Below are 72,089 nucleotides of genomic sequence, written 5' to 3'. Positions count from 1 at the left end.
TTCAAGAGTACGCACACATGTTTACAAATGGCGGCGCTATGGCAAGTCAGCTGTCCGGACTATTCGGTTATTTAGAGAATTTCATGTAGTTCTTAACAAATTAATGTATCAGTCAGCCCATGTATGCATCTTGATATAACCTTCGCGATCCTAACTATCGCTGCTCACCAGAGCAGCACTGACCCCAGCGCGTCCTCCCCGCTCGCCGAAAACCGCTGAGCCACAAGCATGCAAGATCACGCTGGACCACTGCGCTGGACGCTTACGCGATGCCAGAAAATCACTGAAGGTGGAAGCCTCGCCGGCCTCGCGCCGAAAGCAATGTGTTCCCCATGCCTGCGAGCGAGCTGAGAAACACAAGTACGAGAATATTGTCTTGAGCAGCGTTTACACTGCACGAGAGCGCTTGCACACCAGGCCACCTCGGAGTGTAGAGCTTTTCGTTGCTTTGGCCTCTCCCTCCGTTATCTCACGACGATAACAATGTCTTGCCTAAGCGTACCAGTGGTACGATCTCGGGAAGAACAGACCACACGAGCATCCCAGCGGTTTCTGGGAAGAGGAGGCAGGGGGACATTCCCCTGCCTCCTCATCCCAGAAATATATATGCACTACATTAATAAGAGTGAATACAGGATTACTTCTCTTGTGTTCCCCTTGTCCTTTTTTTTTTTTTTTTTTTCTTCTTCTTCTTCTTTTGTGTGTTGTGTTTTTTAATGGGAGAATGTGAAAGTGTAAAATGCTTGGCGTTGATTTTCCGAAGCAAATGTAGATGTGATGGATGCCTCGGGAAGAACTAAGGATTAATTTGAACCACTTCACTTCGGTTTTCTTTTCACATGCATGAAGTACCTCTATTACACAGTAAGTAAAGCTACTGGTAGATTAAGCTGCACATTTTGCCTCTTTAGTTACCTATCTATGATGCTGGCCTTGAAGGTGCACTTATGTAAGCATTAACAATATTTTCATCTGTGTTGTACCCTGGAACCCAGCATGCTTACACTGAGCTTACAAAAAAAAAATGGGAGGGCAGCTTTTATACTGAGAGCAACATGGTTGTTTATTTCTTTATTCTGTATTACCCTGTCAAGGTATTACAGTTGGAAAAGTAAAAGTTTGAAAAAAAAAAAAAAAAAAAATTCTTTTACCTGCACCAGAAAACTTAAAATGCAAATTTTCAGGAATAATTTATTCGAGGCACCAAACATGATAACCACTGGGGGACCAGTCAGGCAATACGCATGCACGACCAAATGTCCAACTGGTCCTACGACATACCAGAAAGATTGTCGAACCTCATCAGGTGCCACCCACTCGCTGCATCGTGTGTATTCACGCATAGGCGTAGACTACGGGGGGTCGTCGGGGCTTGGTCCCCCCTAATGAGATCCGGGGGGCTCCATCCCCCCCCGGGCCCGGGCCATGATCCTTACCGAGACGCTGTTTCTAGTAGTGGCATGTAAACAAAATAATGCCCACGGTGCCTTTATTGACAAAATGCATGAAACATAGAATCCCTGCTTGCTTCTGGGGAGGGGGGGGGGGGGGGGGGTGTTTTTCCACTTGAGCGGAAAACACCTCCCCCCCCAAGAAGATGGAAAGTTTACGCCGCTGCATTCATGCGAGTCTGTGATTGTTGGTGTCTGATCGGGTTCAGCAGTCTTTTCGGCATGTCAAACAACCAGTCGGATGCCGAGTCGTGTATGGCCTGCCCGGGCCCCCAGTGTTTACCACATAAAATGTGGCATTTCGCAGTCATTAATACGCGGGAAGCAGCTGTCCAAGCGTAAATGTAAAACTCAAAAAATAAAAAAAGAAGTCATTGTTTTTTTTTTTGTTTTTTTTTTTAGTAAAGGACTCTGACAACCGATATGACTGCAATATGCAAAAGTGGACAAATGACGAGAAAAAAACTTTCAGCCTCTCCACTGTGGTGAAGAAGGAAAACCAGCGGAGCTGAACAATGAAAAGTAACGGCTGGCCGCAAGTCAGCAAGCCAAAGTGGAAAGGCTGCCGCCACCCATGAACGACGGCGGCAACCAGATAGGTGGCTTGCCGCCGTCGCTCATAGATGGTGGTAGGTGTCCAGAGTTCGGTGTCTTCATTTCTTTGTGAGGGACACGATCCTGGGGAAACTAGCCCTTAACAGCTCCGCTGTAAAAGTGGTTCCAGCAGGGCATAGAGAAGCTGCCACACAAGTGATGCAAGGGCATTCAGCTCCTGTGGGAGTCTGTCAACGTGGACATGCGTGCCTACATCTAGGTGACCGGTATCTGCAGCAGAAAACAAAATTGTGAATCCAAATAGTATGCTTCTGGTAATTGGCTCTAGATCATCTGGCCACTTGTTCTGTCTGTGGGTTGGGGTGAACGCTGCTAGTTTTTCTGAAACATTTTCCGCGACTGCCATTACATGAAGAGAAAAAAAGTGGAACTGGGCGTCGATTAAAAATTTTAACCCGATTGACACCCTTCATTCAATTAATTAATTGGTCTCGTTCATAACTCAAAATTACATATATATATATATATATATTTTTTTTTTTTTTGCCTTTGCTTAATATGTGACAAACGGTGCAATTTACAATTTTAATTACAAATCATCGTCGATATGTTGTTCTGTACAGTTCAGAGACACTCACACTCGCAGGTTATTACTTCAGCTGCTTGAGGCAAGGAAGTTTGTTCGTATTCTCCGGCAACAGCGGCCACCTTTGATTGTTCACAATAGTCTCTGCTGCACCAAACGGACACTCGCATGGCATTGAAGTGGCCGGGACACGTGTAAACTTCTGCACTTGTCTGGATTTACAAGTCTCGTCTTTACAGTTTACTTTAGGTTAAAATGTCACTGAAAATATGCCCTTCATATAGGTGTACTCATCCACATCTGCGTGGTGAAAGCATTTAATTTTTACTTTTGGTCTGTCAAAATTTTACCAATCGACCGGTTAAAAAAATTAATTGTGATTAAAGCATTAGGCGGTAGGTTAATCGACCAATTGCCCAGCCCTAGAAAGAACCAATGTGTGTTTCATATAGGTTATGAACATTAAATAATAAGTTACAAACATACAAAGAGGAGGGAAAAGAGTGTAAAGGTATGTCACTGGGGACAGTGCCTCTTCTGACCAAGACATGTGCCCCCCCATGCAAGGCTCCATTTCCCAACAATTCCTTCACAGCAGAGTTTTAGTTTATTCGCACGTAACAGTCTAACCGACTACCTCCCGAAATAAGGGAAATCTGACAATAATTCGCAGTTGGGCTGCAACTCTGTACACTGAAGCCACCTGAGCAGGTTTCATCGTAGGCCAGCATGCTATCTCAATGTCACCAGGGCAGTAAGTAAACAGGAACTGAAGACAGACTCAGATATGCAAAAAAAAGAGTAGTCGAGAAGATTTTGACGAGCGTGTTGGAACAGATGGAACAGTAAGAAAGCACAAAACGAACAGAAGGACGAAACAGACCTGTACAAGCTTTCAGTTTACAACAACATATATTTGTTGCCAGCAAACTCTGCACCAACAAACGTTGGTGGGGAAGGGGGGAAGGAGCGAGAGGGAGAAGAAAAGGAGAAGGGTGCACGAGGGGAGAGAAGGAGAAGGGAAGATAGCATTTTCGCATACGGAACATTGTAAAATCGGTATACTGGTTTTACGAGGCAGAACATGTACTAATCTCTGCAATGGAAATAAAAATATTGCACCACAATATCATGACAATTGTGCAAAGCCAAAGTGACTGTTTATTTTGTCTTCTACATCCACAGCCATTTCTTTCCACTAAAGGGTCTCGACAACTGAGGTCTTCCTGCATCTTGCACATGTTCTCAGTAGACTACAGCTTAAAATGCTACAGTCTACCGACAAAAATTGTATTCATGCTATCAATCAATCATGGTTTTATTGCGTGTTTCCAGGCAACTCTTAGACCTAAACAGGGGTGCACTCACCCCATCCAATAAAAAGAAAACCAACATTGTCACATCCTAATTAGCATACATGAGACTTCTTTTTGTTTTTTACATTGAGAAAGGAGCAGAGAAGTCAAGGTATGTATTGTCGCATTTATTATATGCCTGCTGAATCCTAGACAAAGGAGTTTCACAATGCAAATTACAAGAATGAAAAGGTGCCCTAAGCCTGGTTTGACATTAAGGAACATTGAATAAAATCTTACTACCGTCAAATACCGGGCAAGCGCCCACTCAAAATTTAGAGATAAACGCGAAAAAATGGGGGATGGGCACTTGTCCGATCATCAATTTTACATATAAATGTACTGTGCATATTTTTTCTATCTTAAAAATTTGGATATGGGCGCTTAATATGGAACGGGCGGATGCACGGTATTCTATGGTAAGTAGAAATAAGAGATTTACAGCATTAATCAATTTGTAAAGAAACACCATATCACAAAGTAGTCACCTTATGGAAAGAGGTGAAAGTTGCCAAAAGATATGAATAACCATAATAAAATTGTTGTCCAATATGGCAATCATACATAGGCCTGACAAATCGTCACTGGGCATATTCCAACTTAAAGGGGCCCGCAATCATATTCAAGCGTCTACCTTTTTTGCGGTTTCCACGTCTCTTGGGGTTCGGGCAAGCCAGCGGGCACGGAGAGAGTAACTAAATATCAGTGCATCATATTTTAACCGGACGACGCGAAAACCTCCATCTACGGAGGCGACCCGCAGTGCCGAAAGCGCTCGATATGTGACGACATCAAGACGTTTTTGGTTCTGGCCTTACTACTGGTCAGAGCTGCTAAAAGCTTTTTTACTAGTCGAAATACAAAATATAAGTGGTGCAAACCATTTCAATTATTTATGAAAGTAGGTTTTGTTCAGTATTTTAGATCAGAAAAGAAACGAATGCAGTTTATAAAGTATGGAAACAAGGAATGACCCGTCGACATACCCGCCACCAAGCGGTGGAAAAGGCGGCACATACTAGAAAGGGGTAGTGGGATCAGGCACCAACGAGCGGCGAGCGTAGAAACTTCCCTGATGTATGCAGCAGCGCTGCGGTCGCATGGGCTCGAAGATCCGACCGGTTCCGAGCATTCCGAAGGCCTTCGGTGAGCAGGTGTGGCTTGCGGTTTGGCAGTTTGGTAGCGTGCGGGCGCTCAGCAGCCGTGAGCGCCCGCTGAGCTCACTACCCCTCCTCTAGTTCACGGCCACTCAAGCCAGGACCAAGGACGTCATGAGGAAGGCTATTTTTTGCTTGTTTTTGTAATTTTAATTTGCCTATAACTTTTAAAATAAAGAAAAATCTGAGAAAAGTTTTATTAAGTAACTACATTCAGTGCACTCAGGTTCGGTGCAAATTAAAAACCAGTTAAAAAGTTGTTGCAGGGCCCCTTTAAGCACTTGACTTACACTTATTGAATTCCAAACAATTTACGCAAATTCCATCCTTGGCCAAACTAACAAGCAAAAAAGCTGAATTGTCATGTGAAATGAGATTACGCCCAACAGAGTAGGGAATCGTAGAAGATTTTTTCAATGTGAGCAATGAAAAACGGGCAGGAATTAACGAACATTCTAAGATTATTTTTGCAGCAGGGGCCGCAAAAGCAGGGGTCACAAAAGGCCCCGCTGGGCCTTCTGCGGCCCCCGCCGCTTCCTGTTTGGGCTAACCCCATGACTGGGCAAGCCCTAGTCTACTGTGCCTCGGCACGCTTCGCCTCTTGGCTGTTAACCATGGGTGCTGTTCCACTTTCTTAGGCATTGAGCCGTCTTAGCCTCAATCAAGACGTATGTGCTCGGTCATCTAAAATTGCTATACTACCTCCTTGATTTAGGAAGCTCTTTGACCAAGTCGCACCTGCCTGTCCGAGGCAGGTTTTTCTTTTTTGAATGTGGTAAGTTTTTTCGTTTATATTTTCACTCCAAACTTGCACCACGTATACTCCGTTTCACCTTATGTTGTACCCCAGAGAAGGCAAGAAGCGTGAGCTCATAGCGTTGGGAGCTGCTCTTAACGCACGAGAGCTTGTGCCGCCGAGATGTGCCCTAGAGCATGGAGCTCGCGCTTGTAGCCTTTCCTGCGGTACATCATAAGGTGAAACAAAGGCCGTGTTCCAAAATTTACTCGATCTTACTCCAGGGTAAGGGTTTCGTACCCTTGGCGTTCTAAAACCTACCGGCGTCCAGCGTTTTTCAATTTGTGCTGTCACGTGATACGATCTGTCAGAGTAACTCGAATCCATTTTGGTAAGATTTGAAACAGCCCCAGTCTCGTTTTTTTTCTTCTTAAATTATGTTAAAGAAGTAAAGGGTGAGCGACAGGGTTATCACATATGACTTTTTGCCAAAGTCAAGTGGAAGAGAAGTACTGTTTCGCGATATTTTCTTATATTATTTATGATCAACATGCCACACCTGCTTTCGCAAGTTTATATTTTTTTTCTTGAGCAACGTGACCTCGTGGTTTCATTCAGTAGCAATAAACCTATCATTACAATACACTGTTGCTGCGTTACACGTGATCATGATGAAGTGACTTAATGCCCCTCTGTAGCAAATCGCAGCACACAACGTTGGGAAACTTATTTTTTCGGACAGTCTAAAATAGGTTAGACGCATCAGGGTTTATACTGTACACTCAAAGACCATATTCTAACGGGCTGACTGCTACTATTTTAATTACCTTTTTCTCCTAAGCACTTTTCCGCTGCGGTGCTCTAAGTCGCACTTGTTAACATAGTCAAACCTGAGACACACAAGGAGGAAGGCGGCACGTAAAAAGGACACGCACATATACACACACCGTCTCTGCCCTTCTGTGGACGTTATAGCCGATTCACACGACGGACTGATCCGCGGACGGATTGATCACGTGACGACATATCCGCGGTTCGTCCGTCTCCCAAGCGCATCCACACGAGGGAGACGACGAGCAGACGCCAGTGAGGACGGACCGAACCTGTTCGCACCCTACAGTGCCGCGAAACTCCAACATCGCACAGTAGCACCGTTGTCCAAGAGAGAAATCGACGGTTGCTACCGCGATAAACAATCGTACGCCGCTGCTACGTACAGATCGAGAACAAAACACCGGGTCAGGCTTCGCGCGAAGCGCCACCAACTTTACTAACCCAAAGCATGACAGTGACACAGGCATGATCCTGCCCGAGAAAGCTTCGGCGTAGACGCGACGAACTTCTGGGCTCGCGGAGGGGCGTTTGGAGATGCCTTCACGCACTCCGCGCTCGTGCACAACACTCAAGCACACCACATCCACAAGAGAGGGCTTGCTCGGTGAAATCCTGATTGGACGTGCAAGAATTATCGCGGCGTGCTAGACGAGTTTTGACGGGAGCTTCTTGACACGGACCCGGAGGAGCACCGGAACCTGCGTCGCGTCAGCCGGACAAAGTTTCTGGAGTTTCTCTCACGCGTGGAACCAAGAATCGTACGACAAAATGAACCAACAAACGCACAAAACGCAACGACGCGCCATTTTTGTTTTGAACGACCAGAAGCAAAATACCAAGAAAACCATGCACCGTTGCCAGACTAAATGCTTTCCAAGTCAGTCTGCCGCCAAACGTCCGCGAGTGAAAAAGGCGCTCGACTTTATCAGTCCGCGCCTCCGCGGAGGAGGCGCGGATCGCGGGAATCGGTGACGTGCCGGTCACGTGGTACACGGTCCGCGGATGAAAATCGCGATTTGGTCCGTCGTGTGAATCGGCTATCTCGAGCGGGGTGCAGCAAAGATGTGGGCAAAACCACGAGAAATAGGGTGTGCGAATAGTGGTTCAAAGCTCATAGTGCTGCGTAATTCCTAACCTTCACAGTACGAAGGAAACACACGAGATACAAGTTCTGTTTGCCGTGTTGAAGCTATGAATTACGCTGCGCTATTCGGTGCTAACTTCACAAGTACTCGCACCTCACGACGAAGTCTTCGAACGAGATGGTTGCTGCATGCCGGCAGCATTTTCAAATCATGATAGCGGTGATGAAACCGACCTGCCTGTCCCACAATGTCCCGCTCTCGCTGATCCCGCCGAGGCTGTGCTAGAGTGACATTGTAACACCGGTAAGCACCACTTTGAAACGTTGCATCGACTATCCCGCGACTCAGTTTCGGCCATCTTGAAATCGCTTGAAGCAACAAACACAACCAACGCCTCCTAGCAACGCATAGTTGCTTCAGACTACCGCTAGAGCTCAAGTGGGCGCTGGAAGTGTCAGCGTGCCACGCCCGCCACGCTATCAAGGCGAACGTAGCGGCGTAGCCAGCGTAGCTTCCCCAGGGACAGGAAACCAAACAAATTAGTTGTTAGTTGTTTATAGTGGACGAGTTTAGCCTGCCAGAACATGGCGACATTGTAATTCACTGTAGATAAGCAATTTAGCCAGTGCAGTACGTTTGCTAGCCTGGGGTCTTTAACGTATACGTGCACCACACAGTAGTGATACACGACCGCACGCCGGTACGATGCTCATCCCGCTCGAAACGGGCAGGGGTGGGGATTGAACCAAGGATCCCTGGGTTCTGCAGCGCGAGCTTTCGCTCCACGTGCTCCGAGCTGGTGTGCGCTAGCCCACTCGGTCTCAGATCCCCCTCACTCCCCGGGGGCACACCATGCCCTGACCGTTCCCCGACTGCGCCAGCAAGGGAAAAGAAGAGGACGGAAAAACACAAACCTTCAAACAAAGCTATCAAAGCTACTTGCGCGAGCAAGTGGCGGAGACGTGCAACAAACGTAACAACACTCTACTTGCGCGAGCAAATAGAGTGTTGCTACGGCGCCTCCTTTGCACAAAAGCGCGTGCAAATAAGACGCAAGACGAAGCCACGTGGCCACATATATTTCTTGCAACAGTGCTATACTCCGTTTCATACTTAGCGTGCAACACTGTCAAAGCTACTGGCGCGAGCGCGTGGCTTCATCTATGGTTTTGTTTGCGCGAGAACACGTGCAAATGATCAACGAGGTCAAGCCCCATGCTCGCGCCAGTAGCTTTGAGAGCGTTGCACACTAAGTATGAAACAGAGTATAGCAGCGCGGGACTGCAGCGTCTCCTTTGTGCTACGTTGTCAAAGCTAGCTTAGCCTCCACAGTGCTCCAACTCCATCACAGATAGTTGCATGCGCGAACGCATGCGAATGAAATGTAATAGACAAAGCCACGTGCTCTCGCAGCAGTGCGGGGCTGCTGCACATTGAAGCTACGCTAGTTTTGACAATATACCACAAGAACAGATAATATAGAACCAAAAAGTTTATGCCACAAGTGCATGAGGCTAGTTCAGCCTGTCCAGTGACCTCAGCTCATCCGAATTATTTTGTTTACACGAGAAATCGCGCACAAAAGACACTTTTCAAAACCACACTCGCACCCGCGCTGATTTGTCAGCACTGGAGATGTTATCTACAAATTCACAACCCAGCAAACACGTGTTTTTTGCCTTGGTAAGCATGGACACGAACAGAGAGAATGGCACCACCTCAGCACGTGCATGTTCGCCGCGTTGGAAAGTGCAAAGCACCCGCCATGGGCGCGAACGCTAAAATGGGGATGGCGCGTCCCTTGATCGCATACCGGGGCAACGAATACGCACATACTATAGTGTAAAGCTGCGCGTTGGGTGATACAGCGTGACAGCCCAATTCCGATTTAGGCAAGGACAGGTCCCGCTGTACCGTATAAACGAAAGGATGCATCAGGAGAGGGTGCTGACGCTGAAGGTTTTAGTTTGCCTGTGACAGGTAAGCGGTACTATGAACATAGTATCTACAATAATATATACATTATAAATATAGAAATATTCTAAACAAATATATTACATGTGCATGCCAAACGGTGTGCGAACTGCAAGGAAAAGAAATGTTCACGGTGTATACAAAATAATAAAAAATGAGTGATCTGTTATCTAAATCTAAAGTTGTCAAAACTAAAAAAAATTTGGGGCCAGAGGATTATGGTCACTACTCTACTCCGTCTCACAAATGTCTGCAGTAAAGACGGCACACGCGTGTGACCATAGCTCAGCAGAATCTCGTGCGTCAAAGACACTTCAAAACCACGCGCTCGTGATCGCAAAGATCAGCACTGCAGATCTTTTTGGGATGGAGTACAGGCTGTGTAGTCTGTAAATACATCTGACCGCCGCCGTCATGTATACCTATGTACATTACGTATTTTACTACAACACTGTAATGTACCAATTCTTTCATGATGAAGCACGTGCCAAATTACTCCAGCATCAAGTAGCATGGCAACGTATACGGTACACACGCTGAACGCACTCGCCTTATCAGTATAGGCAGTATAGGGTATTCACTGGACGCCATATTTGTGGGTGCTGTCTAGAGCGCATGCTCAGAAAGAGCTCACATTAATAGGCTGATAAGACCGGCAATCTTGATGATGCGGAGTGCACGTATTAAAATAACTGTGGAAGCTCGCCGTCAGCACGCGCTCAGCAGTCGCGCACATAGCTATGGCCGCCAGTGATTACTCCCCATGACACGTTCGAGATAGTAAATAATCATAATAAAACGTTGATGAGTTCTTGTCCAAAGTGCCATTTGTATTAGGTTTCTGCTTTAGCTGAAGTGTGTGTGATTCGTGACGGCCTTGCATATCTTCACCTAATCTCAAGTGTTTTACCAAAATGAACAAAAAAAAAAAAAAAAAGTTGCTTTTACGCAAGACAGGGTAAGGGGTAGAATGGGAGGAGAGGGAGTGGAATTCGGGGCGCCTTGGCACGGCCCAAAAGTGGTGTATGGCAGTGTGAAAACCATATAAATGCATTCCATCAAAGTATAGCAAACAACAAATATTGTTTTCATTGGAGACTCCTGTTTTTCCCCGAAGAACTATTTAAACAATTTTCCTGTTTTGAAAAATGAGTCACGCAAGCGTATTTTAAATTTTTTTTACAGACGAAAGCTTAAGTAATACTGCAAAATCGATTATATTTACCGGAGAGGTGCACCTTTAGCCCATGGCCCCGCGTATAAGCCGCAAAAAATTGCTGGCACTGCGTTGTGATATTGTATAATATATATATATATACGTATATCTATATACGTATGCTGCATTGTATAGTAGAATTTGTGCCAACTTCCTCAGATAACAAAAGCAAATATTTCTTAATTGACTGAAATTTATGTCATCTTCACGTTTCTAGAAAGCGTGGAAGGGTTGTAAGTTCTCTTTAGACGCGTTGGTTTTCGGTGAAAATGAGTGCATGCTGTTGACATAGAGCATAGCATACGCTACGAGTGATCCCAGTCAATCCAGCTGCGGCCCATCGTAAGGTCAAACGGAGTAGACTAATTTTGGGACGACGGACATGTCGCTTTGTTCAGCTAGCCGGCGATTGGACAAGAGTCAGAAATGGGCATATATATATATAAAGTCGATGCAGCCGTTAGCCACTCCGGTCTCAATAAGTTAAGGGCGCGCGGAGGGTAACAACAACATACCCTACAACTACAACAAAAAAAATTATATACAAGGAAAGATTACCTAAATAATTGGTGAATTTGGGCCTATCTTAAAAACACGGACGAGAAATATTTTCTAACTGGTTAGTTTAAAACGTTTGTTCTATATGAATGTATATTTCAGCTCGAAAAATATACGAGGGCCCTTTTTCGACACCCAAAGTATACTTAACAATTACCGCGATATCGGATGATTGATGCACTGAAAATAAAATCCGACATGAAATTTCAGTTTTTTGTGCACTTTTTTCAGCGTTTGGATTCTGCAAGAATGATAAAGTTAGAAACAAAAGCGTCTTATGCATTATCCACACCAGCGATTACGTCGATTTTTTAAAACGAAGAAAAACGTTCCATGGTTCCCTTGGGCCTACTTTCCCCGTCGCGCCGGAGAGAAGCCCGACTACGCGGTGCACGGCCGTTGTATGGGAGCTTTCTGATTTTCCTAAATACTAAACTCACCAACTCATGCAAGAAACATTAAAAAAAAAAAAAAAAAAAAAAACATTTTGCAGTTACACGCACACTTTTTTTTTTTTTTTTTTTTTTATTTAGCAGCGGGATTGGGACAACAACGGAGGAGCCCCTCTCCCTGCTACTTTCCCGCAGTGCTTGCCTGCTAAGGGAGAAGCTCCCTTGTAATTATGCAGGCACGTAGGGTTGGCAATCGGGTCAGCTGAACACGAAAAAACGGGACACGAAGGAAATGACTGGACAAATGGACCGCTGTTTGTCCAGTTCTTTCCTTCGTGTCCCGTTTTTCCGTGTTCAGATGACCCGATTGCTAACAGCATGTACCAGCTAAAACCCATAGCACGAAGGGTGTCCGGTTTTATTTTCCTCCCCGACTTAGGTCAGTGTTAATTTCATTGAGGGCGACAAGTGTGTAAAATCAGCGAAATATAATTACCTAATTAAGCAACGAAGTAGGAAACGGTGCAAAACTGCATAACTAAATTTGGAAAATGTTTTGATCGCTTTAGCCTTTGCACGCTATCAAAGAGGCAGCATTATGAGAACTTGTATTTTGCCTAGTACTTGCCGATAGAGAAATAAAGGCTGAATTAACACTGGTGGAAAGCCATACTTAAAAAAAAAAAAAGGAAAAGTGCAAATATTTGTATCCAATTTTTTTAAAACTTGATCTTGAGTTGGCCATTTCACACCTTTTCTATTTTCATCCTTGTTTTCCTTTTAAGTACCTAATAGCCTAGGCATGTGCTGTGAAGCCTAAGCTATATGTATTTTTATTTTTTTAAACATACATCTGCTAATAAAAGAAGCTGCAGGTACTCTAACCAACTGTGTTTATATAGCCCAACGTTTTGTGGCCTGCTTGTTCACGGGCAATTTATTTGGCTGGGAGTTTGTATTTCTACCCTCCTTGTCGCTGCCATTTAGATCATTCTCCTCGTTTTGTTGCACCCTAAAGCCCGTGGATATAACTGCTTGGGATGGTACCGATCGACCTGTTCTGGTTGTTCTTTGTATGCTGAATAAGCTACAACTATAAAAAGTTGTTTTTTCAGTTCATCTCGAACCTGGAAAAAATTACTCCTGAGTCATGGCATATTCAGCATACAAAGAACCCGAACCTTCCCAAGCAGTTATATTCACGGGCTTCTAAGTGTCACAAAAAGGAGATTTAAAGGCAGCGACAAGGAGAAGAGAAAGACAAACTCCCAGCCAAATAAGTCACCCGTGAACAAGTAGGCCGCGAAATGTTGGGCTATTTGAACACAGCTGGTTAGTGTACCTGCAGCTTTTTATTAATACTCACCTAGCAAGGCACAATTTTGCCAAAATGTTTACTTTTCAAACATACATCTGTTGAACATAACTATTGTTATTATACTGGAACATGAAAACCTTAGTCCTCCCAGTCCCATGCGACGAATAACTGAAGAATGTCGCCCTACAACATACTCACTTTGCGCGGGATGTAGCAGCCACTGTGCCAATTCCATGCGCAGAACAAAAGCCGCCGGGCAAAATCAGATTTTCCACAGCATATTCGTCCCATGGAGTTCAGCCTCTATGGGTCATAATGCATATGCAAGTACAAAAGTTTCCTTGTAAATAAAAATAGGCTATCCCCCTTCGACTTAAAACTGACCTCCCAAGTTCTCAGGTACACAAGGGAGTCGGACGAGGTTCACAAAACAATACATGTAGTTTACAGGCGTGAGCCCTCACAATTTTCCAGGCCAGCGGCAGCTGCCCGACTGTCAAAGTTTACTTTCGGAATAGTACATACTTTATGGCATGAAGGATCATAGATGGATGGATGGATGGGATCTTTCAAAGTAAATAATTCTCATTACCTACAAAAACAAAAATGTCAAAGCTTCAACAGTTTATTTACACAAACACACTGCACCATTCCAACTTTTATTCAAGTGGTGACTAGCAGGCAGGACCAATGCCTTTGGTTCAGAGATGACGATGAACTGGGCGACAGAAACTTTGTGCTACAAGTCACAACTGAAGCAGCTTATTCAGAGTGGTGCCCAGGACGCCAATGGTGGGGTTCAAGCTGGGCTGCAAGAGAAAAGAATTGTCACAGTACAAGCACCGCAACCATCCATTTTAGACCACGTGGAACAGACATACACCACTTCAGTGCACTAAGGAGTGTGTTACTACTTTTAAAAACAAGAACTCTTGGATAATGATCCCCTAAACAAAGTGAATTTACAAGTTAGTTTGAACATTCAACAAGTAATCAAAATTGTTGAGAGTAAAAACATATTCGAATATAGGTCATCCCTAATTTTGAAGTGGAAGGAAAGGAAATTCATACAAATATTTAACTCGTCGCATCATTTGTAACCCAGGTTTAAACTCATGTGTTGATCATGCTGGCAACGTCATCTTATGAACATTAAGAATAGCAACTGCATGCTTTCGTACCGAGCGAAAGCATTAAGTATTGAACAAAATAGCACATTAGTTCACATAAAAATAGTGCTCGAAGCATTTTTGATCATAATCACAAACCACTGTTGTAGATTTTTTTGTATTAGAAATGTCACTGAAAACCTGTTCATTTTTGTTATAAATATTCACTCTACTATAAAAAGGTAAACTGGCACTGCAATTGACCCTTTAGCAGTGGTATGCCAGAGTAGTTTATAACATTACTAGTCAGGAAACAGTGCTTTGCACTAATACATTTTGCTTCACATATACTATCTTGCAGATATTAGACACAAAGGCGCACAAGCTGAAGTTGACACAAAAATAACATAAAACTACCTCATGTAAAAAAACAACAACAACATGGATTATTGACGTCTTTCACGATTGCAGCCAGTGCATTGATAGTAGGGGACAGATAGATGTATTTTTGGATTTCGCCAAGCATTTGATTGATTGTCCTGTCATCTAGCTGTTATGTAAAATTGCAGGTATCATTAAAGGGGCCCTGCAATCATATTTAAGCATCTACCTTTTTTGCGGTTTCCACATCTCTTGGTGTTCGGGCAAGCCAGCGGGCACGGAGAGAATGACTAAATATCAATGCGTCATATTTTAACCGGACGACGTGGACACCTTCTCTACCTACAAAGGCGACCCGCGGTGCTGAAAGTGTCGTGTTTGGTCCTCGCCTTAATACTGGTCAGAGCCGCTAAAAGCTTCTTTTTAAAAGCGCAAGCTCATAGTGTTGGCAGCCACTCTAAATTAAGTCACGAGAGCTTGTGCCGCCGAGATGTGCTCCAGAGCAAAGAGCTCGTGCTTGTAGCCTTTTTTGCGGTACATCATAAGGTGAAACAGAGTATAGCGGTGAGCGTAGAAAGGTCTCGAATGTACCCGGCGCCGCTGCGGTCGAGGATCCGACCGGTTCCGAAGGCCTTCGGAGCAGGTTTGGAAGTATGGCAGCGTGAAGCGGCTGCTGTACTGAACTGATCTTTATCCCGTGTTTGCTGTCGTTCGTGGCCAATGAAGTGTCATACCAAATTAGTGTTTAATCTCGCAGCAAATGCAATGCGAGCCGCCCTGGCTGCCCGCTTCATACAACCTATCCAGAACATGCTTTAGTGGTGTCCTCTCGAGCCGTTGACGCGGAGTGCAGCAGCGGTGAGCGCTTGCTGAGCTCGCTACCCCTCCTCTAGTTCACGGCCACTCAAGCGACGAAAGACGTCATGAAGGAGGTGTTTTTTTGCTTGTTTTTGTAATTTGAATTTGCCTATAACTTTTAGAATAAAACGAGATTCAAATAAAAGAAAAGTTTCATTAAGTTACTACGTTCAGTGCGCTCAGGTTCGGTGCGAATTTAAAACTTTCAGCCTTTCCACTCTGATGAAGAAGGAAAGTCAGCGGCCGCCCATTACAAAATGCTGTATGAGGGGGAGGGGAGACCCCAGCAAAATGGAAGATTTCAGGGAGGGGGGGGGGCCCAGGCCCCATGGGCCCCCTTCCCCCTGGCTACGTGCCTGGTGTATCACTACTGGGTGGTGCACGTTACCCCAAGCTAGCAGTTGTACTGCACTCGCTAAATTGCTCATCTACAGCTGGGAGACTCGTCGCCCTTTGAGGCATACCAAGTTCTAGGCTGTATAAACATACACACAACCGAATTTCGGATCTTGATGATGCAAGTCCGTTCCCGGCTGAGCTGAGCCCTCCTCATTCAACGCTTGTTGTTATTGCTGTCATTTCTTCCTACTAAAGGCTATGGTTAGGGTTCCACATTTTCTGTGTTTTTTTCTTCTCGAAATCGGGGGTATTTTATTTCGGGGTTTAATGTTTTCCTGCAGATTCCGTGGTTTTTGTTTAAATTGGTTATGACTACACCAATTCACACAAAAAACAGTGAATCTGTAAAAGAAATAAAACCCCCCCCCCCTCCCCCCAAAATTCCCCCAATTTCTAGAAACAACAACAACAACAACAACACCGAAAACGCAGAACCCTAGTTATGGAGTATCATTTCACATGCACGGAAATTCAGCAAAGCGATTATTATTAAGTCGGATGCTTCCATAATCTTAGTGTTGTGGTTTGTATACGACAGCTGGTCCCATATATTTTTGGTATCTCACACAAACCATAGGTTTCATAAAACATTGAATGTTGATTGGGGCTGTGGTTTGATTAAAAATTAATCCTACTGATCGCTACCGTTTAATACACAAATCAATTGATAAATTTGTTAGTCGATTTTTCACCGGTCATTATGCATGTAAGACAATAAAACTACACCTTTTTTAGTATTTTTAGTATGTCAGAAATGGCATATTGCATTCCCATTTTAAACTTCACGTTGTGACGCCTACAGAAATATAAACACGGGAAGCCTTTTAATGTGCAGTAATTTTTAAGTTATTATTTAGACAGTATAATCACCCTCTATGACAATCACATGCATGCTGAAGTGGTTTACCGTGCAAGCCTGTGTCATAAAAGAAATAAAATGTCAGAAATATAGACCATTCCATTTAGTGCTCTCTGGGCGGCACCATTTCGTTCAACAGCGGTGCCCTCTCCATACATCCGGAAAATTCAGCGGGTTTGGTGGGGTAAAACGAGAGAGGGCACGCGCCCGACTCCACTAGCAGACGACAAACCGGGAGGTTGTTATTCTCCATCTTAAAGGGTAACTGCAAAGAAAAAAAAGTTTTTTTTTAAACAGCCTAATTGGGACAAGCATGTCACAAAACAAATGTTCCGCGAAAAAAAATATTTTTTTTATCAATATTTACGCCACAGGACGTAATTTAGTAGAGTCAGAATTTCTCCACATTTGAAACTCCCGCGCTTTCGACCCCCGCGGAAGAGGAGTACGCCCCGCCCCTCACTCTCCTTGCGTTGCGGAGTTGAACGACGCAGCGTCTCGACTTCCGGCAAGATCTGGCAACCACGCCAGGCCGTGGTATTTTTTTGGTTTGACGCGGTTTGCGAGCACATGTAGCAACATGTAGCGAAGACGTGACCGGAGAAGTGCCCCTGTGATGTTCCCGGAAGATGGAAAGTATCGTTCGTAATCGTCGTGCGCGCTTTCAAAGCGAAGGGAGTCACAGAATCCACGAGTGCGCAACCACGAGCCAAGGTTCACGACAGCGCTGCGTTGGTTTCGGCGATCTCGTTCCGTTTGGTGCAACACGGCGATGAGACAGAGCTGAAACGTTTGTGGTGTGTGTAATGCGGTGCTAACACGGAGCGCAAATTGGTTGTTGTGGGGTTGACGTTCAACCAGTTAAGTCCCGTCGTCGTCAGCTGATCCAGTCAAACTGGTCCGGGAGGACGCTGAGAGCGTTCTTAAAAGTAAATCTGCCTCGTCTGTTTCAAAATGTGGAAGTTTTCCGACGCATTCCGTGAGTAAAAAGCTGCGGGCGTTTTCAACAAAATTACTACGTTTTAATTGAACAATGGACTCCGCATTGTTGTCCTAAATCTGCCGTTTTTATGCTTCGTGTTGGACTGCGTTTGCACAGCGACGTGTTGCATCGTGCGGTGTGAATAAATTTGGGCACGATTTCGTACCTGCCTACAGATGCATGAACTGAGACCATTTTTATGTAGTGGACATAGTGCTTTTTTTATTTTCTGTCTAGTCGCGGACGTTAGGTGCACACGGGGCGAATCTCGACGGCCTCCAGAGCGATATGACGAGAACGTAACTGGACACGTTTGTCGCTACGCGAACGCCCGATTGCCTCCACCGAAATAGCATTCCTTTCGGGGCGACATGGCTGCTGGAAGGCTCACTGTCGGGATCACGCATCTAACATCTCTGAAAAGTCAGCATTTGCACGCACAAACAAGCAAAAAAAAAAAAAAAAGCACGCTAAGCAAGCAAAGAGGAAAACGAAAGAACCGCGCTATGAAAGCCAAAACCCCGCGTCGCTTCCTATCACTAACACCTGCGACTGCTGCTAAACACACACTACTTCACTTCAAGAAGTCTCACTCAAGCACCTGGGTCAGCACGAAACGACGAAACACTGATCACTTCGGCGAAACGATTAGTCGAGGTAGGCGAGACAGGCGGGAGCAGACTTCGGCGGCCATGAAAGATGGCGAAGCTTTTGTTTGTATGAATCCAAACGGAAGTGCCCGTCTTGTAAACCTTTTGTAAAGAATAATAACTCTCATCACATGGGTTATTCCTTAAACGTAAAAATATGCCGCTCAAAAGGAAATTGCAACGAATAACAAAGGTTTAACAACCAAGGTCTAAGCTGTCAATCAAACTCTTAGCCAATGAGAACCTTTTGGGATTGACGTCACATAATCACAACTTCGTGGCGCGCGATTTAAAACGGGCGAAATAGCCGCAAACTAAAATCAGTCTCACGCAATAAATATTGCTGTAAAAAATGTTTTTTCTCGCGGAAAAATTGTTTTTTGACATGCTTGTCCCAATTAGGCTATTTAAAAAAAAACTTTTTTTTCTTTGCAGTTGTACCGGCGGGCTGTACGGAACATCGAACTCTCGCTCGTGGCTGCTGTTGTGGAGTGGTCCGCGTTCTTAGAATAGTTATGGCTGCTCCAAAATCAGCCTATAGCTCTCTGTTGTTCTATTTCAATAAGTGATCAACTAGCATATCTTTTTTTCCGTTACTTAAATAGCAGTTGAGTCAGCCGGCAGTACTACCCTCAGCTACTGCGTTTATTGCGGCACGAGAGCATGTTTCTATTTATTATTTCGGACCTCACTCATGATCGCTAAAGGCCTACACCAGTATGAACTTTGAATAGTAAAAAAGGTACAGCCACCGGATTCACTTTTCGCCGTAGAGACCGGCAAATCTGACACAGTTTTCACTATTTCTTTTTATTTGCACACAGGTAACGCAGTTGGACCCTGTTAGTCTTTTTATCTAGCATAGTATTACACGAGATCTGGCATACCAAAATCTGCGCATCTGCGCTTGAAATTCCCAAAATGACGCGATTTTAAACAGAGTTTGTACGCCAGCCGGATGCTAGGTACAGCCCACTCGGCGCAGCAGATGACAGAGGGTGAGGGCATTTTTTTCTCTCTATTACCCTCTTTGCTATGACCCTAATGGAACGGTCTATAGAGTAGGCATTTTTCACTTTTTCATGACTTCCTTTAGCACAAGATTCCAATTAAACGGCAAAACAAAATATCATAATTAAAGCATCACTCGAATAATCTGAAGGTTAATCAATGTACTGCCCAGTCCCAATATAAGTTAGGTGAGGGCAGAGGGTGATCGCAAAGTCTCGTGAGTCCCTAGCCCTCATCAGTAAAAGACTGTCGCTGCGGCCAATGCTGGCGACGTCGTGGTGCGGGTCATTTGATGAAGTTGCAGTGTCTACTATGTTTAAATAGAAGATTATTTAGTCAGAAATTTATAATATTGGCTTTTTGACATCCACAACCCTCACCGAGAAAATTGAAGCGGGTGAACCCACACTACCGAGAAAAGCATCTAATAGCACGCACGCTACTGCCTTGCTTGGTTACACCCGTTTGTTCCTATCGCGGCAGATATATTAGAATAGTTTGTTTCACTTGCTTCAGTTGTCCTGCCAACGATCAGTTTCCGGATTGTTAACTAGAAGAGGCACTCTCTCCTTATTGCAACATAGTAAAATTGTTCCGACTCCGAAAAGCTTACCCACACCATGGCACAGAAAAGGACAACGGGCTGCAGCAGAACTCAATAGCACGGTAATTTCTGATACAGCACTAGCTTCTCTTCATCCTAAATATTTATATTAATGAAAAAGCTCAAAATTGCAAAAACAAAAATGCATAGAACCTGCCATTTCACAGTCCACAGTACCCATATTATGTTATCCAGGTCACAATTAATTATTTTGTTAAATTCCCACGCTCGTGAACCGATAGAACTATTTTAAAAGAAAGAAATTTTTAACATAAATAGTGCAGTTTACCCAAAGACAGGCATCCGTCGTAGTGAGCCATGCTTCCCAACGTCTGCCTAAAGCGGACGACTCATCCACACACATGGTTATTTATACTTAAGCCGCACGCTGGTAAGACAATTCAATCTTTACTAACGCACCGAACGGTACCGCACCACTTTCCGCTAAAACTGTTTTCCCACCGATACTGTGCAACAAAATATATGCAAGAATTTACACCGTTTCACACGCGAACGTGGAGAGCCTATGGAACAGCAATGCTTCCATCCCCGCTTTGATAATGATGATAGCACGACAGCAGCGCCACCTCTAGGTCGATCCCGAGGCCAATAGCTTACTACTGCATGCGAGCAGGCTCACGGAAGGTCCTTGCTGCACAGGCTTCGAGCTGGATGTGCGTATACTTCCAAACGCCTTCACGTGTACGATTGCAAGTCAGACCCATACTGTCCATCTTGCAGTGACCCTAAAGACACAGCGCACGCTCTTCTATGCCCAAGCCACGACCAGCATCGGAAGCTTCTGATTCAGCGGTATGCGACGGCCGGCCTCTCCCACTCCAATCTTGAAGACCTTCTAAATCCAAACGGGACTCAAGGAGTAGCCGAGAAGGCCTTTCGTGCTCTCCTGGCTTATCTGCGCGAAAGTGGACTTGCAAGCCGGCTCTAGCGTATTTACGCACTAATCAATTGTGCCAGATCTGCTTTCTCCACAAAGTATGGATGCCCGTTTAAACGGGGCTATTCAGAGTCACGCTACTCGTCTGTCAGCTAACGATTCAACGCCCCGTTCAAACGCCTCAATCATTCTTTCTTTTCTTTTTCTCTCCCTCTTTCCTCTCTATTCCTCCCATTCCCCAAAAGCTAGGTAGCGACTTGCCCCTGTACGGAGGTCCACATTTCTCCTAGCTTCCCCCCCCCCCCCCCTCCCGACACCCCACAATAAACAAACAAACAAGCTCACGGGAGAAAGCTAGATGATTAAATGCACTTTAGCGGAAAAATAAAACATTAAACATCTTTGCACGTTGCCAGTTTCCTAAAGACAATACTTTGCATGCTGCGAGGGAGCATGCTGTTCGGCGGGGGGATGGTTGGTTGCACAAGAATACTGACGTCCCTTGTTCGGCGCACTTCAAAGATGACTGCTTTGACACAAGCGGTCAAGCGAGAAGACTTCGACCGGGTAGCATTCCAACTATGTTTATTTCCTCTCGTTTCCGTAAAGCCGACCTGCATGTAAACGATTTAGCGTGCGACGAGACGAGTGACGGAGATTTCTCACGGTTGCCCGTTGCATCGCTCGGTTTTCGGGATTTCTAGAAAACGTCGCTCACCGTCTTGGTCGCTTCGCCGTCGCTTCCATGCGGTTTGCCTCGTCGTGCGACTGACCGAGCGACAGCGAAGCGGGTCGCTGTTGCTCGCCAAAGCGCTTACATCTGGTTTATACTCAATTAATTTACAAGCACACAACGTTGAACCATTGGTGCCTCGATTTTAAGTATAAACTGCATGCAAGCGATTTGGCAAGCAATGAGACAAGCGACGGTGACCCGCTTCGCTGTCGCTGGGTCAGTCGTGTGACGAGACGAACCGCATGGAAACGACGAAGCAAGCGACCAGGACGGTGAGCGACGTTTTCTAGAAACCCAAAAACCGAGTAACACGACAAGCGACAGTAAGAAATCTCCGTCGCTCGCCGCTGACTCTTGTCGTTGTCGCCACCGCTCGTCTCGTCGCAAGCTAAATCGCTTACATGCTGGTCATCTTTACAGAAACAAGTGTGCACATGCAGCGGAAAGCACGACTGGATAGCCTTACTGCGTCAGTTGAAATTTGCATATGTCGCAATGGTGTAGACTGCCCTTCATTAGCGAGAAAAACGCCAGAACGGGATGAACTTATATGGTCTCTGAAATCATAATCTTTTATCGTCGATCCATTCGCTGTCCGATTCCATTTCATAAATACGAAAATACAAGAGCTGTGTTGAAATATAGATATCAAATGATTAAACAAAAGCCCGAAATATCGAAAAGACACACAATTTCAATGTTGAAAAGACACACAATTTCAACACGGAACGTGAAAGAACACGAAAACAAAGCTCCGGTAGTGGCCTGTGCAGCACACAACGCGGGGGAACGGTGAGAAACTGAAGGTCGGCTATGGCGGCAGGGTCACGTGACGCCATGAAATGTTGCCTGAAAGGGTCTATACCTATGCTTCTCTTGTCTTATGAAGCATCATTGTAACAATTGTGCAACTTTCTGAAGTGCTTTTCTAAAGTGCCGTTAATGTTATTGAACCACGACTAGTTAGCTCCACATACTGTGAACAACTTTATTTTTGCGGCCTCAATATTTCGCAAATTTGGAGAATATTTCATGCGCAGAAAATTTTGTGAGGAGTGGTGAGCTATATATTCTTTACCATATATTGGTGGGATGCGTGTTTTGCAGAAATTTTTAAGTCAAGAAATTTGCGAACAATTAAGTTGTTTACAGTAGTCGGGTACGCTTATTTGCCTCCCAAGCCTTTGTAGGGCCTGACAAGTCAATCCCCTTCACCGTGCTATGGTGTACTAGAATCTAGTACATTATAACCGTGCGAATTCACGCCGCTCTTCCATCAAGATTCAATTTCTCGGAAGAAAACCGAAAAAAAAAACTCGTCCCCTCCCCCGGCTGGTGCCGATGCCGTCATCTGAACGCAACACAGCGCTTTGGCATTGCCACTGGGAATCGCACAGTGCCCTTGCTTCAAGCAAAATGGCAGCCTTGTTCCCACCTAGCCTAGCAACACATGCATTTTGTACTCTCGAACCGGAAAACAGGAAAAGGGTCCATTCTCTACAGTGCTTACTGGTAGCACCCACATTTGCAAAACCGTCCGCTGACAGTGAGAGTACTTCCCCTATTTCAACAACTATAGCATCAATGTGTATTTTTGCAACAGGTCTACATTCTGTTTCACATCACGTCCCACCGCAGCGGATGCTCCAAGCCGCCTCAGCCAACCCAGCTCTGCGAACGTAGCAGTTGATATGCTCTACGCATGTCACCCTCTTCAAGGTCAAGTAAAGGCCTGGTCACACATACAGCGGAGCGTTAAGTTAGCGTTACGTGAGTGCTCCAAAGAGCGCTCATGTGGTGCTTCCTTGCACATGACTTAGTTCTAATATAGCGCGCAATCAGCACTTTAGTAGCGCTCCTTGTACGACCGTTATTGCTGCAGATTAACATGTGTACTGATGTTAGGTTCCTGTGGTTGGGTGTGCAACAGTACCATGACGGACATGTTGGATGCTGAAATAGAAAGGCGACAAATGCCCTTACATATGCAATTAGTGCATATGTGTGTGGACGACTTAACGCCCAGAAGAGCCTTCTGAGTGCACGAAATCTTTCGCCACCGAGATATCGACGGGTATCCGGTGAACCTCGTTCCCAGGCCGAGGGACCGGGACACAAAGCTCTTTAGAAGGTGATTATTTTTTAACTGTGTGTTTCTGAAACCAGGATCACGCATGTTGAATAGAAAGTGATAAGGTCGTACCCAATCAATTAGTTGCTCAGAGTCCATGACTCTGAATTGTTTGCCCGACCCTTTGCTTGGAGAGCGGCTCTTTTACTTCCTCTTCTTTCAATGCCAAAGGAAATATAACAACGGAATCGCCGTGCATGCGTTGCTTCGCAGCAGCAAGCACGGCACAAGGAGCGCACTTGCACTGCGCTGTTAAAGCAACAACCGAGCGCTGCTTGCAGTGCTCATGAAGCGCTAACTGAGCGCTCCGCTGTATGTGTGGATCAGCCTTAACACTCACAGGGCCTTGGATTGGCTCCGATGGCTCGTAGCTGGTGTAAAGCCCCTCTATCCTGGGAAAAGCGGCACCATTCATTGTTGTGGAAATGCTCGAGACTTGTGCCGCGCACCACCTTCTGGGAAGAACATGGTGGCTGAAATTTAGCTCAGTGCAGCGCAGTGCTGCCATGATCTTCCCAAGGGCTACACGTAGCACGTACCTCGTGCATCGGCGCACCTTGCGCTACTTTTGAAACATAAAGGGGCTTTAAGGTGGTGCAGTTGGCAATGGTTGCCCCGTGGCTGCTGTTGCAAGGGCAAACTGTGGTTTGAGCACAAAGTTGTGAAGGTAGGCTTGTTAGTCATTAGATTAAGGGCTTGGGGAAAGTGATCTATGTGACTTCACCCATTACCTGGCCCACCCTTCTGTTGGGGCTTTCGTAGGGATGGCACAAAGAGTATGTTAAGCAAAATAGCTGTCAACATAAGAAAGATATAACAACAATGTCAGCATGCAGAGCATGTTATGGTCTTAACTGGGCAAGAGGCTAAACCTATGAGCATACCACTGCAAATATTTCATGTTGATCTATATAGCACACAAACTGCCTCTGCTTGCCAAACGTTTACCCCTGCATCCTTATTTTCAGAACGAGGCTGGTGTGCTGCAGTAATCAAATGACAGATGAAGAAATAAACTTCAACATATCGACTGACCTCACTGAAGTGAGCGCCGCTATCCTTCAGCATCCCGCTCCACTCCCGGCTGTTCGATGAAACCATGGCCTGCCTTGCGGCTCCTGCAGAAAGTGTTGGTCTCCCGGTCATCCTTGCTCTTTCCCGCAGAACCTCGGCACGTCCACCGCGGGCTGCTTTGCCTCGGGAGGATGACCGTCAATCCAGCAGTCATGACGAACAGACGCTTAATCGCCGCAAAAAGAACGAATCGACTGAATCTCGACAGCCACGTCTGGTTTCAATAGGAAAATGCCGAAGGTCTTTCCACAAGAAACCCCAGTTGCCCCAGTCACGGAACCCCCAGATATCAAAGCACGTGGTACACCGAGTTTTGGGCTAAATAGACAGGCAATCGGAATCTCGCGAAAGAAATACATACGTGAAAAAATCCACAAGGCACCAAGAAGGGAAAATCAACGCTCAGAAACGGGGATTCACGACAAATGGAGGTGGACTTGCGAAGGTTGCAGCAACACACAAGGTAAACAACGGTCAAAACGCGGGAAACGAAGGGATTCTCCCGCTTCTCATCAACTGTAACACGTGACATTGCATATAATAATTATCTCAGAATGCATTTAATATATCTAATATAATTTCATTTCTACTAATTTAAAATTTATATAAGTAAACTTAACAAAATTATTCACTCAATTTATATAGACACGTGACTTTTTCTTAATAGCCAATCAGAATTCTGGGTCTACCTAACGCTGGGCGTTGCGTAGACCGGGTCGACGCAGACACTGCCTTGAAAATATTGGGTTTCCCCCAACATGGCTTCCTTTGAATATTATCTTGCCCCGGAGTTCGCACAAAGACGACCCAGCCCACAGGACTACTCAATAGCAGGTCAATCCGAGCCCAGACGCGTCCAGAATCGACCGCATGAGCAGTAGGCATTTAGGAGAGTGAAGCCACAACAACGAAAGACAAAGTTCAGTCGGATCGGTTTGGGAGGGCATAGTGATTCGCCGGGAGGCACTCACTTGATCGAATGACGTTTTAGCGAACGCCCACGTTTCATCGAACGACACTTTAGCGAATAGTCCGACGCCGCGAAGCGGCGTTTTCGGGTGGGCCAAGTGAGTTCATATTTTTGTAATGAGTTGCCGCAGACTGTCGCCGCGAAGCGGCGTAAAGCGCAGCGCGACGGATGGGTTAACGCGCGCCCCCGTTATTCGCTAAAACGACCATTCGCTCAAATGTCGTCGTTCGCTAAAATGTCATTCGCTCTTGTGATATGGACCCGTGATTCGCCTTATCTGTTTTTGGGTTTTCCCACTGGCTAGGTGAAGGGTTGATGGTTGCTAGTTTGCAAATGTAGAGGGATTCTTTTTAGTTTAGCTTCCCAAGGTTAGTCGGTTCGGTTTGGGGGAAGGGTCTAGGCGCTCGGGCGATTTCACCCGGCTGGTTGTGGGGTTGACGGTTGTAGGTTGTCTGTTGGGTCAGTGCAGTATGAAAAGGACTTTATATGGAAATTCATATTTCAGCTGTGTTTCGAAACGGTGTTGTGCTGTCCCAGTATCGTCCCGCGTCTCTGGAGTCAGTCAAGGTAGGGCATTCAAACTGCGAAGAGTTACCGTGGCTCGATCTAGGAGCATACTTTGATTTCAAGTCTACAACTTGCGATAACGTCGAGGTGGCCTTTAGACTTCGTCTTCCTTGGCCGCAAACGCTATCCGCCAATGTCAAGGCAACGTCAAAACTTCGAAAACATTTGCGGGTACGCTGTTTCTTCGTTTATACAGCCAACAGAATTATGTTTAGCGAATGTTTTATGCCCTATCGTGTAAACAGACTATTCATGTTCTATATGTCAACGCAGAAACATGGTCATAGGTCTAGTGTCACCCAATATTCGTACCGTGCAGGCTGTGCTGTATATGTTCACTCAGTGCCTGCTGTTTCTTCTCGGTACGATCACCTTACATTTATATGCAATGCATATTTTACGAAACATCAAGACGCCTTTTACAAGTACTAGGGCCAGAGAGAAAAAAAAAAAAAATTGACATCCGTGCATCCATTGAATACGAAACGGTCAAAGCTTGTCGGCTACGTGGGAGAAAGGCAAATCCGCTTCTAAGCAAGATATTAGAGAGTTTTAGTAGATCGTTCCCATCACTCCGATAACGATACCCGATACTCCGCCACCGCCTCCCTTGTGCATGCATAGTATCGTTATCGGGGCTATCAGAGGTATCGGAACGATCTACTAAAACTCTCTAATGATCTGGCGATCACAAAGTTTGCAGCGGGCTCGTTCCGGAATTTCTCAATCGTGAAGCGCGAAGACTCTGGAAGAGGAAGAAGAAGAAGGTGGGCGGTCAGGAAGCGCGTGACGGGCGCGAGCGCGAGGACAGTCGGGACCTGGGGCCCTAAGTTGCACCTTTTGGCCTCCCAGGGCAACTACGGGGAAGGAAGTGACGTCAACAACGGAGTCAATGCAGATTGGATGCTCAGTGATCTCTCATCAATCAACATCCAATCTGTATTTGCTGCGTTGTTGGCGTCAATTCCTCCTGCCTAGTCGCCGTCGGAGTCCAAAACGTGCAACATAGGGCCCAGGCCGGTACCGAGAGCAGGACGAGCGGCGGCAGTACGAGACGGAAGCTGAAGGCAGAGGAGCGCGACAACTGGGACAAGAACCGGACCGCGGACAGCCTCTTTCCATCAGCTTAGACGTAAGCAACGCAGCACATGAGTAGCAATTAAATCCTCTTTGAGGATAGTGGTTGTCCCGAGTGGTCTCCTCGGAGAACGAGCGGAACACGGCCGCAACGATAAAGAACGACCCACATGGACTGGCGCTTCCAATGTGGGGCCCGATCGGTTGGCCGCTGCTCCTATTCCTCCCGAGAGGCCGCACACATCGCGACTCGCTGTCCCTTCGGACGGAAGTTCCCGCCAAACTCCTTTCAGCGTGTTAGGTAAACGCTAATGATGTCGACAAAGTCAACTAGAAGTGCGTCCCAGCCGAGAGCAACGGTCCAGATGGCGTTGGACGGCGCTGGTGGTGTAGGAGAAGGTACGAGCGCGCGAAGGAACTCTCCAGTAGCGCTGGAGGCTGGGACATTCCCCTGGCTACGGCGGCAGACACGGGAGACGTCGGCGAACAAATTCGTGCCAAGAGGGTGACTTTCCAGTTGTTTTCGCGGCAGATGGGGTTTCTCCCGGTGGAGTCTACGAGTGGAGTGCAGGAGCTTGATATGACCATGGTTTGCAAATGTGGCCTGAAATAAAATGACGGCGATTGTCTCTCAAAGGCCCCCGTCCAGGCCGGTCCTGCCTACACCGAAGACGACGACTACGAGTGTGTATTAGGCGGTCTGAATGTCAGAAACTAGGCAACACTCCAACGAGACGAGCCTGAACTGCGCGCGCCGATCGAGCACCTGGAGGGACGTCTCCAGTATATCGTTCCCAATGGATCCTATTCTTATTGATTACGATGGAATCGTAAACATTATTAAATCCTTAAAAGTTTCTTCGTCATGTGGAATTGACAGCATAAATTCCAAGATTCGCCGTAACACTAATCTAACGTCTAGCCTTTTTTTAACAAAAATCTTTCGTCAATCTCTGGAGACGGGAGTCGTGCCTGAGGACTGGAAGTTTGGGAAGGTCATCCCGGTCCACAAGAGCGGTAGTAGGTCATCACCAGCCAACTATAGACCGATATCTCTTACCTGCATCTCGTCTAAAATAATGGAACACATCATCTTCAAGCGCTTGGTTTCATTCCTTGATTCTAACTCTTTCTTCAGTGACGTGCAGCACGGTTTTCGCCGTAATTTTTCTTGTGAAACACAGCTTCTTCATCTGACTAATGACTTTTTCTTGAATCTCAACTCCGGATACCCCACTATCGCTGTATTTCTCGATTTCGCTAAAGCATTTGATAAAGTACCTCATAAACTTCTACTTCTCAAACTCTCCACGCTAAATATTGACGCTCATGTACTAATCTGGATTGAACCATTTCTTTCTCAACGCCGTCAATACGTCTACGCTAACAATGCCTCGTCTCACGTCTCTGCTGTTTCTTCTGGTGTTCCTCAAGGCACCGTGCTTGGACCGCTACTTTTTCTCATTTATATTAACGACCTCCCATTGCGTATCACCTCTGTTATTCGCCTGTTTGCTGACGATTGCGTTGTTTACCGTAAGATTGCTACTCAAGATGACCTTCTAATTTTGCAAGCTGACCTTCTCAAAATAACCGACTGGTGCCAGAATTGGAAAATGTCTCTCAATACTAACAAATGTAAGTGCATGCGTTTTTCTAATTCATTAGCAGAAACTAATCCTACGCTACTTTTGGATGGGACTATACTCGAATATACAGACCACTATAAATACCTCGGCGTGCATCTTTCACCTAACCTCTCTTGGAATACTCATATTAACAACATTGTACAATCTGCTAATCGAAGTTTAGGCTACATCCGTCGAAATTTTAGACCTGTTCCCAATAACCTTAAGCGCCTCCTGTACGTTACTCTTGTCCGTCCCAAATTAGAATATGCGTCTTCAATTAGGCATCCTCATCAATCAACGCTGACTGATTTAATTGAATTTGTTCAGAGCCGTGCTGCACACTTCATTTTTTCTGATTATTCCCGTTTTTCGAGTGTCTCGTTAATGAAAGCTCACCTTGACCTTCCGCTATTATCTTCACGTCGTAGGATCTCTCGCCTTTGTCTTCTTCACAAGGTATTTTATACGCCCATCTTTAAACAATCTCTCTTAAACCCCCCATCATACATCTCGGCTAGAATTGACCATCCTTGTAAGATCGCCCGCCCACAATGCTTCACCCTCGCACACCAGAAGGCGCTCTTACCATCTGCGATTGTGGACTGGAATGACCTCCCCGAGAACCTCATCGGCATCACCGACAGTGGAAGATTTCGGGACGCCATCACCAACTACTTCATGTCAACCCACTCCCCTCTGTAACGCCACTTGTGGCCCTGAGGGTATTATAAATAAATAAATAAATAAATAAATACCGTTCCCCGTGTCCTCTCACAACCATTGCCGATCGTCGCCTTTTGACAAGAGATGCCTTCAAATATAATTTCGGAGACGACAATTCGCCGTGACTGCTGGTAATCCCTACCGACCCTCCAAGCCTGCCACGATGGCCCGACGTCTGGACAACCCGGCTACAGAAGGACACTGGCACGAATCTTCGACAACTACTACTGGTTTAATCTCCCGAAGACCGTCCACCAGTACAGAAGATCGTGCCAGAACTGCCAGAGACGCAAGAAACCACCAACGAAGCCGGCAGGACTCCTGAAGCCGATTGCTGCCCGGCTGCACCATTCCAGCAGATTGGAATAACCTATTTGGCCTTTTGCCGCTGTCGACGATGGGGAACCGTTGGATAATCGTCGCCACAGATCATCTCACACGATACGCCGAGACAAAAGCCCTCCCGTCTGGAAGAGCGGGGAAGTCGCCAAGTTCTTTGTCGAATCCATCGTCCTTCAACATGGCACTCCCGAGGTGTTCATTACTGATCGAGGGTCACCGTTCATTGTGCAGCCGACCTAGGAAATACTTTGTCTAAGCCACACCGACCACCGTTGGACTATTGAACCACCGCTTACCACCCACACCACGAGCAAACTCTCGGAGCTCCTCAGCAAGACCGTCGCCGACAAAATCTCTATGTACGTCGACGCAGGTTACAGGACGTAGAACGAAGTGCTGCCGTACTATACGTGACCTTTGCTTACAACATGGCAGTCCAAGAAACCACCGGAGTTACACCGTTTGAGCTGGTGCACAGCAGAAAGGTGACAACGATGATCGACACAATGCTACAGTGAATTTGCTTTGGAAAAATGTATCGTATGGACAGTTCTAATTCCTTCAAGTGGTTGAATTGTCAAGTGGATATTGCATTTCGTGAAGAAATAAATAGGCGATTTATTTTTGTCTGGGAAGCAGCAATAACTGATAAGTAATTTTTGACAGCGTTAATGACATAAAAGGCCGTTAGCAATAAATTATGTACCTAATCTGTTATCGTGTCCTTGCCAACATCCTAAGCAGTTTGGCATACATTTGAATGGTGGTGTGCTCCTCAACGTATTTCCGGCAAAGCCAATTGGGCTCAGAATTTGAGATTTCGAAGACTGTAGGCGACTTATTTTTCGAAAGATACTAATTTTCCCGAATCGCCTACAATTAAAAAAAAAAATAGGTCCCGCGAACGATTCTGGTAAAATGTAAACACATTTGATTCTATATTGGGATCCCGCCGCATCGCAAAAATTAGAACCCGCGAATTATTCCAAATCCTCAACTTTTACCTCAATCGCGAAATATTGAGCCCGCAAAAAATACGTCGTTTACAGTATAGGGTACAAGTCAAAAAGTTCAAACACTGTTTTCCTTTGGCAATGTGCAATGTTTCCGAAACTTGTAGGAACACACAAGCTGTTCATTACCTCATAAACGTGCTAACTTGTCGGTGGCCGAACGCTTAATGCTTAATGCAACAATTTTGTGCGCCACGTCATAGATTGATGTAATCTTAAGAGGTAATACAATCGCGTGTTCCTTTGCTGAGTACTGTACATATACAGGATTTTTTTCATTCTTACAGATTTGTTTAAAGAAAGCCATGAAAGCTACACTTATGCGGTTTGTGCGAATGAGTTATACGCTCAGGGGGACATTGTGTGGATGGGTAATCTTTGCAATAAGTCGGCTAATTAATTAAAATTGGTTAACTTTTTAATTAGTGAAAATAGACATATGGTTCCAATTAAAAAGTTGCTAAGTGTTATCGAAAGCCATTAAATGAGTCATTTTCAGAAACACTTTAAGCGCGTGAGAAGTGTAGTAGTACAATAAAGTTACCACTTGTGGAGCACGAGGCTAGCGGTTGCGGTAAGGCGCCCGCGCGATTTTTCCGTCTCTTAGCTAGCCCCAGCCTTGTACCTGCTCCACGAGTAGTAACTTCAGCACGCTGTTGCGCTTTTCACGCGCTCAAAGTCTTTCAAAAATTACTGATCTAGGGGATTTAAACGACGCTCAGCAAATATCTAATTGGAAACATACGACTACTTCCACTAATTAAAATATGATTAACGAATTTCAATTAATTAGCCGACTTATCGCGAAGATTAGCCACCCCGGTAATGTCCCCCTGGGCGTATAACTCACTCGCACAAACCGCATAAGTGTAGCTTTCATGGCTTTTCTTTAAACAAATTTGTAAAAAAAAACAAAAAAACAGCATAGCAGACGCATAACGATTCCTCGAACGTATTGCAGTATTCCCATGTAAATATTAAGGGTTTCATTCAGCTTGGTCACACTGTCGCTGAGGCATTGCCAATTACATCAAGAAAAGTGTCTAACTTTCGACAGCAATTTGAAAAAAAAATGTTTTGTAGAGCAGAATATTAGCCTTAGGGTTTGTGTTTGTTTGGCACCTTCAACAGCAACCTGGAACATGTTGAACCATGTCTTTGTTGAAACATTACACTAATAAAGGCAAAGGTCTAATGTTAATGTGCTGCTTTCTAGACACCCTTATTTACAATTCGCTTTACAATTCGTTACTCACATTAATTGGATGTGCTGCGGGGAGGACCGCTTCTTTTTAAATCCTATTATTATGTTGCAATATAATGAAAGAATCAATATGAATCTGGTACTTAGATAATTGTCATATAGAACCAATACTAGAACTTATGCATCCTACGGTACGTGCAACTTATATTTTAACCCGCCTTAGTATCACTCGGCTGCAAATGCATGGGCCCTTGTTCTGCAGGGGCACATAAATATACCTGTGACCGGGCTATGTTTATCAGTTAGAATAATTAATATGAACCAAAAGACATGAATGTTCAGTGTTCTAATATTAACCACAATATTCTGCTTAAGCACTTCAGGCAAGCTTTTTTGTAATATTGCATTGACTGGTACTCTGAATTCCTTTTTTAACCGAAGTATTGTTGTGTACAACGTTACTAGGCAGGCGAGCTGGTTAATATGACATTCTACAACCCGGGATGGAGGCTACGAAGACATGCGTCTCAATTGAGATGGATGTGTTTGTCCTCCTTTGTAGCCTCCGTCTAGGGTTGTAGTATGTCTTAGCGTTGTGTGCTCACGCAAGTTCCGAAACGTGCGCAGTTATTACTGAGAACTAATGCCAGTGGGGTGAAATTTTTTTTTTTTTTTTGTGCAATTAAAATTTGTTTTGATGCAAGGATCAAACTTGGAGGCTCATGGTATGTGCACGGACTGTCCAGATTAGGGGCGTTTGTCTCGGCTTGAAAGTATACTATAGTCAAGATTTAGAATTCGTTTAGATTGGATTACTAACCGATAGAGAAGTTAAAGAAGGAGTCAGGAACTCCTTAGCCTCTGTTAGACATCTTCCCCTAAATAATCCCGCCCATTATTTAAGTGCTCTTTCTTTCAGGCAACTTGTGGCAATGAACCCACAGGAGGGGTCCCGGCATTCTTGAAGAAAAGTTGCTCTGGTGCGTCTGAAGGCGCAGGGAGCCCTCCAAGAGTTCTCGAAGTTCCAAAAGAAGTGGAAAGAAAATTGAATGCTTGATTAGATTCATTTTTTTTTTTATTGTTAATATTACTATTTGTTGTCATTGGCCAAGATGGTTCTTTTCGAGGTGTAGCTTGTCAGCATAATTTTTTGTGACATTTTTCTTTAGTAGACTGCTCACTTTGATATTTTTTTTGATGGCTGAGCTGCCCCAAATATATTTGCGGCATGAAATGTTTTCTTATTGTGTATGTGTTTTAGTCATTTAAAAGAAAAATAAATGTAAATATTTTTGAAGCAGCAAACTGTTCAGTCTTCTTCGCAATGGGTCCGTTGCTATGGTTTGGAACCAAAACGACCAAGCGTGAAATTAGTTTCATAAGGATGTTTACAAATGTTTATATGCCTTTATCCCCGTCCCTAAATGTACAATGATCTCTAAACTTGACGTAGCATGCGAGCACTTTCTCATAGCGTTCCTGGCTGTTCTATTAAGTATATATGTCACAGATTCATTGTTCTGTTTTTCAGGTTAGTGCTCGCATTAGATACGACAGTTCAAATTTTCCATACAAGTTTGGGGAAAATTTCCGCATTGCAGGTAATTTTATGTTGCAAAGACTTGCATCAAGTTGCGCCTGCAAACTGTCAGGACATCCCTGTTTTGCATGTCACATACCAACTTTTTTAAGGAGAAGCTTGGCATGTGACATACAAAGCCCGGATGTACTCGTGAATAGCGGTAGTAACATAAAATGGGGCGAGTACTATCACAAACAAGACTGAACTTTTTCCGTAAGTACAAGAAATGTAACCTGTGTCATTTTGAACGCATTGGAACATGTGATGTACTTTGTAAAAATGGTGCATGTTCTAGCATGGCTTGCAACCGAACATGTGCTGCTGTGTGCCATGATGGTACATTTCCTGTAGCATACACTACTTGTTCCGTGATGATGGTGTATGGAACTTATTGTGGCTGCCCATACAACAACAACATGTCCCGTACTAAAGAAGTATGGAACATGTTCTGTAGTCCGGTAATACAGTACATGTTGTGGCAACAAGGTTAGCATGTATGTGTCCCATACTTTGACAGGAGTTTTTCTAACGGTGTAATATCACCAAGGACGTACACCATTGGGCACGCACGTGCTTACAGTGCCAACGCTCTAAGAACCATTGACACACAATAACACCAATGAGATTCTTTGATTTGCCTGGCGCACGTTTCGACAAAATGCATATAGATATCGTTGGACCGCTGCCAGAATCCCAGGGACAAACCTATAAACGTGTGTCGATCGTTACACAAGCTGGCAAGAAGCAATTCCGTTGCCTGACATTACGGCGGGCACAGGGGCACCCGAGGTCGTTGCGCACTGGATTTCAAGATTCGGTACGCCCTCCACAATCACAACTGACAGGGGCCGGCAGTTCGAATCTAATATCTTCTCCAACCTCGTGACACTGTTGGGGTCGACAAGGGTCCCAACAACCGCATATCACCCCGCCAGCAACGGCATGGTGGCGCGTTTGCACCGCCAACTCAAGGTGGCCCTCGAAGCACACACGTGTCAAGACTGGGTGGCGGTGGTGCCACTCATGCTTCTGGGCATACATACGGCACTTAAAATGACATCGGTTGGTGCTTAGCTGAGCTGGTTTACGGAACCACGCTCCGGCTGCCAAGTGAATTTTTTGTATCGACACTAGTCGATACTTGTCCGGACCCCGGGAGTTACTGTTGTGTTCACAGTGGAGGGACGACATCCTGCAACGGATAATTAAACATTTAATTGCTAAAGTAAAGGTAAATAACACTCAAGGAAAGGAAAACGCTCGCAAGGTGACGACGCCATCCTTCCGTAATTTCATGCACATTACAGCCGAGCCTTTTTCTTTTCTTCCTCCTCTTTTTTCCCATGATCTCGGCATGCACACTTTATTTTTCTCACTACAGTAGACTCTCAGTAAACGAAACTCCAAGAGACCAAAAATTTTTTATCCATTTCACTGGAGTTCCGTTTACTAAGAGAGATGTAAAAAAGTGCCGATTTATGTGTGCACACTCTTTAAGACTATTTTATGGATGTCTAAACATTATGAGGTGAATGTAACTCAGTTTTTTTAAAAAGCAGGAAACTACATGAGGTTTTTACATAGCATTCACAAGTTTATTAGGCAGCAATTAATCACTGTGGACTGAAAAATTCATCAATTTTCTTTTGTTTGAGTCTTTGCATCTTCATCTTCAGAATCTTTTTCTCCATGCCACTTAGGCTTTGGAGAAACACTTCCGATTCTGGTTCCCTAAGAAAAAAAATTCCTTAGGTACAGCACAGCAGACTCTGCCCCATGAAGTGTGGTAATTAACTTCTGTGGCAGCTACCTCTTTAGAGTCTTTTTCCACCTCCTCCTCCTCCTCATCGCATACTTCGTCAACAATGCTTTGCACAGTGTTGTCGGGGCAAGTTGCAACGCCGCTGTCAACTTGCACGTATTCATGGAAGTCCAGTGTCGTTTCTCTTAAAGCACACTGCTCAATTAGTACCTCCTGCCTTTCAAGGGCATCTTCGCTGTCGCATTCAAAGTCCTCCAAGTCAGATGTAAGGTCACTTGAAGAAAATCCTGCATGCCTGAAGCAATTTGCTATGCTAGTGGGAGTCAGCTGCCTCCAGGCATCGGCAATGAGGTGAACGGCGCCAAGAACGTCCACTTTGTACTCTTTATCCTGGCTCATGCAGAAGAGCATCTTCTGCAAGAGACCCTTGCGGAAGCGTGACTTGAGGGCTTGGATAACTCCCTGATCCATGGGCTGCAAAAGTGCCGTGGTGTTAGCTGGGAGGAACTCCAACTGAATCGACTTCAGTCCTGTTACAGTCCCATGTCCAGGGCAGTTGTCAACGAGGAAAAGGACTTTAATATTTTGCCGCGAAAATTATAAGCTCCTGACGGCAGGAGCTTAAAAAAAAGTGATGTTTCATCCACGTTGTATATGTCATCGTCCTTGAACTGCCGCATTATCTCCGGCAGCCGTCCTGCCCGCCAGTCACGACGCGCAGTCGCATCAGCTGCAGCAGCTTCTCCCGTAATGGTGCGAAAAACGAGGCCATTTCTTTCTTTAAACCTTGTCAGCCAGCCTTCACTGCACAAGAAGTCCGTTATCCCGAGCTGAAGAACAAACTCTTCTGCTTTGGCACGGGTTAGTGGCCCGTTGATGGGAATGCTCTGGCTCCGGGCTCTCCTAAGCCACAAAACCAGACACTTCTCCCGTTCTTCGTGGTCGCCGTGTCGCAGACGCTTCCTTTGGGGCCCGAATCGCGAAGTTTCGAAGGCATCTCGTAGCTTGTCCTTGTCGTGCAGGATCCTCGTTAAGCTGCTTCTCGGGACGCCGTGCTTCGTCGCGAGCGCCGTCTTCGAGTATGAGCCGCTTTCGAAGTCAAGAATGACGTCCATCTTCTTTTCCAACGTCAGCGCATGGTGTGCCCCCTTCTGTGTCGCCATTGAAACAACGGAGGCGAGGTCGCAACTTCGCGAGCGCTTACGAGCCACCGAAGTTGGAAGAGACCAACGCGGCAATGAAGCACGATAGGCACCACGACGGCAGGAACGATGCGGCTGTAACCTAGCGACTCGAACGGAGACAGAACGACTTGATTAAGAACAGCAGTGTTGCATTCGTTGCGCCGACTACCAACGAGGCGAGGCCAACGAGGCTTACAAGACTAGAAAAAAAAAACAAAAAAACAGCCGGAACCGGAAAAGGCTGATGCTCATGGCAATGGGTCTGCCAGAAGTTCTATTTTTGGTTCCGTGCACACGGTGAAGCGCAAATTTTAGTTCCGATTGCCGAAAGTTTTTTTACCTTATCTGAATACAAAACCAACCAACTTACGGGCTACTGTTCCGTTTAAGCGGCAATTCCGTTTAAGCGATTTCCATTTATCGAGATTATACTGTATATGGGTGCTTGGTAATATTGTTCTTGCTCCTTATGGTTTCAACAGTTCCGCCACCAAACCAGAAGAATCCATAAAGCAGCTCCACGCCACGGCATATCGACAAGCTCGATGCCAGTCTACTTTCATCAGCGACGAATTTGCGACCGGGACTCAGACCTTCTTTCAACAGGACGCCATGCGGAAGTCTCTTCAACCACCCTACGATGGCCCGTACAAGGTGCTGCGCAGATTGTCAAGGACCCGACATTTCGACATTTCCGGACGGCAGGAAATTGCAACTTTGAATCGCGTGAAGCCAGCTCATTTAGACCGTGCTCCAACTGATCCATCCCCAAAGGGGATGGATTCGGACCAACCGAAAACTTCGTCAACAGTTAGGTCGACCTCACAGGACCACCCATCTTTTAAATCTTCGATCGACCGTTCAAACACCATTTCTTTGAAACCACTGCAACCACATACTAGGACATGGTCGGGACGACACCTTTACTGGCCAGTGCACATCGGCAGCGAAAATCCTACAATGCAAGCCACAACTCGCTGTTTTACATCACCAACAAATTTTCCCCAAGAAGTCATGGGACGTGACTGTAGAATCGTTCGTCTCCTCACTGAAGGGAGAGTATGTAGCGGTGCGTTTCTGGCAGAACCACCAAAGGTTTTTACCATACGTATTCATATGAAGTATGAACACTGGGAAAACTGAGAGGCCATCGGTTCGAAAAAAAAAGGAGGGGGAACTCAGGCACGATGAAAAACGAGGGGCCCGAACTGAGAAGGAATGGCCGCATCCACGAGCTAGGGAGCTAATCAGCGCCGGTCCCAGGTTCCGACTCTAGTGATTCAGTTAACTTTTTTAGTTACGTTTCATGGCTCTTTTGTGTCATACTTCACCATACGCGGTGTGAACAGTCAGGAATGCTATAACGTCTCCGGTGACACTGAAGAGTCGTTCTACAGACGCGCTAGAAGGAACGGCAGTGTTGGGCTTCAGGAAGAGCTGGTGAATCAGGGGTTCCCCTTTCTTTTTGGTTCACTCTGCTTCGAAAGTTCGAAGTTGACAATGGGTTCTGTGTAGTGATGCAAAACTGTCGAAATATTTACAACCGATAATATCGATAGTTTATCCAAAACTATCGATAGCGTCGAAAACTATCCATATTGACTTTTAGTCGACTATAGATACTATCGAAAGTCAGCTTTCAGAAAAATATCGAAAGTTAGGAAAATTGAAGCACTACCCAAAAAGAAAATGGCGGTGGGCATGTGCGGGCAGACAACGCGTGGTCCTGGGAAAAATAAAACCCCCCAAAAAAAAAACAATAAAATGCAGGAATTTATCCCCCACCAGTGTCAGGAATTTCGCCTACGCAGGGTGTCACATCCCACTGACGAGGAACCCCACAGCCCAACGCAACCGGAGAACACTGACGTACACTTTCAAAATCAGGGGGCGCGCGCTGTAGATCGCCCAGTTCGAAACTGCCGTTGAAAATATTGATTTATATCAAAAAGGGGGAAAAAATTCTCCCATGAGGAACAAAGAGAACATAACAAGGAGCAGTTGCAAGAGCCGAAGGGTTACATTGTGATATTTATTCCCCCAATTAGATTACTTTTCTTCTCTTTTTTTCTTCAATCACCGTAGGTTATGTTTTGACATTTTACCGCATTTGAGAAACTCCGAACGTATTTCATCTTGTGAGAAACTCCGAACGCATTCGCTAGTTTTTGCAGGGATACTCACTGGTTGCTGGTCTTCTATAGATATTCTTCGTACGGTGTCACTGAACCATCGCGTTGCATACTTTAAAGGACATCTTTTTTTTCTTGTCTCTTTATTAGGCAGCGTTGCGTAAATCCACTATAGTCCGTTGCAACCTAAGTACGAAGGGCGAGGGTAAGACGGGCCGGGGAGGAGGAAGCAGACGGAACGCTAAAGTGAGAAGGAGGTTTCCGCCTCTCTTCTCCAGCGTTCTGTCTGCTTCCTCCTCCCCGACCCGTCTTACCCTCGCCCTTCGTTCTTAGGTTGCAACGGACTATACACCTTTCCAAAAAACGCTCCTAGGCCGCCGCCATGTTGCTGATGCTGATGCGACTGGTGCGACTCTCGCGCCCTCTATCAGCTAGAAAGTTTCTGCCACTCTCTGGGACTGTGAATACCCGCTCGGCGCGGTTCTCTACCTACGTTTATCCCCGCACGATCCCCGACATGTTAATATTTCTTCGACGTGGGCGAGCTCGAAAAGCTATCCCACTCGTAGCCTCTAGTGCGAGAACGTAGTCTGCCGGTGGTTCAGCGACCGAAAAATAGTATCCCGACGTCGTCTAACAGGACTCACGAGAACAGAGGTTCATTGTGATTAGTAATCTTTAGGGCACAATGTTATTACAGCGCAAAATTTAAACAAGTGACACTCACCTGTAAAGTTATCTCGTAGACGCCGCACGGCCGGCACTGCCGTACTTGAGAGGCGGACCCGACTCGTTGGCAGGGAAATCAACCGCTTTCTCGGTGGAAGATGCGTGTTATTGAAGCTTTTCTATCGTTTCTTGACTCACCATGAGGAATAATTCTCGCACGCTTTCTATCCTTCTCTAAATCTTCACCGTACGCTCGAAATACCTGCGACGCCAATGCCACGCTACAAACACAACCGACGCGACACGACCATGTGTTGTACTGCGGTGGCGCTACCATCGGAATTTCGAAGCGCCCCCTGGTTGGGCGAATCGATTCTATTGCTCCCCGATGCTCCTGCAGCGGCTACCGCTAGGTCACAGCGAACAATAGGCGACTGCCGCGACACGGCCGGCTTGCTCGCTTCCTATTGGATTGAAGTTTTGTTTTGCGCCTACGCATTTTTTTCTCCACCACTTTTCTTCTTCCAGCAACTTTCGGTCCCATAAACGGGCATCGGAACTTGCAAATATCCAAAGAGGCCGCGCGCGAAGTCCTGCGCGCTCTTGCTTATTCCATGTAATACGGATGAGAGCGAGACGGTAGCGCAGTTGCTCCCCTTGGAAAGCAACTGCGCTAGGCATAGTCGTTGTCATCTATTACAAGCGCTTGTACCTCAAGTTTCCGGCATTCCATTCGGAACAGCAAAAAAAAAAAAAAAAAAAAAAGTTTGTCGACGAAACGACACGCACTGGCACCACCTTCTGGGTAGGACGAAACGATTGTCGACGAAACGTCACAGTGTCGACGAAACGTGTGTCCATGAAACGTGTGTCCACGAAACGTAATTCCACAAAACGAATTTCGACGAAATGATAGGGACCCGATAGCCATAGCGGCCGCGACGGGCGGTAGCTGCAGTAGCACCAGGGCTCGCATTTTGCTGGGCCAGATTGACAACTACAACAAAAAGGGTCCCCGTTACTCCGAAGAGCTGATCGAAGAGTGCGCTGCTTGGCGGCTATGATCGCCGAAGGGCTATACGTACCCGAGACGTCGGGGGCTTTTGACTCTGTCCGACGTCAGCACGCTGTACAGGGGCGTCATGTCGGCGCTGCAGCCTCCAGTTGTCATTCCAAGTCAAACCGAAGAGTCTGTCGCATTTGGCATCAGCGAGCCCGCATGCCTGCCACCACACGTTCAGGGCGGCGGAACGGCGAGTGGGTGAGGATAATGCCTACGCATTTGAAAGCACACTAAAGGTTAGTTAACACATTTGCATTTCGAGTGCTATTGACTGCAGTAGGACCGCCGACGAGAACACGCACTGGCACCACCTTCTGGGTAGGTCTGAAACTGTGCCGATCTGCGTGCACCTTGCGCAGCGTTTGCTAACCGCATCCTTAAAATATTGAGGGTCACGAGCGACCATTTCTTATGGCACATAGATTTGGTCTCGCGAGTACTTTAATACCTTCCGTCTGGTTGTACGAGACCCGACAGATGCCAGTGTTCTCTCGGAAGCGGTTGCAATGCAATCGATTGCGCTCAAACGTAAACGTGCGCAGCAGCCTCAACGGCCGGCATGTGGGCAACAGATGCTCATACTTGAAAGTCCACGGACACACGGAAAGAGACAGCACTGCAGTTCCAATCAGGTCTGAAAACTTGACGGTCATAATAACAGCGATGCCAGCGTAAGACTAGGCGTTTGCAACGCATTCATTCCAAAACAAACAAGGAGCCACGTAACTTGCCGAACTGGCCCATCTTGTGTCTGTAACAAAACGTGACCTCCGTTTCGGGGGGGAGTACAAGGCATGCGGGTTGCTGGGGAATTCCGAGTAACATCCGTCGACTTTGCGGCAACACCCTGCCCCAAGGTGTCATCGCCGGTCAAAGCGGACCCTTACCAACAATTATCAAACACCGCGTGGCGTACATGGGGACAAAGGAGAAACAAAAGAAAGGAAGACTCGGATCGTAAGGAAAGGTGACGATTGTATTAAGAGTAGTGTTGAGTGTCCGTAAACGCATCTTCGGATGCATCTTCCAAAGCGCGCCCGGCATGAATCCACCGCACACCCGACGCTTGTCGCTTGGAATGCAGAAGCTTGCTGATACGCACACACCCAATTGTCACTTTCACGTTCTGACGGGGATCCAGTCCCATTGAGCACCATGGAATGCGGCAGTGTCGTGGGACTCTGTTCATGGACAACTTCTGAGGAGAGCAAGGTGGAAGGCTACGCCGGTGTCTCACACGCTCGGAACAATCTGCACATGCTGGCATAAAAACGTGACTACGCACATGGCGACTACTTTGTTTCACTGTCGATTAAGCAAATTTCATTAATCGGTTTTTCCCCCTCGAGGAGTCTCGACTATCTGTAACACGACATACGTAGTGGGAGATCCTTAAAATAGTGTGACAATTTGCTGTTCCATGTACGCGAGAAACCGTTTTCAAAAAGTTGATTTCCTCAGTTTATATTTTCACAAAATGAAGGAACAATGAGAAGTTAGCACACCTGACGATGGCCCATGTGTTGCCGTAGAGACTGCAATAGACCGACTTCGCCGGCCAGTTTGCTTATGCCGCGGCTGCCACGAAGCATCATACATCTTTAAGGCCGGTTCACAGATCTTTGTCCGAGTCTGCTCGAGTGCATTACATTCTCTCGCAGCCGCTTAACAGACAGGCACACTCACGCCATCTGTCGAAGTAGCCCTAGAACACTCCCGACCTACGTATATATCGTTGCTTTCTTATGCATCATTTTTTCACCGTGGCCTCAAAATAATTTTGGCGTTATAACTTACAAGTGACAATTTCTCGTAGATAATGCATAGATTTGTTCTCACAAATACTGCAATACCTTCTTGTTGTCCAAGGGTCGGTAGCGTTCCGGGCTCCCAGACAGGTGGGGCCAGCGTGCCCGCGTTATAAGCGGTTACGAAAAAAGACCACCGACCCCACCTACGGTAATATCCGGAGAGATGCCCCACCCTCGAAAGTTAACCTATACCCATACTTTTAACATAACTTGATTTCTTTTTTTTTTTTACAACAATGAAAGTTGGCAGACAGCTAGTAACTGCAGGGCTATTCTCGATGGTGACCTCGGCAGTAATGGCGTTGCTAGCCTTGGTGGGAGATAAGCGAACATTGCAGACTCCGTTGGGAAACTCGCCCTTGAAACCCGGACTGCTCGCGGCCACTGAGACCAAACTACACTCAGTGACAGGTTAAGAATGAAGTGGAGGCTTCTCTCACCCCTTTCCACTTCAGCGGAGCAAACGGTTTAGAGGGGGTCGCCTCCTCTCCAGCGTTCGCTCTACTAAAGTGGAAAAAGGTGGGAGGAGCTTCCCCTTCGTTCTTGACCTGTCACTGATTATAGATACGATTACGGCACTGCCATTTAGAGGAGAGTCAAAACGTGAAAGTTGCTTTGCATAGCCACTGTGAGATGCCGCTGTGGGTGGCACCACCGGCCCTTGCGCGACTCAACTGGACCGGCACACGCAGCCATGAAGTTACCAAAGTGGCCGCTGCGGGAGAAACGGCGGCGTTGCGATCGCGTCGAGTTAGGTTCTCGAGTGCTGATCAGAGCCACTTTTTCAAAGCAGGCTCCTGTAGCAGTTTCCCAACTGAATCGTTCCAGTAACATTGATGGCGCCAACTCGACGAGAGACTCCTTCATAGATTACGCCCTCTTGCGGTCGATCAGAAGATATTGCAAAGTGGCGTGCGCAGAAGACGCCGTGAAAAAGGGCAAGTCTACCGATTGTTTACAGACTCTTGAAAGTTACTATTTACGAGTTATAGACTCCCCATTATGCCACTTTGCAGCATCTTCAGATCAACCGTAAGAGGGCGCAATAGTTGAAGGGTTCTATGTGTCCAAGCCCGATGCCGCGCATCCTTCGACACACCAAGTGGACGCTGTCGCTATCCAAATGCCGACGCAGTACTCACGTCCAAATCGGGTCCCTGCTCAATCTCCCTGCGATGGGGTCGAAATTCGAGCGCACAGGCATCGATTCCAGATGATGTTGACACAACGCGCTCGAAGCATACTCAAACGCAAACGCAGAAGCCGGCCTTCACTGGAGCACGTCGTGGCCACGCTACACTCCGAGCGCAGCTTCCACTTCGCGTTCTGACAAAGGCAGACCTCGAGCGCGTCGCCGTGCAAGAAGGACGCAGGCCTCAGCGCTTGCCCTTGCGGGCCTTGACCGCGCTGCCGTGCAGCTGCCTCGTGTGCCGGTCCAGGTGGTGCTTGTGCACGAAGGCGCTCACGCAGTGCTGGCAGCTGTAGGGGCGCTCGCCCGCGTGGCCCCTCAGGTGGCGCATGATGTGTGCCTTGCGCTCAGTCTGGTAGCTGCAGGCGTTGCACACGAAGCTCGGCTTGCCGTGGGGACCCGACGACTCGACGTAGCCCAGCATCAGCTGCAGGCCGTCCGGCGGATTCGCTGATGGTGGAGAAAAGAAAGATTGCCTCGCTTAGACGTTCCGTCGATGGACTCACCTCGCCAGCCAATTAAGGCTGGTTCACACCTTTGCATTCTCTTGTGCCAAGAGCACCGTGCCCTCTTGTAACCGCCTAACCAACTTAAAGGGTAACTCCGCTCAATTCTGAAGATTTCAGGATAATGGGTGATTTCGCATTAAAATGCACTAGTAAAAGACTCAGTCGTTTGCTTCGCGAAAAATAAGATATATATTGTTAAATCTAATTTTAAACATGAGCAGAAACCAAAACTTCAACTCCGTCCGGCAACATTGGCCTCGGGCCGCCAAGAACATGTCTATCACATGGTACGAGATGTCACGGGATTCTCTAGGCATTGAGGGCCTGGATTGGAAAGGGCGTGTGCCAGGCGCAAGTGTCGTATGCACCACACTCTTCACCACGTTCTGACGTCTACGACATTCAATGAGGTCTGCACAACTGCGGCACAAGTCTGCGCTGCGCTTGTGAACGAAACGCCGAGAGACAATAATCCCAAACGGTGAGATGACGATGGTGGTTGTGACGCGAGAGATGGCGGACGGTTCCTGAGAAGCGCGCTACGTAGGCGCGTTACGCCAATCACGTGGACACTGCTGAGCGCCGAGTCGGAACGCTGCTGACATCACCCGTGACGCTTGCCCGGAGAAGTAAAAACAAGCAAAAAGGGGCAATGGTCATGACGTTTAGCTCAATGTTGGCCACACTCATGCCGTAGTCTTTACTGCACTGTTAATTGCGCCTCCATTCGCCCGCTCGAGTCAGCCGATTTCGACAACTTGGCGAGTTGCTAAGTTTGCCGGACCGTTTAAGAAACATTTAGACAGAATCAGGTCGTAATATTTGCCATGTGGTCTTCCTAGGTGATACTGAAGAGGACTGCATTGTTCTTTCAAAAACAAGAGTGAAGCGGAGTTGCCCTTTAAGGGGCCCATGCAACGATACTGGGTAGGAATGTTTCTCGCTGTACACAAGCTTATCGACACTAGAGGGACACGAGTATGCTTACACGCAATGCCACTGATCAAAAAGCTTCTTCGTCCACACACAAGTTTGAGGATGGAAGCAGATATTTTCTTAGAGTCTCTCCTTCACGAAATTTGACGACAGTGTTGGGGGGACCAGATTGTTGGTGTTGTTAATTGATGCCATCCCAGAAGATTTTGACATCAAGCTCTGCAACCCCTGCAGCGACGATATTTAAACGCGGTTCATAGAGTGGACACGAGCACTGTAGAGCATTCGATTTCGGGCTTGTGACGGTGGCGTAGCCATAGCCAGCGGGGGGGCTTATGGGGCATCAGCCCCCCCCGCCCATCCCGAAATTCAGCCGACCCTATAATATACATGTGCATTTTGACCCCCCTCCCCCTTCATAAAAAAAAGGGGAGTGTCAGAAAACAACAAATTTTTTTTTTGGGGGGTTGCCAATTTGATTTTTTTTGCCCCCTCCAAAAAATATACCTGGCTACGCCACTGCCTTGCGATAATCAATGCCTCGACGCTCATTCGGGTAGTGGATCGTGCCCAATCACTGCGACAAAGGGAATAGTCGAACCCTAACAATGTGTGGAACCTCAGCATGTGGCTACGGTAAACAATGCCGGCATATAATCGGCTCCAGATCACGTGGCCGATGGTTTTGGCTACAAGCCGAGTGCGTGAACGCCGTTTGTTTTTCTCGAAGTTTTTCTGTGACTGCCATTGCGTCGAGAAAAAAAACTAATCTGTCTTTCATAAGTTATAAATGTCTAGGATTAATTCTGAGCAGTATTTACCGAGCGCAAAAATTGTTGCGTCGCCCCTATAAACACTCCAGGCTAGCGACATTACTGCACTGGTCACATTTCTGACCTACAGCAGACACCCCGCACAACACAACTACAGTCTAAGCTCGTTATAACAGACCTTGATTTTGACCAAGATTTCGGTCTGTTGTAAGAGGAGTATGTTGTATGCAGCTATGAAGCTGAGTCAATGGTGCATAGAGGAAAACCAACCGAACCTCACAAATCAGTATGTTATATCCAAATATCTGTTGTAACCAGGTCTGTTATAACGAGCTTAGACTGTACTATAGTGAACCTAAAAGTAAACATGTCAAGAAACGTCACACTGAGAAGAATTAAAATTTAAAATGCAGTAACCTACAGAAACACCGTTAAATATAAATCTTTGCGTTCAAACAAATGCAACTGGTGACTTCTCAAATTTAATGCCTTTAAATGAGGGACTAATACAAAACACTTAAAAGGAGATTTAACTTATGCTCAAAACCTAATCTGGCCATATGCACAAGTGAACATATGTAAACATGAATGTGAAAAAATGTAAATGTGAATGTGAAGAAATGTAAACATGAATGTGAAGAAATGTAAACATGAATGTGAAGAAATGTAAACGTAAATGAGAATGAGATAAAACATGCGACATCAACGATTGTTGACTCAAATCCATCACATAGGAATGGCTAATATTCGACGACAAAGACCCCAAACAGGAAAATGACCATACTTGAAGAAATCTTAAACACACTGCTCAAATCTGGCAGGGCAATGCATAATTCAAACAATTTTTGTAGACTAGTCCACGAATTGCTGAAGATGGTCACCTTGGAAATAAAGAGTATAGCTTGGTCAGATTACACATCAGCTCCACACACCATTTACAATCACCTAAGAAGCGCTCGCCAATTACAGCTCCAGACACAATTACCAGTGTGCAGCAAAATAAATCTGACAGTACTGATGCTACAGATCACAAGGACAGAGCAATTAAAGGAGCTGTGCAACAATTTCAGGGCTTTGCTTAAATAATTGTGGAAGTTGACGCCTGACACTTCTGAAGTGAACTACAGAAAACAGATTTTGTCTTGATACCCTAGATTTTATTTTAAAAAAATGAAAAAGATTAGGGTTTTTGTCGCCTCTCAACTCGTACGTCGCCTTCCGGGTCACGTGCGCAGTGACGTTGATGAAGTAGGCACAGGGTTCCGGTAAAGTTCTCTCTTTAGAGCCATTAGTGAGCAGCGAGAACTCATCCGCTCGCAACCGCGTGACCATGCGCTGGCAGGCGCCGCGCAAACAATATGGTGAAAGGAGGAAAGTCTCATCCGGGTCCGGCCATACCCGTTCGGCCCTGTCCCCCTCCCCCTCCCGCCTTCTGGCGGCTGTTTGCGGTAGCAGAGAGCTGACGGTTTTGTGGACCTAGGATAGATGGCGCCACTAAAACTCCGTGTAATAAAAGTTTTGTCGATGATACCGGGTTTTTGATGCATTTATATATATGTTGGAACGACAAGATTTATAGAAACGTTACCTTTTGTCGAACAGGTATTCGCACAACCTGCTATCTTTCTACAAGACTCCCCATTGTAGTCACGCCACGTGTTTCTCATGGCCGCCGCTCGCGGTAGCTGGTCATGGAATATCCTAAGTTTTGCCTCGCTATTACGCTGCGGAATCGCAACATTTCAATGAAAGGAGGTGTGTTTTCTGTCATTTGTGACAAGTGAACAATATCAAAAGCAGAAGATGCCATTTCTTTCAACGTTAAAATCGTTGCACAGCTCCTTTAAGAATTGTAGAACAAAAAAGCAATATCATACAGGAATGCCCTCCTATACCAAATGCTTATAATAGTGAAGACTTTGATTAGAGTAAACCAAAGAGTGGTATGTGAAAAAAAACTTTTTCTGAAAATTTGATTCAACTACAGACAGGTTTTACAGCAATTGCAACGAAAACACAAAGTGGATGTCCTTACTCAAAATATAAATTTATGCACATATTACATGCTCTTTTTCCTGAAATCCAACTATATACCAAAACAAGAATGACCTGTCCTTGTTCGAAGCATTATGCTTATAATCTACAACGTCACACCGCCCAAATGGACACCTTTTACAAAAGCTCGAGAACCGAAACGGGCCTTACTACGGACAACCAGGGATCAACGCAAGTCAAGACAGATCACTACCATCAGGCAAGATTGAAAGTGGCCCAGTCAAGTTTTGGGAGGACCACACTTGAATCAAGTTGTAAACTAAAGAAAAAAAATATTTCTTCGAACTGAAGTTGTACAAACGCAGTAACATGGCAAGGAACACGCAGAAGACAGCAGACATGGCGTTCAACAAACACGCATAAATTTGCTATACAAAGACAAAACACAAAAGCTCCCAAACAGTTCTGCTGCAAACAGCCTTTCAGCCCGACGGTGCTCCAAAAGCTTCGGCAGCCAAGAGTTGAGACGTGGCGACGACAGCGACACTTGTGTTCGCTCACTCCTTTTGCAAGGACTCCGCGACCAACTGCTAGGGCCGGTTTGCCGGCAAATGCAAGCGTTTCACCGAGCGGTTAAAATTGCGGCAGGAGAGATCTTAAGGTTGCGCGACCAAATCCGCGGGGAGGAAGAACTTGGGGATCCAGCCGATTTCGCACGGCACGTGGAAGCCTCGCTCTTTGTCTTCTTTCGTTCTCGCTCAACACGACCTTTCCCAGAGATAACTTTACACGGCACTCCTAAAGTACACAAATGCAATTAATTTCACTTACGTTTCGAGCCTCTCGACCCTCTTTCTGCGTGCAAAAACCAACTTGAATAATCGAAGCAAGGACAAACTCGAAGTTACTGTTCGCCTGTGAAGCCAGGTACCTTTGGCCTTTTGTCCACGAGAAACTTATCAAGTGACCGCGAAATCCCTCATGTAGCCATTTCGACCGCTAGAAGAGATACCCAGATTGACCGACAAACGGGCACGTGCAACATCATTTGTTGCCCCTTTGGGACCACTTTTGGGTACACGGGCGGTACGGGACGCCAAACACGCCGGTCGTAAACACGTTTCGGTGACCACAACGCCATGCAAACACCCGGTTCGTCCACTCTTACGAAATCTGGTGGCTTTACCCGTCCCTTCGCACGCGCCCCTTCATCGTCCGTGCGTGTGCAGATGCCGCTGGAGGTGCAGGCGCTGCCTGAAGGTCTTGCTGCAGTGGGTACAACTGAAGGGACGCTCCCCGGTGTGCACCCTGACATGCTGCTTCAGGTTCCCCAGCTTCCGGGTGCCGTAGGGGCAGAAGGGGCAGTTGTGGCCGTCCGGACGCCGCGGCCTTCCACGGCGCGGCACTCGCACGATCGGGTCTGCGGAGTGACGGAGAGGTGGCAGCTGAAGTTGCAAGCCCCGCAGCATGTGAAGCAAAAGCTTGCACTGCAGAACACACAGATCCCGGGCTCAACCCCAACCCCTGCCCGTTTCGGCCTGGACGAGCGTCGTACGGGCATGCGGACGTGCATCTCTACAGCGTCATGCACATTCAAGGCCCTAGGCTAGCAGTCATACCACACAGGCTAAATTTCTTGTCTACGGCAAAGTCACTGTACATGTTTTCACCTCAAGAACTGTAGTAAAAAAAGTTTGGCTATTTCACTGAGCATTACTCATTACCCCCTTTATGTAGAAAATTAAGATAGACGTAGGTGCATTTTAGATAAGATACTGTCGAGACCGGTTATAACAAAGTCAACAGGAAACGGAAATTACTTTGCTATACTTCGTCTCACCCTACGATGAACTAAGGGCAAAAGCTACGGACCACCAGATCCAATCACAAGCCACTTAGAAATTGTGCGGTATTTCGCTTTGATACGCGTAACAGCGCCCGCGTCTCGGATCACTGATGAGGGGACGAGTGGACAGTAATTCAAATCGAAGAGCACTGAATGATTCAAAAGTTTTACATCGCAAAAAAAGCCACGACATATCGGTTCTTTGCAGTGTCGAAGCTATAGAAATGATGCGGCGGTTTTGGATTCGAGCATTATTCGTCCACCCCTTATCAATGTTAAGCGTGTCATAGTATAGCCTAGAACGTGATTGGACCTGGCGGCCCGTGGCTTTGGCCTTTAGTCCATCGTAGGATGAGACGAAGTATATATCCGCCTGCTATTTCAATATAACCGAGTTCAGTTATAACGAAGTGCAAAAGGGAATGAGAAATCGTGATCGCTTTGCTGTAGCCGCTATTTCGTTATAACAGACTTCATCATAACCGGTCTCAACAGTAAATCTTTGTTATCGTATCAAGACGCACATAGTTCTAACTCCAAAAGAACACCTTCTTCTGACCACATCTTGCAAGAATTACTCCGTGCGGCGTATGAAAAATGCGCAAAACTTCCTCTTTTCTAGAGTTGAAAACGAATTTCGAACACTAAGTTCCTGCAGTCTAAACAGACGCACCAAAATAACTCTTGGGAATGAAAAGTGACAATTTCTTTACTCTCGTTGTGGACTTAAGGTGGCGAAAGAAATCGCCAAACTCCAGCATCTGACTTGACAGCAACCCATGTAAAAGCACTTGAAAAAATGTATCAAAATATTAAGAAATTATGCAATGCAAGTAAATTTTGTAAGTAAACATTGTAAGATGAAGACATTCATTATCACATAAACCAAGAGGTTTAAACCGATTTGCAATGGCATGAAACTCAACTACCAAAAACTTTTTTAAAGTGCTTCGATAAGACGTCTTCATCACAAGAAAAAAATTTCGAGAAACAAAAATAAACCGTTAGTGCAGTATTTATGTTGAGAAACATTTTGAGGTAGGTGCAATTCCAAAACGCGCTGCTACTTCAAGTTGTTGGCTCCAAGTTAGAAGCATAGAAGCATGTTTTGGAATTGCTAAAACGAGCTTTCTAATGTAAATATTGCACTAAAGATAATTAGTTCACTTTGTGATGTACGCATCCAATGCAGGCACTTGAATATATATTCTCTGGGAGATCACTGTCCCTTTAAGAGTTTACGAGCTTCCGTTAAAGTCGCTGCACGGCATAAAGTTAAATTTAGCGCTTTTACGTGCCAAACCAATGAAAGGCATCTGACACGCCCTAGCGGTGGACTGAGGATTCATTTCAGGCACCTGCGGACCTTTTGATGTGACGCTGAAATCTTGGTGGCAGGCCCCTTTTCTGCTGCAATGAGCTCAGGCTGTGAACACGACACGAAGCGGCGTTTCCTTACGCAAACATTCAGGTTGGTTGAGTTCTGAAGTAGATGGACAACACAAAAGCCATCGCGGCTTTCACCACAAAAACACAACAGGAGGCACTTCACGAGAAATGGTAAAACGACGAAGCTGCCGCATGATGAGACATCTCGAGGGGGGGCGGGGGAGACGGCCGTGCAAATCGCTGCCCAAGAAAGCAACCAGGAGGGAGGGCAGCAAATCTCTGCTGATTCGTTCACAAACAAACCTCTCCACGTCATTTTTTTAGTTATAAAAACCACTACTAACAGCACCAGCTTCCCAAAACAACACTGTGGCATGCCGAATGTCTGTCAGTTCGATGGCTTAGAATTCCAGGCGTCAATAGCTCGTAGCACGTGACGTAATTGGAGCTTTCTTCCCCAGGCGTTGCAGGACAACCACTCGGTGGAGCATCTGTGTCTAGCAAAGCATCGACAGCAGTTGCAGTGATCTTCTGCAAGAATACGGAAGGTGCTCAGATTGAATACCCACGTTAGGTGACCATGCAAATGAAAAGTTGAGTGAAGATAGAGTGAGTAGGTAGGGGGAGCTGGTTGATCTTACACAGTTTTGAAAAATCGAACACGACAGATGAAAAAGTGGACAACACAGTTGAGACGTTTTGTGTGCTGTCCTCGGTTTTTCAAAAATGTGAAAAAATTAAAAATAAAAACTGCTTCACAGGTCTAACTTTAGAACTACCGGATCCTCAGGAACTTAATATCTGGGCCACAGCAGTGTTGTACACATTCCTCCAAAACAGAAATGAAAGCTTGTTCCTCTTACCTTCTCAATCTTGGAACGTGTTACCGTCACGAGCACCGGCGATTCGAAAGGAAAGCGCCCCGATTACACTTTTAAGACTGGAACACGTTGCTACATTAATGTTACGTTTGCATGTTCTAATAAAGTTTTGCACCGAATAATCCGTCGATAAAATAAAGCGAGAGAGTGAAAATATCCACGTGGACCTACGCTTCGAGCCATTACGATTGCATCTGTTCCAGTTTCTTGAGGTCGGAGCTTGGAATAGTTGATAATAGAAAGCCTTAGTGCCTACTAAATTCAAATAAAATTACAGACAAAAAAAAAAAAAAAAGAAGGAAACACAGTTTTTTTGTTTTGTTGATTTTTCGAAAATGAAACCAGCTTTACCATTCCACTGATGCAAGCTGGAACGGAGCTCCCTGAAACACCATTCCATACATGGCACAGCAAGTTGGCGGTAGGTTTAAGAAAAAAGAAATATGCACGGCAATAATAACAGTATATGGCAACAGAATACAGCAGAATGCATCGCACCAACAACCGGGGAAGAGCAGACGCATGATTCTAGCACTCTGCTCAACAAGTCCACATTGCCATCGATTGGAACGGTGGGCTAGATACTCACCATTTGACTTGATGGCTAAGGTAAGTATCTATGAAAGTACCCACATAGTCTTTTCTGGATTTTAGTGCCTTACGCTAACCTTGATAAGCGAGTAGAATATGCACAATTATATTCTTACCTCATGTTCAGAGAATGAGATTCCGTTGGGTTTATTATGGTTGATTTAACGATCATTTCATCAGAATACATTTTAGAAAATGAGCACATTTTTTTTTCACCTCAGTGTACAGAAAGTGGAACCTCAGTATAGAAAAATACCCTTTCAGAACCCAAGGATTTTGGTTTCAATCTTGAACCTTGCCCGTTTCGATCTGGATGAGCACTGTATCGCCATGCGGTCGTGTATCACTACTGCAAGTGCACATTAAAGACCCCAGGCTAGAGGCTGTACTGCACTGGCTAAACTGCTCATCTGCAGCTGAGAGACAAGTCGCCAGTTAAAGGAGACTAACTACAGGCTCTATAAACATACACACAAACAGAGAAATGCCTTTTATAAAAGAGGGGATGCTCATAAAATAAACCTAAACCTTTCGGATGTACCGCCATCTCATCCTCTGAAAAAAAGGGAATCAGGTCACCAGAAGAAGCTCGCCTTTCTTCAAGCGCGCTCTAATGATACTCAAGAATCTGACAAGACTTTTGTGAAAAATCTTTCTTCAAGGGCCCTTTCCACCACAGAAACTCATGTCTCGGCAAAAGGAAAAAAGTTCAACCTTACTACCACAAAACCACCTATTGCGTCAACGGCAACAGCTGTCGGGGAAGGCCTGCATCAAGTAGACCCCGGCATCCGTGAAGAAGCACGCCTGAAGGCTATTAGCGTGCTCTCCAAGGTACAGCGAAGATCGCGTATAAACTACATGACAGAAGAGAAAGCAGCCATCAAGAATCTGAAGGAAGATAAGAACATTGTCATTCTGCCTGCCGACAAGGGGAATTAGACAGTGGTTACGGACCGTACCGACTATGACGACAAGGCCCACAAACTTCTTGCCACCACTGCGGACATGACGTTGCCTAAAGATCCGACTACCAAGATCCAAGCAACTTTAGACAAGACTCTTTCGTCGATTTTCGGTCAATATCCGGATTCCCGAAACCTTTACCCGAGTCTTATTTGTAAGAACGGGTCCACCCCTGCATTCTAGGGCCTCCCAAAAATCCACAAGCTTAGTGTTCCACTTCGACCAATAGTGGACTTCACCACATCACCGCTACATACGTTATCCAACTACCTACATCGGTTGCTGTCACCGCTCACGGGGAAGACAAACACGTACATGCACAACCCCGGCCATTTCATCGAGCTCACCTCCGGTCTCAAACTGCACGATGACGAAAGTCTCGTGTCCTTCGACGTGGTGCCTCTATTTACAAGTGTACCTGTGCCTCTTGCGGTGTCTGTAGCGAGAACGGCACTGTCGTCTGACACCAAACTCTCCGAAAGGACTTGCCTCTCCATCAATGAGATTTGCCGCCTTCTGGACCTCTGCTTAACCAGCACCTATTTTTCTTTCATAGGTCGATTCTACAAACAAACTAGTGGAACCGCAATGGGTACAGCAATTTCCGTCATCGTGGCTAACCTCACGATGGAAGCGACCGAGCGGCAAGCCTTACAGACATTCGCCCCGAAACCCACCTTGTTCTTACGGTATGTCGACGATTGTTTCTGTGTGGCCAAAACCAGTGAAATCAACAACCTTCACCCTCACTTAAACTCCATCGAACCGGCGATAAAATTTACAATTGAGCTGGAGTCCGACTGTTCTCTTCCCATTCTTGGGCGTGCTCACGAAGAGAAAGTCCTACCGTATGACATTCAAAGTTTACAGAAAACTGACACACACCGGCCAATACCTGAACTTCTCTTCCTACCACCCTGCAACGCACAAATCTTCGGTGGCTTCCGCACTCTTCAGGCCAGCAATTACTGTCTGCTCCACTGAAGAGGCTCTTAAGAAAGAGGTTACAACGATCAAACACGACCTAAAACAGAATGGCTATCCTCCCAGGTTTTTGAACGTATACAAAAAACATAGACAGAAGGAAACAAAAGACGCCCCTCCTTCACCCAACCGCGTATACGTCCAGTACATCAAGGGCCCAAGCGAGACTCTCGCGCGCGTTTTACGAAAATACGGCGTCAGTGTGACACATAAACCGGTGTCCACCATTGGACGCCTCTTCTCGCTTCCAAGGATCGTCCCCCTAAAGAAAGGGCTCAGGGACTCGTCTACAGGATCCCGTGTAGTGACTGCGCTGCCTCCTACGTTGGGGAAACTAAAAGCTTCCCGGAACATCTACGCCAGCATCAGTATGACATTGAAAAGAATTACGCGCAGGGCAGTGCGCTGGCAGAACATGTCCAAAAAGAGGGTCACACAATTGGATTCAATAATTGCTCTATTCTTGGCACAGAAAGAAACTGGCAAAGACGCCTTTTATTAGAGTCCTGGTACATCCAGAACGCCAAAAATAACGTCAACCGGTCAGCTGGGACACTGCCAAGCACCTACGTGTCCGGTTTGCGGTGCGTCACGCGAGACGCTACGAACCATAAAGCGCGTACAGATATAACGGCCGTTTTAAAGAAGCCAACAACACCGGGCAATTTGCAAGACGACGACAAGGACAAAAACAGTCACCCGTGATCAAGGGGCCAAACTGGCCTTGAAACGTCAGGCTCCGTATCAATTTTTGGTTAGAGTTTTCCTTTCATTCAAGAGGGGATGCTGCTTAAATAAAGGCTCCCCTAAATTTTCCGTGTATCACTGGCGTGCATTAGCCCACCCGCGCTTGGCTGTTTACGCTGCTGTGCGGCGAGTTTACGGTGGTTCATTACTCAATTGTTAGTCCAGCTGGCCCAACCATTCATGCCGCCTCACGGTGGCAGACAAATTTGCTAAAAGGAGGCTCATCGCCATTTTCTCTAAACCAAGCTTCTCTACAGAGCAATTTGATAAACTGGGCACAGTAAAACAATGTTTTCTAAAACAAGCTTTTCTAGACCGTATGCCTCCGAATCCGTCACAGTTGATCCACATTGCTGACCACATGAGCCCATCAATTAAAATGTCAAGGGAGTTTTTTTTTTTTTTTTCTAATTTCTAGGAGCAGAGCCAAGTCTGTAAATTTCACAATGACCCAACAAAATACTCCTTTATTGAAAGTTTGAACTCGTTGCGGGCAGGTGTTGATTTTTTTCGGCTGGTTTCAGAGTGTACTTCTCAAGTCATAACAGCCTTGCACCTACGTCACATGACGTCAAACACCGGTAACCACCATGATCATGGTCGTGTTGACGGTAGACGGCCATTCACAGCGAGAGCCATGGCAAGCTGTGCTGCGCTTGGCTGTAGCAGTTGCTACGTATTCCTTCAATCACTTCGTCGGCACGGCCTGGACAGAGTAGCCATCAAATTAGAGAAAGTATGAGCAGCAGGGAAGGGACGCGGCTCCGCAATACCGAGTTTGCGAGATGCATTTCATAGCGGCGAGCGACGGCCCTTCCCTAATGTTGTTTACGTTCGCGCACGCCTTTGCATCGGCTTTGCCCGTTTGCGATGTAGATGCCCTTTGCCTTTCGTTTCATCAAGCCTTTTCCACGCTTTGAGTGCACCTTTGGGGCCCCCTGCCGAGCACGGCCAGACGGCGATGGCCCCTGTGTGCACATTTGCCGAGATGACGCGTTCAGGGCATCGGCTTGTGCGTCTGTGACATGGTAACCTTTGCAAGGAGCAAATGTATGCAGGCGAGCTGGTTAGTAAACATAATAATCTAAACCCCGAGACAAGGAGAGCAGTCTATTATTTTATTTCTCCGTGTCTCAAGGTTTAGATTACAACAGTAACAGTGCATTGTCTACCAGTGGTTTGCAAAAACCTTACAGATTTTACTACAAGCAGCCCTGGAAGCCACACAAAAAATTTTAAAATGCGCAATGAAGCTTTTTTTTTTTTTTTATTGACACAAGTTCTTAGCGTCATAACTTATCGGTATTATGTCGAAAGTTCCTGCTCGCGGCACAATCGCACCAGCACCGGAAAACCTAGCACGTACTGGCTGAACGTCATTATCGTAAGCTCGGCATGTTTTACCAAGTTCACATGCAAAAAAACTAGGTACCCTTCTTGAAAATATGCAGCATGTCAGCGCATGTCCGTCCAGTTCGTGGCATCCTATGCCTTGGCAAACGCACCCGCGCAGTGTGAAGTCAACCACCAGCATGGTGCAATGCCCCATCCTTCCCTAGCCTGTCGTCACCGTGCAAGGCACGCATTTACCAGCCTCATTAGAACTTGACACGATCCAACATTACAAAAAATTATAAACTTCATTGTAAGCAGTGAGAGAGTGCAGGCGAGCTGGTAAACAATCGACATTGTGTAAACCCTGAGATGGGGAGCAATAAAAAAACGGACGAACACAACAAAATCTTGTTGTGTTCGTCCGTTTTTTTATCGTTCCCCATCTCAGGGTTTACAAGATATAAACTTCATACGCTAGGATATGGCTTTGACAGTCTTGTCAAAGCTTGGCACGATTTAACACCCATGCATGGTTTAAGACACTTTGTTACACCAAGAGTCACTCCTTTATGACATTGCAATATTAATAAACTTCACAGGCTAGAATACGAGTTTCATAGCCTTGTCAAAGTTTGGAGTGATAAAACACTCAATTCCATGCATGCCCCGCAGTTGAGCCGTTTATCCTTCATTGCATCGTAATAAAAACAATGCAGTGTCTACAGTGCCGTCCCATGAAGCTCTTGCAGAGCGTTCATGGGTCGTCCAACGGCACTTCACGTCCACATTCGTATGTTGTCCTACCGAGCAAATTACCTTTGGTGAAGAATGTCTTGCTTTTGGCACTTTGCAGCCAAACTTTGTATGCACACTTACTCTCTACTTCTTTTGTGTTAAATGTTTGCTTATTATGTGTATACTGAAAATGGCACTTAAACGCTCCGCAAGAGTGCCTAGACACAACCTAATTCCAACTTCGCAGGTGGGTAGCGCTAGAGGTCACAACCAGATGCCAAAGTTTCAGCCCGATCCGATAACTTAATCAAAAGTTATAAGTGATTTTCTGAAAATTTCAACGGGAAAATGGCGGCCGACGGAGTTTTCGAATACGTGGTGCTCTCTGGCACCAGAAACCGCAAACGGGCAAAAATGAGTTCCATTTTGCCACTGAAAATTTCAGAAAATCACTTATAACTTCTGATTAAGTTATCGGATAGGGCTGAAACTTTGGCGTCTGGTTGTGACCTCTAGCGCTACCTTTGGGCGGAGAATACGTGTTCGGCGATGCCTAGTTTATTTTTGCGGTGAAGAAAACCTTGTAAGGTTTCCTTTGCGACACCCTGCACTTGGTCCCACCCGCGGAAGCTTACCTTGCGTCGTACGACAACTGGCATGCGATGTCGGGGTATGTTGTCCAGCTTGGCGCACAACACCTACCAGCCCTACCAGCTGTCGAATTCGCGGTTTGAACCATGGCGCTGACTTTTGTTTGTTGCGAGATTGGGGACGCCCGGCCACAAGTTCAGCGAGCCCGCCAATGGAGTTGTCAAGGGTGTATCGTGAATGCTTCGATGACCGAGGTACTCACGGGCCCGCCGTTGCTCGTGACATGCTCATTAAGGCAGGGCAATGCGGGTGAAGCTGGTAAAACTACGGAAGTGGGAGCTTATCCCGCGCCTTCGGTGTCCAACAGATGGTCAACACCAGTATCACGACAAAATCGGAAAACATCAAGAGGTGTGGATTGGATTGGATTTCAAGCTTTGCAAGTTTTTGCGCAGAGGACTTGAACTTCTTTTTACCCAAAACCCCCTAAAACAAACATTAAAATAAAGTTATTATTGCAAAACACTTTCACTCTAGTAAAATAATAAGCGAATCAAAAAACTTTTGTTGGTTTAGCTGCTCATGGGAACATTAGCAACTACTGTTCCGGCAACAATGGAGGCATTACAGAGCGGGAAATTTAAAAATGTCATCCTAGCGGAGACACGACACACGTGCAAAAAGGGGACCGCAGGAAAAACAACAAAATCGTTTGTAATGCCTGGTCCTTTTTTAAATTTTTTTTTTTATTTGTGTCTTTAGGTTTAGCTCACCTGCGCGCTTACTCTCGGGTTTCTACAGCAAGCTGACAAGTGACAATATTCGCGTTTGAAACACGAAACAGAAGTTACTTTTTTGACTGTGCAGGAGGTAGTAGGTATGCTACTGATGTGGACAGGCTAAGAGTTATAGGGAAGCTCCTCCCACCTCTCCCCACTTTAGCAGGGCGAACGCTGGAGAGGAGGCGACCTCCTTTGCAGAGTTCACCCTCCGAAAGTAGAGAGATAGGTGGGACTTCTCCTGAACTTTTAACTTTTCACCCACTATAATTTCTTCAGACAAAACCTCTCAATTAACAATAAAATTTCCAATGAAAAAACAAAACAACCAAGATGTGTGGTAGAAAATTGACACAGTATTACGGCACAATACGGGTCCATGCTCACATTTTTTTAATGCAAAGACTAAAACACCACTGATGACAAGTCACACTCTAGAGTCTAATTGAAAATTCAATCATCAAATAACCAGTGAGATCAGTAGATGCCTGGAGCATAGTCGCACGCTTTGCCATCAACAGATAAACATACTGCACAAGTCTTCTCAAAAAGAGTTTTTCAGCACGGTTGACCCACAAATTATGAGAAACAGCTGCTGCCTCTTGTCCGATACATTGTGTATGCCAGGCTGGTTCGAATCCAAGCCTCCAGATTTGCAAACGTGTTCAACTGTCTCGAGCAAGGTTATGAATAGGCATGTCTAGTTTTCATTTACGAAATCACACTGATGAATACTAAATATTGAGTATTATAATGAACCAATGCAACATTATCCATACTGATAAGTTTATTGGTCCTTTTTGGATGTTTGCACGCAAGAACTACAGGCTTATTAAGCATTTTGGACACTTGTCATAGAAATGCTGCCCTGTCAGGAACTCCTGAAAACTAAATGAATAAGAGTGAATTTCAAACTGTTCTTACTGCCATGTTAATTTTGCTTGCCTTTGAGCACCGATGCCGGTAAATGCCAACTTTTTCTTGGCGAAATAAATAAACGCAGACTCTTGACAAGAATAAACGGTGACGACTGGGAAAACCTATTCAGTAATTATCATTAGTCGGTCTGACAGACAGTGAAAAGGTGGTGGATGAAACCATCGGTGTGCAATCCAGAAAGAGTAAATCTTGACTCTCCAGTTACAGAACGATCCCACAAGCACCAAAGTGCAATGTCCGTCAGGGCCAGACAAAGGCAAATCAAACATGGTCGGTACTTTGCAAACATCCAACAACACAGGCTTAAAGTTTTCGTAGTGACAAGAAAGCACTCTCTAGTTTGAAGAAGTTAAGCTTCTGTGAAGCTCTCATGCTTTTAGCATCGGACCCATTAAAGGAAAACACAGAACTGTGAGCTCACCGATAGAGAACAAAAGAGGGTAAAATAGTCAGCTGGTCACAACACCAAGGCTTATATTTCCCTGGAACATTGAATGATTCGGTGGGAAGCAACTAGGTCAAGATCAAGACCCAAGAGACAGTAAAAAAACAATACTACTCTGGGTCTGGCATCAATGAAGATTGCATCAGTTGAGCAGATATCACTGCTATATCCTAGTGGCTGCAGAAATAGCGACTCAACAACAGTACAGTCTTATAATCTCGATCACCAGCCTGAACACTCCCTCGACTTCACCTTCTTTCCCGATAATGGCGAGGCTCTTTCTAATGGAGCACTACAGATTATAAAGAAACCAAGTAGGCTGAAAGAAATAGCTTGTTGTTCAGATTTCTTTTAAGACAGCTTAGGAATTTTCAGCTTGCAACCTTAAGCAGAGAGCAGGGTATAGGTACTATCAATAGTCACATGTTCCTGCAGTATTTGATGCCCCCAGCCATTTACCTGGCTCTCGATACTGCCTCTCGTGCCACTGGAAAAACTGCAAAGACTCTTGAAATACACAACGTAAACCTGAGGTTCAGTGTACTATTCATTAGTTCTCTAGCGGTTGAGTTGGTCCCAACAGAAAACTTCCACAGTGTTAAGACAAAGTTTTCAGACTAGAAACACCAAAGAACTGCACTCGCATACACCCAAGCTCTTTCTCGGGACGTTGCAAAGCAGTTGGCCATGCTGCCAAGAGGAAAAACCCTGCATAAGATTGCGCATGAGTAAGTCTACAGCTCATACACTGGTGCCACCCGGTAGCGGTGCATGAAAACTAAAGCAAAATACAGAAGGAACACCCACTTCGAAATGAGCAAACAACTGTGAGATGTTAGAAAATGGGTGTACGCCTTCCGCATTTGAGAAACTTTTACACCTTGGTAAATTGTAAAATTTACAACCACAAAAAAAAAAAAAAGAAGAAAAAAAAACTTGCTTTTTTGCAAAAAGTATAGCTATAAGATACATTTTCTGGTACTATAGCAGCAATTTGCAGAAGAATGTAAAGTATAGTCGAATGGACATAGTTCACATATGGTACCAGGACCTGAGCCATCGAATGCTTCCCGAGCAGCGGAAAAAAAAAAGCTTTGTCGAAGAACAGTGTTCGACACTATAAAAATTCTGGGACTGCACAATCGAACAGATGCAGGCAAATAGGCCAGTATTCTCCTTTCGAGGACTAGATTATGGGCTACTTGACAGAGAAAGCCACAGTGAAGAAAACAAACACGCTCATTACCTTACCAACGGTCGTAATCCGCAAATTCTTCGAAGCTCCCACATAAACGGTTTAAGCGTGTCATTTTCTTTCCCTCCTTCAGATCCAAAACGACTGACAACAGCCAGTGAGAAAATGCGACTAGCTCAATTCTTCGGTCTTGGCAGGCGTCATTAACTGCGGTTCTCTAAAAAAAAATGTTTTTGTCTGGCGCCATTAAGCCAGACAAATACCGGAACCATGCGTGCACGCTTTGCATGACCAACCAAATACTTTATAGTCCGATGTAGGTTAAGGATAGCGGGACGATCCCCTCGTGCAAAGTTCTCAACTCTCACCCTTAGAAAGGAAGCAACCAACAGTGACAAGCAGACAGCTTTGCGAGAGGGGCTCATCCGACCATGCTAGACCTGCAACAGACGACAACGCAGATCTTTCCGGCCAGGTCGCGTTGCACCAAGGTCGTGTACTTTGGCCCCAGCGCCAAGACGCCTGAAACGCGTTCTAAAATGGCACGTTTAACATCCAAGACCGCCCGCACGTCAAAAGCGGTCCCGAATCGGCAACAAATTATGCCGCAGGAGCCAACGCATCACGTCATCGAACGTCGCAATCCCGCTGGTTGGTCGTAAAAGTTCCACTCTACGATACGAGCGAACGAAAGCGCCGCTGTCGTCGCGGCGTCTTGACTCCCGACCACCAAAGCCTTTGCAAACCGTCTGCTACCCACAGAAAAATGGCATCCGCAGCGTCCACCTCCAATAGCTCAATCTCAATCCTCGTGGTAGCGCAGCTACCACGAGGATTGAGATGTCATCCGGCGAAATTCGAGAGACCACAAACGAGGACGCAGGAAACACACCCGGGGCCCCATGCCGGACGGCGGGACCAAATGGGCCGGGACAACGCCATCTGCTGCGATTAACCTGCGGCGAAGTGCTGACTAATCGCAGCAGACGGCGTTGTCCTGGTCCCGCTGTGTAGCGCGCGGCCCCAGTTGGAAACGCGTTCCAGGCGCCCCAACGGCGCTCCGCCGAAAGTCCGCGGATGCCCTCAGGCTATCCCCAAGAGCGTGTCGCCGTCCCCGTCGTCCGCATGAGACGCAGCCACATGGTTCCTCAGGCTTGACTTTTTGGCGAAGCCCTTGTCGCAGAGCTTGCACTGGAACGGCCGCTCCCCCATGTGGCTCATGACGTGCACCGCCAGCGTCTTCTTGCGCGCAAACGCCATGGAGCACAGGTGGCAGCGGAAAGGCCGCTCCCCGGTATGCGTCAGCATGTGCGAGTTGAGGTGCATGTTCTGGACGAAGGCGCGGCCGCACTCGGCGCACTCGTACCGCCGGTCACTGTTGTGCGTCCGCATGTGGCGGTTGAGGCCGCTCTTGTGGGTGAACCGCTTGGCGCAGCACTTGCACGTGTAGGGGCGCTCACCCGTGTGCGTGCGGCGGTGCACCGTCAGGTTGCGCCGGAAGGCCGTCGCGTACTGGCACAGGTCGCAGTGGAACTTGCGGTCCGCCTGGCGCAGGTAGGAACCTGCGAGCGGTGTCGGCGGCGGGGTTCTGTAGCCGCAAGCGGAAACGCTCGACGCGGCCTTATGATGCTCGTCTCTTGCGTCGCGATTCGTCTGCTGACATTCTTACGGGCTAATGCCACAACCTCTGGATGTTGCGGAGAAGCGACGAGAATTTTGCGACTTGCCACGCCCTGCGGTTCCTAGCCTGTCAGTGCCCAGACTCACACTCGGTCGTCCGACATTAAAGGGGCACTGACACATCAAAATCATATTTTTTTTATTATCCGAAACGATTGAAAACGATGCCGGGACATTACCCTCAAAATTTGAGATTTGGGGATTCAGTATTCGTGAAGTCAAAAAACAATTTCCAAATGCCGAATTCGAAGTTCCCGCGCGATCGGCGCCGGTGCCTTGACGTCAAAAATCGCGGAGACCTGAGAGTCGACTTCCTTTCACCACTCCCTGCTGTTGCCATGGCGACCCAAAGCGAGGAGGAAAGGAGCGAGCGCCCGGCGTTGCGGCGGACCGGTTTTGAGCGGTGTCGCCTGTTTTCCGTTGGAGGATACAAATCCAGGAGACGGCACCACAACGAACTCCCGATTTTTGGTATTTCAAAAAGAAGGGCCGTAGTGCGTTCGCAATTGCGTTAAAAAACATGTTTTAGGATTGCCGTAATTAAATGTTATAGAGATGTCGCCTACAAAGCTTCTAAATTTCCTGATTTTTGACGTCACCGATCAAAAGAAGCGAGGAGGCGAGAGGCGGGAAAATCAAACGCCAAAAATAAAAAGGCGCGCGCGCGCGCGGGAAAATTTTTTTTCGCGATGCGGTTTTTTTTGCGTGTCTATGACTGCAACTTGCATCGTTTTAGACAATAAAAATAAATACGACCTTTGGGGTGTCAGTGCCCCTTTAAACTTACACGAGCGAAAATTGCTTCTAGACTACCAACGGTGGCATCGAGTCAGTAAAAGTGACTGGCGTTAATGTCGTAAACACATTTCAATAAACTGTAGAAGGGGTAAAACGCAGACTGATTGGCTTCAATACTTCGCCAAAATTTTGCAGCGAGACACCGCAGTAAAGAAAAAAAAAATCAGTCTGCAGGACAAGTTTTAGCCTCGCTGCAACATATTTAAACTCTCCTTCGACCTTTTCGTGCTACGTTGCAAATGCTAGGTTAGCTTCTGTGGTGGAGCAGCCCCGCACTGCTTTGAGAGCATGCGTCTTTGTCTCGCATCTCCTTTGCATGTGTTGTCATGCGAAGGAGGCGCCAAACAAAGCCACGCACTTTCATAAGTAGCTCCGACGGGTTTGGAAAGCTGCAGAAACTATGGTAGCCTTGGCGGTGCGGTGCACAAAAACGCTGACACCGAGTATAGGCTTAACATGATACTGTTGCTGGCCAGGAATTCATTCCCAGTTGTAATGCTTGACTCAAACAAGTGCAGGAACTGAGAGGCACTAATGACGGCTATGTGGTCACTTGATCAACCCCAAATTACCATAAACAGCATTATATATACTTTATTGCCAAATAATGTTTCTAAGGACCATTTCCAAAATTTCAATTTTTGTTTCACTGAAAGTCTCCTTCACGACAAATTCCAGCAGACACGGCGTAGGCAGATAGAAAACACAGTCGCAAACTAGGACCACCAAACAGACAAGTATTGCGACAGAAGCTTCCTCAGCATCCGAAGTTCCATAAAATAAGTAAACATTCTTATAACAGCACTCACAAACCCTCTGAACACTGGGGTAACTGTTGCTTTGATTTCCCCTGTTCCTACAGAAACACCGCATGAACCTGAAACCACAAAATGCACACAAAAGCCTAAGGAATTTGGCTGCTGCTGCAGTACCAAACACCAGAACTTGCACAAGGGTGTCGGGTTCCTCTTCGAGTCACACTGAAACAGCAAGAAAGGTTGAACTTAACGAGGGAGCAAAAATATAGCTGATGTACCAGCTCAAGAAAAAAAAAAAGCAAAGCAGGAGAGAACTGGGGATGTACAATAAATCCAACAACTACACTAGCAAGCAAATAAGTCTTCATATGTCGAAATATAGGAGGCATCACTATATCAATGGACAGTTTTTATAGATTATTAGAGTTACCAGGATGTTCCACATGGACCACTAGATAAATAGAAAATATGGCGAATTACGAGAACAATAAAGAACGTTCAGACTCCATACTTCGAAACATGACATGCAACAGTAGGCTGACTCACTGACTTCAATTCTTTGGCCAACCAGTTGGAAGATAGTTTAGGACTGCATAAGTGCTTTACAATTTACAGAATTTATGTCTGCTATAGCATAGCGAAAAAGATGACATTTTCACAGCCATAACCCTACGAAAGATGTGCACTCATTCGTCATCTGGGGATTCTTAAAATCTCTGAGATAACCGGGCTAGTTTGAACAAGCAACGAGACGTTGTTATAAAAAAAAAAAAGGTGTATCGGCCGTGCTTTAAAAGGCAAGCATCTGTATAATTATTTCTCACGAGACAAGGTGCCATTGTGCTGCAACCCAATTGCAATGCTAACTCTTTCCTGCAAAGTTGATGTGTCAAAAACATTCTTGGGAGTTGCAAAAGGCAACATTGAATCATGTTGCTAAATTAACCCTAGTAAGAGCACCTGCTCGACGAAAGGAGGACACAATGGATTGGACCCTGACTCTAGAGATCGGGCCAGGGGCCCGATTTTGGTCAATGCAAGATCTAACTTGATGCTCGCGGAATGAGCGAAGGTGGCGCTTGTAGATGGTTGGTCTGCTGACTCGAGCGAAGAACGAAGTTTGCCTGCTATGAAGCATCATTTGCAAAGAAAAATAAAACGAGAAAATGCTGTATGTCGTCTGTTAACGGATTCAAAAAAAAAGTTGATCATTTGCTGCCCACCAAGCGCCGAGGCGAAGCGAGATTGGATGCAGGCTGAAATTCTGATTGTCTCCTGTTTCACTTTAGAAGCCAATGACAACTGGCACTTCATTTACAAATCTGAAGTTGTTCTGCTGCCACACGCAAGTTGACATTGACCGGTACATGAGGGAGTGCCAACGACATTAGAGGTTGCGAGACCTTTCTAACTATTTGTATGTTGGCGAGGCGTTCTCACCACATTTTTGCCCGATTTCGAACTCGCGTATGGGTTGGAAATTTCTCATCGGTTGATTACGTGCAAGCAGCAAGCGGCACCACGTCCAATCGGCAGTCGAGAAAGCTCTCGCTCTCAGTGTGAGCACGATAGGACCCCTGGAACGCATCTTTGACTGCGCGTTCAGTGTCCCATACCGCCCGTGCATCAAAAGCAACAACGAGGTAGCAACAGATTATCGTAACAGACGGCATGCCATACTGGCAGATGTCGCGGTCCTGGCGGATGGTTGTAGGGGTTCCTGGAAAGTGTAGGAGCGACTGCTAGTGTTGCAGTCATTCTGGCACCCCAACTCCTCGCCACCAAAGTTTCCGTGGACTGTTTGGCTGCATAGCGGCCTGCAGCAAAAGAGAAACCAGCCCCATCGATGTCCCTCGCTGCAACACTGTTGGGATCTCGGGAGGCAACTGCACGACGTGCAGGAATCAAAGAACCGTATTTGAGGTGCGAGGTAAACACACACAATTAAAAGGGTGTTCCAGGGGTCCGATTTCGGTCAAGGCGAAAGCAAAAACGTTCTCAGCTGCCGATTGGACGCGGCGCCAAAGCTTGCGCATAATCAACGAACGAGGTGATTTTTGACCCATTCGCAAGTTCAAGATCGGGCAACGATTCGGCAAGAACGTCTCATCAAGACACAGGTAATGAGAAAGGTCTCGCATCCTTTGGTGGACTAGTTCTCAGTACTCTTTCAACCACCAATCGATGTCAGCTTGTGTATAGGAGCAGAACTTGAGACTCGTAAACAGAGTGCGAGTCGTCAATCGCTTCAGCCGTGAAATAGCAGACAACCACAATTTTAGCCCGCGTCCGATCTCACTTTGCTGTGGCACTTGGTTCATGGCATACAATCAACTTTTTTGTAAAAATTTGTTAAAAGAAAAGTACGGCATTTTCTTGTTTTATATTTGTCTGCGAATAACGCTCGGTAGCAGACAAACCGCATTCTTCACTCGTGCCAGCTGAACAACTGTCTACGAATGCTACCTTTGCTCCTTCCGCGAGAGGCATATTAGATCTCACTGTAACCTGGTACAGAGGTAGAGGCAAGACCAACTTTTTATTGGCAAGGCACAGACAGACGGCATCAACAAATGGCATGCTGCTTTTGTTCGTCGACTTTGAGATCATCAACTTTAGAGGCCACCGCTGGTCCCCACAGTTCAAAATAGAACGCGCCTTGTAGCCCTTGGCAGACGTGTCTCTCCCGCCTAGAGGCAGGAAACCCGGAGAAAATGTCCTCTGTTGTGAAATGAAAGTCATGCCACTCACTCTTCAGGAATTATCAATTTTCTCGGAGAAAAAATTGATTAGTGGCAGCTGTAAAAATATCCAACGAGATCCAATTGAGAAGGGGAACAAGGGGCACAAAGGACAAACACAAATTGTCGCGTTAAGCCCCGGCACGGGCCAACGACACTAGACAGAGTCACGCTCAGATCCCAAAGACCAACCAAAAAGGCTCCCTTTTTTATTTGTCGTCCTTCAATATATAGGGTGGTTCAAGTCACCAGGCTCGATCTAAAATTGACCGTAAAAATCGACGCCTGCACGTAGCCATTTAAAATTTTCGTCAAAGGTGTGTTTCACAGGTCGGTGTTTTCTTGTAAAATTACAGAGCGTAGTTCTCTTTTGGTGAAAAATAGGGCCAAGAAACTTGCCAGGGTCCACGGCGGGCGGTGACCCAGATGACCAAGTCAAGTAACGGGCTGCATTTGCCGTTCGTATTGATAAATGGCATCGGGAGCAGCGTCTGAAGGTGCAGCTGACCAGCGAAAGATAGCAGACGACATGCAGACGAAATCCGTTAGCAGCAAAAGCGCCGCCGTTATGCAGGCGCGTTGTTTTACTTAAAGTTTTGCTTTTATTGTTCGCATTCATTTTTTAACCGAAGGTACATTTCAAAAAGAGTATATTCATTTTAATAAACCACCGTGGTCGCGAGCCGTCGCAATTAGGAGGTAGCGCCATGTATCAATACGAATGCCAAACACACCCCGCTACTGGACCCCTGTCGTCGGCGTTGCTGCCCGCCGTAGACCCTGGCAAGCTTCTTGGCCTTATTTCTAACAGAAACAGGACTACGCTTTGTAATTTTACAAGAAAAACCGACCTGTGAAATACACCTTTGACGAAAAGTCCAGATGGCTACGTGCAGGTGTTGGTTTCTTTGGCCCATTTAAATCGAGCCTGGTGACTTGAACCACCCTATATATACACCTGGGCGCCTGGCAACAGGCCGCAATCTTTGTCGACCATCACGTCATCGTTAGCCGATTTGATCAGGCCTTGGACTCCGACTCAGCGGCGAATCCACTGGCTAACACGAAACACCGTGAAACTCGAGGCGGCCAGATCCGCTCGGTAACGCGACTTAAATCTCCAAACGCAGCTAAATGACTGCATGGTGCGCGACCGAAAAAGTCTGCCTGATCCAGGTATCAAACCAGGGACCTCTCTATTTTTAGCGGAGCGCTCTACCGACTGAGCTAACCAGGAGTTAGACGTCAGTAGAGCAAGTGGGTTTTGACAGCTGCATGCCACCAGTCTAACACAAACAAGGGTAAATGGATTAATACCATGATATTTGTTTGGTCGTGCATTAGTCACATAGCTGTGATTAGAAAATTTGTATTAGCCCTTTATTCCCCTTCTCCAGGGATTATTTTGGTCATTCTTGTCCAGCTCGCTTGCACATTTGCATTAATTGCAATATCATCAGATCCAATCCACTTTTCCACTACACCTGACACCATAAGATGACTATCCGAATTCATTTTGATTGGGTGAATCTAAATAGGTTAGAAAGACGCGGGTTACTCTATTCCAACCTGCATGCATTCATGCACTTGTGGAGGAAAGATACTGAAAGGTCCCCTCCACCGAAATCATTCAGTCCCCATACCCCATTCACGAGGTTAGGAGACATAAACCGCAGCGATTTTCGCGTGCTGCAGGCAACCCCAAGTCACTTCTTTCTGTGAGCACCACGTACTGTAGCTACTCTAAACGTTCAAACTGATTTTAAAACAACCCCGAAAAGAAAACAAATTCAGTGAAAAATCATCTTAGACGAGACAAGCAGAGGACGAGGATGGTTTACCGTTATAATACGGGCATAACATCGTCACAGACCGGCAAGTTCATCACACCAACATAAGTCTTTAGTTTTCCTTGTAATTAAGGCAGATTTTTATGCTTTCATCGCGAGAAGTTTTAGGAAAACTTCGGGTCTAAAGCGTTGATTGCCTAGAAGACTCTGGTCAAATGGGGCGGGTATCGCAAGTTACCGACATCAAATCAATTTAATGGCGGCTTTTTGTCACATAAAATGGCAAACGTGCATGCCTGAATACACTCACGTTACCCGAGCTTTTCTGCTTCGCCGCAGTCAGCAGGAGGGGGTGAAGATAGTTATAATTTGCACGAGCACCCAGCAGTAGAGAAGAGAAACCCCAAACAGAGCAAAACACAACAATCCTAAACTGAACTTCGGATTGGATTGGACGGCGCATGGGATAGCTTATTGTCCTATTTGAAAAAAAGAATTGATTGCGAAGTTGAAAATAAAATTACGTGTGTATAAATAAGAAAATGACTTTATTTCATAAATTACTAGCAGCTTCATCAAATAAATTATTAGGATGTGTTGTACGCATGTCAAACAAAAGTACATTCCGCGCCGTCCCGTCAAGGGGCATTGTTTACTTAGTTTCAGACAGTCAGTCCCACTGGCATCAACAAAACCAGCTCATTTTGTTTGGTGCTCGTGCCGTCCTTCGAAAGCGATAATGAGCATTTCGAAAGTAACTGAAACAAATGCCAACTCTTTCTGTGGTTTAATTTACGGTTCCCTAACGCGCTGCTGTGTTGTGTAGATAGCTGAAGATTCCAGCAGGTAGGCAGCGTTACCCCTCGGCAGTGCTGGGGACGCAGATGGTGGAGCCAAGGGTTAAGCTGAGGACGCACTGTGGAAAAAAAAGCTTGGATGCGCAGGTAAGTGATGGCTTCGAAAGGGAAGTGTCCCCGGTTTTTTTCTGGCCCGGTTTACCTCGTTTTCTTTTGCACGTAACTCCGGTAAATTCCGCGATTCTAAAACCTTTTCAAAGAGACAAAGCAAAGGAGAGCCAGTAATGGCGCTTTTGTTTCGTTTTCTCGTCTCTCTGGGGGCTGTCCAAACAGGACACAGCAAATGCCGTGCACGGCAAAAAAGAATAAAAAAGTTTTTTTCAAAGCGTGAAAGTTTCGTCGCGCGCGTCCGTTTTCAACGAGGACATCCGACACGCAGGCAGCCGGGCGGCACTGCTTTAATCCTTGCAGTCACCTGGGGTGCTATGTTGCGCTTTTTGCACTCCCAGGAGACTTGGAAGAGGGAAGTGACGTCAACGACACAGCAAATGCAGATTGGATGTTGACAGAAGAAAACGAAATCAACACCCAATCTGCGTTTGCTGTGTCGTTGACGTCACTTCCCTCTCCCTAGTCTCCTGGGAGTGCAAAAAGCGCAACATAGCCCCCCTGTTCCCGTTGTTTTCGGGCGATTGGGGATCAACAACAGCGGAGGCTTTAATTAAAGGGATTGTTCGGTCTAAACCAGAAGTACTGAAGTTTTTGCGCTCGTTAGGTCTAGGGAGCCTTCATATAGACAAGCGTCATTTTTGTTTTGATATATAATGCCCCGGATATTGATTAGTCATGAGTGTGTGTACAAAACTGCACCCCGATTTCGCCAGTGCCAATGGCTGACATCCTGCCGTTACGCGTGACGTAGCATCAGGCATAAGATCGTCGGCTATGCAGGCACTTCGTGCGCGCGGGGGTTGGAATATGTTCTTCGATGAGTGTTTTGTATTTTGTTTTTATTTATACTATATTTTAGGTTGTTCTCAGTTCAGTAGACATTATTCAGATTCGCCCGCCATCTGTCGGACGTGACGCCAACCTCCTTTTGACGCCATCTTTGAGGCGACTGGCAAAGCGCTGTTGCCGTTTGCCGCATGAGAAAGCGACGCGCAGCGACCGTACGACTGCTCTGTTCCGCTACCAGTGATGTGATCACTGTGCCAATGGGCTAACCCTGCTACATCCTGCTACATTTTGCCAAAATATGGGTAATCTGCGCCAAGCCTGCTCTGAAACATCGATTTCGGTCGCCTTTCAAAACCGAAACTAAACTGAGTACCGTCATTGAGCATGTGTGTGTTATGTGGCGCAAGCGGTTGCCCGACACAATGTACCCTGCATCAATTGTCTCTCTGGTCTTGCATGGCTTTCCCGCTGTCTTGCGTTTCGCGCTCTCTTCTTCTCGTGGGTCTTGTCTTGCGTCTTTTCTAAAAATATTTTCAACGATAGACGCGGGTATGTGGGGACGCTCCGACGCTGGCGTGCTGGTTGCCAGCCATGCCGTCATGCTGTGAAACGAAACCACATTTTTGCGCGGCGAGAGTTGCACTCGCTCCTGAAAGCAACGGCCGTGAGAAAAATATATTTGGTCTCTGCTTTCCAGTCACCGTGGTCGCGCGACGATGGGTGTTGCAGCCCCACGTCGCTGCACACATGGCGCTTTCTAAAATGAAAATAGGTACTGCCGCATGCTCATCAACATTCCTGTTCTTGTTTAAATCATGCGTTACTACAAAATCCCTCTTTAACTCAGAGACTGCTGTGTTGAAGTATTGATTGCCTATGTTTCTCTCGGTGGGCTTTCTTTCGAGAGGGACCCCGGTACATGAAAAATCTGCCGTGAAAGAAAGTTGGTGAAGGGAAGTAAGCTAAAGCAAAGAAGGCAATGTCTGCACGCTGAACCTGCACAGCGTGCTTGTTTGTCTAGAGTTAAGTCGTTGCACAAAGCGGTCCAAGAACTTTTTGACCCTGGCTCGCGATGTCTTGCATCGATGCGCTCAGGTTCTT

General features: G+C 46.2%; 1 long non-coding RNA gene and 1 other non-coding gene across 4 annotated transcripts; both read right to left on the bottom strand.

Moving 5' to 3' along the window:
- Window positions 1-13,826: 13,826 nt before the first annotated feature.
- On the bottom strand, window positions 13,827-25,641 carry LOC115317668. 3 transcript variants are annotated; one of them, XR_006076683.1, is made up of 3 exons: window positions 25,599-25,641; window positions 24,871-24,953; window positions 13,827-14,026 (listed from the first exon to the last, which is right to left on the bottom strand). It is a non-coding gene; the product is annotated as an uncharacterized LOC115317668 (long non-coding RNA). The 3 variants fall into 3 exon arrangements; XR_006076682.1 differs by lacking the exon at window positions 25,599-25,641 and adding an exon at window positions 25,271-25,385; XR_006076681.1 differs by lacking the exon at window positions 25,599-25,641 and having other exon boundaries at window positions 24,871-25,262.
- A 16,145-nt stretch (window positions 25,642-41,786) lies between these two features.
- Window positions 41,787-58,512, bottom strand: LOC121046916. The gene is made up of 2 exons (XR_006076680.1): window positions 58,151-58,512; window positions 41,787-44,278 (listed from the first exon to the last, which is right to left on the bottom strand). It is a non-coding gene; the product is annotated as an uncharacterized LOC121046916 (transcript).
- Between the last annotated feature and the right edge of the window lie 13,577 nt (window positions 58,513-72,089).

This window comes from Ixodes scapularis, unplaced genomic scaffold (assembly GCF_016920785.2).
Source record: "Ixodes scapularis isolate PalLabHiFi unplaced genomic scaffold, ASM1692078v2 PGA_scaffold8__174_contigs__length_109621045, whole genome shotgun sequence".
In the NCBI taxonomy this organism is placed as follows: Eukaryota; Metazoa; Arthropoda; class Arachnida; order Ixodida; family Ixodidae; genus Ixodes; species Ixodes scapularis.
This window is presented reverse-complemented; position numbering and strand designations above follow the sequence as displayed.